The following is a 72,089-nucleotide window of genomic DNA, read 5'->3' on the forward strand; positions in this document are numbered from 1 at the left end:
AATCAATATAACGTGCTTCCCGTGAACAACTCCACCAGGAAAAACTGAAATTGATAAATGTGCAAATAAAGTCCAGTGTTCATAAAACTCCAAAAGATAATCACTGGTAGACGTGAAAAAAACAAGTGCTGCTGCAAAATCAACAAACGTGATGTGAAGATCCCATCACCTGGTGAATTCACTGCTTACCAGCTGTAAGTAGGTATAGGGCAGATAAACAGAATATGAATCCAAAAGGGACCTCTATAGACAACCAAAGGGAGTGCTGTGTTGGAATCCACCCTCGCGTATGACAGGGAGGGGGGGGGGGGGGGAGCTGCTTACCAGATCCCACTGTTTCCAAACATGTTATAAATGCAGACTCTCTCTGGATATGTAAATAAGGGACTCCTGGTGATTACTGGCTCTTCTCTCAGACTGACACTCATGTATGATTCGCAATAAAAATGAGGGAAGAGACTGATAGTGCATTACCTCTTAATACATTTATTGAAGAAATATAGATTGCACTTACAGGAAAAAAGAAGATTCAAGTTCTGTCTGGAGAGCGGCGGCTGCCTGCAGTGCAAGCCGCAGCTGTTGTGACTGACGGCGCGACTCCTCCTTCGCTCTGACGCGTTTCCTCCCTATTGGGCTACCACGGAGTTAGCGCACTTTTTCATACACATTACCCCAGTATTGTTTTTTTTCAACCAGCGCTGGCTTTCTCTTAAAAGCGTTCCAATTGGCTCATGAGCCACTGGAATGCTTTCATCAGCCCCCTGTTCGCTGGTGTCTTTCAGGCTTACCGTTTCTGCCGGCCCGCCTGAAAAACGATCCGACAGTGCAGCTGGCTGGTCACAGAGGCGATCAACGACAAAGTCGTCTTTGATCGCCTCTGTGGCCTTGAAAGACCAGAGCAAAGTCATGACATCACTTCTGGTCCATGGTGGAAGTAAACAATTGTAAACAAAAATTTTTGATTGTTTATATTTCTTGTAACAGGAATAAAGGTGATTAAAAAAAAGGGACAGTGCAAAAATAAAAAATGAAATAAATAAGTGAATTAAAAAAGTAAAGCGCCCCATCCCTCCATGCTAGTGCGCAGGAGTGAACGCATACGTAAGCTACGCACGCATATGTAAACGGTGTTTGCACCCCACATGTGAGGTATTGCCGTGAATGTTAGAGTGACAGCAATAATTCTAGCACTAGAGCTCCTCTGTAACTCTAAACAAGTAATCTGTAGAGGCATTTAAACTGTGGCCTATGGAGTTTCAAGTACCGTAGTGTAGTTTGTTGCCATTCCATGAGCGTGTGCAATTTTAACCACTTAAGCCCCGGAGGATTTGGCTGCTCAAAGACCAGGCCGTATTTTGCGATTCGGCACTGCGTGACTTTAACAGACAATTGCGCGGTTGTACGACACTGTACCCAAATGAAATTGACGTCCTTTTTTTCCCACAAACAGAGATTTCTTTTGGTGGTATTTGATCACCTGTGCGATTTTTACTTTTTGCGCTATAAACAAAGAAAGAGCGTCAATTTTGAAAAAATAACAATATTTTTCACATTTTTTTATATGAAATTCCCAAAAAAAATGTAAAAATCTAAATTTTTTAACATTTTAGGCCAATTTGTTTTCTGCTACATATTTTTGGTAAAAATAAAATCGCAATGGGCGTATTTTGATTGCAAAAGTTTGCGCAAAAGTTATCGCAAAGATTTTGCGCAAAAGTTATCGCAGCAACTAACTACGGGAAATTTTTGTCATTTTTATTGTTTTTTTTTAAACTAGTAATGGCGGCGATCTGCGTTTTTTTTTTTGCGGGACTGCGACATTGCGGCAGACAGATTGGACCCTTGACTGACATTTTTGACACTTTTGGGGGTACCAGTGACATTACTACAGTAACATATAAATATGCACTGTTACTGTAAAAATTACACTGGCAGGGAAGGGGTTAACTTTTATTGGTGATCAAGGGGTTAATGTATGCCTGGTGCTTACTAACGTGTGTGGGGGGAGGGGACTATGTGACACAGGGACAGATCGCAGGTTCAGCTATGCTGAATCCTGCAATCTGACCCTGCCTGTCACTTAGGAGATCCGCCGGCTTTGTTTACACAAGCGGGCGGATCTCCACACTGGATCCCCGACGATCGGAGAAGAGCAGCGGTGATCACCGCCGCTCCTCCCCTGGCCCGACTCCCACTGTGACTGAATACAGCGGGAGCAAGCCTCCGGCGGCGCGCGCGCGCCGCCGAGAGAGGGGAATGTCTGGTGACGTAGGTCTACGTCGCCAGACGATAACGAGCCACTGTGCCGCAGTAGCAGCACAGTGAGCAGTGCTAAAGTGGTTAAGATTTTAAGCAGTATGTCGTCTGTATTACATTGGCAGCATGTGTCTTTCTGAACGTCACTGACTTCATGCATGCGCTCATCCCAGCACAATCACTTCTGAGTTCAGCTGCTGTGTCCTCTGTGGGTGCATGCTGGGGCTCTGTTCTCTGCCCTGACCTGCTTCAGGTCTCAAAAGTGAGATTAGGGGTGGTATTATTCTAGGTGTTTGGAAACCTTGAAGAAATTCTAAGAGAGCAGAGTTCACTCTACATGTGAGGAAAGTGCCTTATTAAACAGGTTGTTATTCCTATCATACACATCTAATGCAAAACATATTTAGAAGTCACATCATGAAATGTTAACTAATTTGACCTACTCTAGAAGCTTCAATTTTCTGCTTAGATAAGATAAGCAATATCACAAACCTCCTCACGGTTTAATCTTCATTGGTCTCTGAAAAATTGTAGCTGAGCATTGTTACAAAAGCATGTGACTTCAGTAATTTACAATGCAAATAAGAGTTTTATTCAGGCATAAAGTGGTACTTATCCCACTACAGTAAAATAAGTCTGAATATGCAGTAAAGCATGCTTGTTATACTCAATGTGGAACCTAAGGGGTTAATCCTCTGTTTTGTGTAAAAATGTTGTTTGATCCTGTCTTCTATGATCCTCCCCTTCTTCCACTGTCCCCAAACCATCTCCTGATAGAACAGAGCCTTGGGGGCAAGCTGCACAAGCTCAGTTTGGTGTGTATTGCTAAATAGGTTTTTTTTCTTGGGAAAGTGCATGTTCATGCCTCATAGGACAATCAGGGGAGAATGAAAACTTATCCTACAGGCTTTAACCAGATAGTGATAGAAGTCACAAGACTCTTCTAACTGCTAATAAGAAAAGGCATTTAGCAGTTTATGTTTCCAAAAACTATTGCATTTCCATGTTCAGTGTACTGTGGGAGACTAGATATATTGAATGCAGGGTCCTGTGTTTAGTAACACTAAAACTGAAAAACTGCTGTGGCTTTTTCTTTCACAGTACAGAGAATAGATGAAACCACCAATGGTTTTATTGGATGGAGGCCCAGCATTTTTTTATTGGGTGGTACTCCTTAAGCGCATTTTATCCTTTGAAATACTAAATGACGCATGTCAAACAAAACCAAAGAAAATTCCCAGCTCAGCTTACCTACCAGCCTGCAACCAACCGAATTGTCCATGTGATGAAAGACACCAGAGTAAACAGCATCGTCTTTCATTACATATCAAGTGATATGTATATTCATTTTAAGGTATATTTCATGCTTTATTATATGCTTGGCCTACTGCTCCTCTGCTTTTTGAACTTATATCTTTTTTGATTGTAATTGTGTAAATTCGTGTTGTTTCTGATTACTAACTATAATAATTTGTTCAATTATAGTTCTAATGGTGTTTTGTGTCATATGTGAGATATAGGAAAATCTAAAGAGGTCCTGAGGAAGCGGTATTCCCGCGAAACGTGTCAACCTCACCCCTTAGGCATCTAGGCCACCTTCAGTTGGCAAGTCCTAGGATTCTCTAGATGTTTGTGTTTAAAATACATATATGGAACATGGACCGACAACCGAGTTGTTTTTAGAAATAATGTTTGTGTGTATTTGTTGTCTTTTTGATATTTGAATAAATTTTGATCTTTTAAAAACATATGTGTTATTACTTCTGGAGGTATATACAAAAGTCCCAACCATTTACTTTATTGTATCTGTTATGGGATGATACCTCCTTAACCACTTAAGCCCCGCAAGATTTTACCCCCTTCCTGACCAGGGCCTATTTTGCGATTCGGCACTTTGTGATTTTAACGAACAATTGCGCGGTCGTGCGACGCTGTACCTAAACTAATTTGATGTCCTTTTTTTCCCCACAAACAGAGCTTTCTTTTGGTGGTATTTTATCACCTGTGCGATTTTTTGATCATGCGCTATAAACAAAACAAGAGCGTCAATTTTGCAAAAATAACAATATTTTTCACATTTTTTTATATAAAATTCCCCAAAAAAAATGTAAAAATCAAATTTTTTTAACATTTTAGGCCGATTTGTTTTCTGCTACATATTTTTGGTAAAAAAAATCGCAAAAAGCGTATTTTGATTGGTTTGCGCAAAAGTTATTGCGTTTACTAACTAAGGGAAAGATTTTTGTCATTTTTGTTGTTTTTTTTTAACGCGTAATGTCCGGCGATCTGCGATTTTTTTTTGCGGGACTGCGACATTGGGGCGAACAGATTGGACTCTTGACTGACATTTTTGACACTTTTGGGGGTACCAGTGACATTACTAAAGTAATCAGTGCTATACATATGCACTGTTACTGTAAAATGACACTGGTAGTGAAGGGGTTAACTTTTTTTTTGAGAGGGAGGGGTGGTGTGTGTCCCTAGGGGCGTGATTCTAACTGTGATTGGCTGTGGCTTGAGCTGTAAGAACAGTGATCAAAGGTCCTACATAGTAGAACCGTATGATCACCATTCTTACACAAGAGAGAATGACAGGCGGCTTGTTTACATTAGCCACCTGCCTTTCTCCCGGTGTCACGCGCAGGGGGGTCCATGACCGAGTGGGAGCGCGCATTCGACGGCGCGCGCTCGCTCCCCAGAGCCTCACAGGCTAGTGACGTAGACCTACGTCGCTCTGCCTGTGAGGGGCTGACTGCCGCAGTAAATATACTGTGAGCAGTCGGCAAGTGGTTAAGTAGTGATTAAAATAATAGGTGATCGTATTGATGGGCAAGGCGCCCGGACGGACACACCCACCTACTTTCCTCTTCTTTTTTCCTTTCCTATTCCTTTCTACTATTCTTCCAATACATACCAGCCTGGTACCGTATTCTTAATGTTCCCCTTTCCTATCTCGAGGTACGACTGTTACATGTAAATGGGTACCTATTTACCTACACATGGGTGCGCCATAATACTTGGAAACATTTTATATTTGCTGAGAGCTGGCTCACTGGTCGTGGGCTTCCCACTTGGGGTGGTCTATGACCGGTGGGTCTGGTTTAAGACAGTCTCAATCTCAGGGTCTCTATCTTATGTGTTCCATATATAGCCTTCAACAATGGATATGTAGATATCCAGTGCTAATGACTAGATTACTCTTGTTGCTCCATATTTATGTTTTCATAAATCACATCCCTACTAGGCCTATTATGGTACATTTGACAACCAATAATGCATCCTTGACCTCTGAGAAGATACAATCTGCTTTCTGAATTACTATGTTGATGTTCCCTCACCAATATATCATAATTCTGTATAAATAGGACATTCGAGGATTGTTCGATGCTCTATACCAGGCATCACTAAATGGCAGCCCACGGTCCAGGTCCGGCCCCAATCACTCTCCCACCCGGACCGCAGCGATCGCGCCATTTAGGAGCCTGTTCTTCTCTTAGCCATCACGCTTTCATCTTTGCAGAGCCGACAGTGGGAGGCAGGACAGTTCTGGAGGGAGGGCGGAAGCTTCCAGAGGTAAACAGGCCAGTGATTGGTTGCTAAGATAAAGGGTGGTCCATGCAACCAATCACCAGCTTGCAGCTTCCGTCCTCCATTCAGAGCTACTGTGCCTCCCGTCTGTGTAAGGTAGGGGAAATGTCATGTGGGAAGGGAGAGAGGTGCTGAGTGGCGAGGTCGGAGTAGGAGGAAGCAGGGAATGCGGCAGAACAAGCTGGAGTGTGTAAATATGTCACTATTCAAAGCATAAGAAAACCATGATCACCCTGAGTGGGGAGAGTTGTAGGAGCAGTGACCACTGTGAAGGAGGTAGTAAGCAGTGAACACTGCTGCTGAGGGATGGGAAATTGCTGTCTAAAGCCTACATCTGGTGCCTGCTATGTCTGCTGTGTGTGGTTGAAGGCTGCAGGAGGCATTGAAAAGGATCAGAATGTTAATTGTCAGCTTGCTATAGTGCTTTTTTTTAAATCTTATCTGATGGGCACAGCAAAATGTACCCATCAGAGTGCCCCTTAACAAAAAATAAGGGGCATGCTGATGGGCACATATGTTAAGGGGGTACTCTGATGGGACACCTGATGTAAGGTGGCACTTTAATGAGGACAGTTGATGTAAGGGGGCACACTGATGGGAATACCTGATGTTAGGTGGCACTGTGATGGGGACACCTGATGTAAGGGGGCACTATGATGGGCACACCTAATGTAAAGGTGCACTCTGATTGACACATCCGATTTGATGGGAACAAATGATGTAAGGGGGCACTCTTATGGCACCTAATGTAAGGGGGGCTTCTAAAGAAGAAGCCTGATGTAAGTGGGCACTCTGACAGGAATACCTGATGTAAGTGGGCACTCTGAATACCTGATATAAGGGGGTACCCTGACGGTGGCAACTGTTTTTATGGGGGGAATCAATGTAATGAATCACTCTGGTAGGGGCACCTGATGTAAGGGGGAACACCGTTGGAGACATTTAGAGAGTATTACCAGAAAACAGTAAGAAAAGCACCAGAGAGCGTGGCTGCGCCAAAAAAAAGGAAAGTAGAAGCGTACAATCCTTCATGGCACAGACTTGAGATTTGGACCTCGGCCAGAAGAAAATTTTAGTGACTGGACCTCCTTGAATTTTAATTCACTACCCCTGCTCTATAGTGTACAGCACTTTTGTTATATTGTTTTATATAGTCAAAATACTAATAAAAATTATTGAAACAGAAAATAATAGGTGATCACCAGTTCACTTGTTCACGAACTGAATACTGTAAATATTTCTACATTGATTATAAATTTTGCCAATGCTGAAAAATGCACCAAAATGCACTACTGTTATGTATTTGGTTGGGAACAAACTCCAAGTGCTACAATTTATTTTATAACTTAGGCTTTAAAAATGTAAAAAGGTTTTATATATTACTAGAACTGGAAACGACATATTTATACAAAGAGCAACCAAGAGATGCAATAAATTACAGCTGCTTTCCAGATGACACAGGAATGGTAAAAGCTGTTGTAACAATTTAGGATTTACAGATAAGGATAACAGCTCCAGTGAGTTAATGGGAAACTAACTCAGAGACTAGAGATAAGAATTCTTGGCGCACTTCACACTTAAGTGTGAGCAGATTATAGTGAAAGTCCTTTGGAATGTTTATATATCTTTGATCATAGGACTAAAAGCAAACAAATTCCTAGTCTGAGGTAATGATGTCAGTTATATTAAGGTCACAGCCAGTGAATTTTCTATTGTTCAATACATTTTTTTTTTCTGTTTTTGTTTTTGCAATATTAACATAACAATCCAAGTCATATTATCATGCCTTCCAATTTGCTGAAATGATAAAGAGGGACACCTTTTAGCACACAGTATGTACGTAAAGGACACTTTAGTTGCCATGGCTCTGGTTACATGTGGCTTTCATGTAAATTCATAATCCACCTCTGCCATTTAATATCTAAGTATACAGTAAACCCCCCTCCATTGCGGGGGTTACGTTCCAGACCCAGCCGCGAAAAGTGGAAATCCGCGAAATAAAAAAACCCTATTAAAATGCATTGTAGGCAGAGTTGTATAAAGTGCTCGAGACCCATACTTGAGTAAAAGTACAAGTGCTCGATCAAAAAGTGACTTGAGTAGAAGTGGAAGTGCTCGATCAAAAAGTGACTTGAGTAGAAGTACTAAAGTATTCAACATTTTTTGTACTTAAGTATTGCAAGTAGTTTTTTTTTTAAATTTTGCTACTCAAGTACTGAAAGTAAAAGTACCAGTAGTTTTGAAAAAAAAAATTGCTACTCAAGTACTGAAAGTAAAAGTACAAGTACTGTGTTATGTAGTTCTTAAAGAAAGAAGTCAAAAGTTTGAACATCATATTGTTTTTTATTATTTCAAATGCAGCTTTTATTTATACATACAGTAGCTTTTATTTTCGTATGCGCTGATAATACACATGTTTTGAGCTTCATGAAACCTGCCATCTACTGTTCTAGCAGTGATAATTTTTATAATTGTAACGAGTAACTATGCAGCACAAAAAAAAAAATATCGGAGTAGAAGTATTGAAATCATCTAAAAAATGTAGTGAAGTAAAAGTGGAAGTAGGAGAAAAAAATTCTAATCTAGGAAAGTACAGATACCGCCTTTCGGTACTTAAGTACAGTAGTGAAGTAGTTCTACTTAGTTACTATACATCTCTGATTGTAGGCATGTTTTTTTTACTGTCACTGTACATGTAAAAGCATTTTAAGGTCTTTAAACACACTTTTAAAACAATAGAAACTCATTAAAACACATAAAAGATACTGAGAGACATAGCAAGAGCTATGGAAAACACAAAAATATTTCATATTTAATGATTTATATAGTAAAATAACATTACAAAAAAAAACGCAATATAATGGGACCGCAAAAACTGAACCGCGATGGAGCGGGGGTTTACTGTATATCTGTGGTCTTCAACAGTGTACGGTGATAATTTGCTAATATGCAGTATCTTACAAAAAGTGAGTACACCCCTCACAGTTTTGTAAATATTTTATTATATCTTTTCATGTGACAACACTGAAGAAATAACACTTTGTTGTCAAATGTCAATATTTTGTGTGGCCACCATTATTTTCATGCACTGCCTTAACCCTCTTGGGCATGGAGATCACCAGAGCTTCACAGGTTGCCACTGGAGTCCTCTTCCACTCCTCCCTGTTGACATCACAGAACTGGTGGATGTTAGAGACCTTGTGCTCCTCCACCTTCTGTTTGAGGATGCCCCACAGATGCTCAATAGGGTTTAGGTCTGAACATATGCTTGGCCAGTCAATCATCTTGAAAGATTGTATTAACATGCCTTATTATATTTCATATATATTTCAGTTTATGCCCATTCTGTGATGGAGTGTGGGCCCTTGCATTTACATAGTAACGAGCCAGACTGACAGTCATTCATACGGCCCTGGACATCAGACAGTTGTATTTTGCATTTAGACGACATGTTAAACACCTTTTCATTCATTCATTTGGACACTTGACAGGGTTAAGTCTGCGCATGGAAATTACTGACACCACCTAAACACATTTGACAATTGCTTGCATTAACACATGACAACTGAACACAGACAAAGCGACTCTTCCCACAAAACACAGATTCAGATACAAGACACCTCATATTGACACAAATACATAGGGAAACAAAAGCCTTTCATGTACTGTTCTGTGAGACATGTTCTATTGTCAAATTGACTGAGAAATTGTAAACCAGTTTGGAGCAGTCTTTCCCGCTCAAAACGTGCCTTAAATATGAGCGAAACTTGCAATAAAGTCAGTTGTGTCTGCGCTAAGTTTGAGTGCTATGTGTCGTCATAACTCCCGGCCGGATGAGGGGAAATTCACTATCTAGGGGGGGTTAGCAACTGAAGGGCTGTATATCATCTTGTAATTGCCTCCTGACGAGATTTGAGCTAACAGTTTGGTGTCAGAAAGTTGGATCTGCCAAAACACAGTATGGGGTAAGTAATTATATTTTTTATTATTATTATTACTACCCTATACTGTCAGAGCAGATAAACGGTACCCAGTTAACCGCTAATTTTAGCACCTCCCGGGAATCTGATATTCCCAAAGATAAGATGGGGTCTGATACTCCAGGGCCTGAAGCCCCGAAGATAAGATGGGGTCCAGGGTCCGAAACCCATTTACAAAGCAGTACTGTGTGGGATAGTGAATTCTCCCTCTAAAACTTGTATATATTTGTATAGACACTTAAGTGTATTTAGTCGTTATATAAGATTGCATGCCATTGTATAGATGTATGTGGAGATTGTATGTGATATTAAGCTGAGCTTGAAGGTATACACTTGCCCACCAAGGATAGTTAACAGAAAACCATAAGTTGGATGTATATAAATCTGATTAGAGAGTCGCAGGAAACCACATAAGTTGGGAAACTAGGTTTTCCAATAAAGTCTAAATACTGACCTCACCATCCCTATATATATATATATATATATATAAACCTTCAAACTCAGCTGATCTCACTTTGTATTCTGAGCTTAGATAATGGGAAATTCTCAAGGTAATCCCGAAAAAAATGATGAAATTTACGTTTGGGAAAATTGTATGAAAATTGTATCGTGTATGGGCAACCTTAGATCCATGAATCGTTATGTTGTGTTTGTTTTAATACTGTTCTTAGGAGTGCTGTATCAGCAAAGCATTTCATAACACTGAATGAATACTGGTTGCATAATAATTCGTTTTGTGTTTATTACTTATGTTTTTAAAGTGATGTGATTTTGCCACGAAAAAGGTAACAAATCCGTGCTATGCTGGTCATGGCAGCTTTTAGAAGCAAGGAAATATATATTTGGTGTGTAAAGTGTGACTTTAAGGACTAAAATTGTATTTCTATCCTTAACCACTTCCCGCCCGCCCTATTACAGATTGACGGCGGGAATGTGGTTGAGTTATCCTGACCGGACGTCATATGACGGCGGCAGGATAACTCCGCTCTGGGCGCCCCCCGGGGGCGCGCAGAGCGGCGATCGGTGATGCGAGGTGTCAGTCTGACACCCTGCATCTCCGATCTCGGTAAAGAGCCTCTGACGGAGGCTCTTTACCATGTGATCAGCCGTGTCCAATCACGGCTGGTCACATAGTAAATAGGAACAGCCGTTGATCGGCTTTCCTTAGTTCGTGCCTGACAGGCACGAGTAAAGGAGCGCCGATCGGCGGCTCCCCTGACAGGGGGGGGGGTCGGCACTGGTAATCAGATCATTGATTACCAGTGCAGACCCTCGGGGGGGGGGATGCCACTAGATCCACCAGGGATGCCCACTATGACCCCAGGGATGCCCACTATGGCCACCAGGGATGGCAATCAGGGCTCAGGGAGCCCCCCATTGCCCTCCCCATCAGTGATGCCCACCAGTGTCCTCCCTATCAGTGCTGCCCACAAGTGCCCATCACTGCCATCCTTTAATGTCGCCCACCAGTGCCCATTATTGCCCACCAGTGCCGCCTATCAGTGCCCATTAGTGCCCATCAGTGCCGCCTGTCAGTGCCGATCAGTGCCGCCCATCAGTGCCCATCAGTGCCCACCAGTGCCGCCTATCAGTGCCCATTAGTGCCCGTCAGTGCCACCTATCAATGCCCGTCAGTGCCACCTATCAGTGTCCATCAATGCCGCCTATCAGTGCCCAGCAGTGCCGCCTATCAGTGCCCACCAATGCTGCATATCTGTGCTACCTATCAGTGCCACATATCAGTGCCTATCAGTGCCGCATATCAGTGCCGCCTATCAGTGCCACCTATCAGTGCCACCCCATCAGTGCCACCCCATCAGTGCCACCCCATCAGTGCCTCCTCATCAGTGCCTGTCAGTGCAGTCTCATCAGTGCTCATCAGTGCAGGAAAAAAATTATTTATTTACAAAATTGTATAACATAAACAAAATTTTTTTTTTTTTTTTTTAAACTTTTCGGTCTTTTTTTATTTGTTTAGCAAAAAGTAAAAATCGCAGAGGTGATCAAATACCACCAAAAGAAAGCTCTATTTGTGGGGGGAAAATGACATAAATTTGGTGAAGGTACAGTGTTGCATGACCGCGCAATTGTCATTCAAAATGCAACAGCGCTAAAAGGGGAAAATTGGCCTGGGCGGGAAGGGAGGGAAGTGCCCTGTATTAAAGTGGTTAAAAATCGTAAGCAATTTTGAACTTTTATCATTAAGGTTTTGTGTCACCTACTTTTCTTTCTGACTTTTCACTGACTTTTTTAAAAAAAACATATATTTTCTGGTGCCTTTTTAGCAAACAAACCCCCCCTCCCCCCTCTCCTGTCTGTGACACAGGTAACTGCAAAAGGAACTGTAAACAGTTGTATTGTCATACAAATTAACTATCAGTGTTGCTTTTGTAGAAAAAAAAAAAAACAGTTTTGAAGGATGTTCCAAATGGGTGAGAAGAATGGTGATGGTGACGTATGGGTTCTTGTATCCAAATGTGAAATTACTAATGTTTATTTTTGAGCTGCTCATTTTTTAACCATGGTGAACAATAATATTTATTTTCTTTAAGTTTATGGTATACCATAATATAAAAAGAATATATAGAAATCCACGTGGTAATAATTAATTTGACGTCAACAATTTTTGGTATTAGAGAAGTGCACTGTTAGGAAGGAAAATGTTTGACATGCTTACTGTATGCTAAATTCCTCTAACCGTTGGTTTATTTTTAGGAGGAAAAGTAAAATGTTTTGTTACTAAACCTTTCTTGATGCTTATTCCTCAGATAAGTTTAATTTGAGATTTTCAGAATGAAGGATCAAAGCCCTCAACGACAACACAACTCAACCTTATGGGAGTATTGTTTACAAATTGTTTTTTTTCTGATTGATTAGACTGTTTTTATGGGCGTTAGATATTTGATGTGTTCTAATTTGACATATATGAGCTCTGGCATTAATGAGGTGCTATGCCTTAGACAATTAAGCATCTCTTATAAAGTTTTCTTTTAGGATATAAAAAAAAAAAAAAATAGGATGGAATTGGATGATTTGTTGATAGTGTGCTAAGAATTATAATGAATTTATGCCAGCGTTACTACTTTGATATGTTACTACTTTGATATTGTTAAAGATTTAAAATTTTAAAGGTAACCTCCTGCGGTGAATTCAATTAGTTGCCAATCCATCTCTTTTCATTCTAAGGTGACTCATTGCCCAGGTTTTGCATATAAATGGTCCTTGAAGTCAGATCCTGTGTCTCCAAGGCTATTTGGTTTCAATTTCCTGTTCGGTGTCACCAAGCAATTGTGCAAACCCGTATAAATTTATGTTTGCATGAGTACTGACTTCTAGCTGTTTTGTGTGTCTATGTGTCCATGTACACAAGACAGCTTGAATTTCACTCCCTGCTGTTCAGTGATCACAGCATCTTAGCCATGCAAGGGATTCTCAGTTGTCTATTGGCTTTTAGTTTTAGGTAGCTGCCTGCTTGGGTGAGTACCCATCTCCACCTTTGGAGGAATCCAAGGGCCCTCACCATTGTTGCATGCGTAGACATGCTGTGTTCTCCCAAAACAGTGCCATTAGGTATCCCTCCTGTCTTAAAATTACCTGCCTTACTGTAGGCCCTAAACCCTAGTGCTGCGACTAGCATTTATTTTTGCTGCCTGCCTGTAAGGCCAGAAGCCAGTGCCGCAATATACTCCTGCCATTCTTGTAAAACTTGTATTCTTGTCTCTGTACTTACCTGCTATTTTTGCTAAAGTCAGAATGACTCCAGACCCGTCCCAACCCCATGAGTCCATTTATTCTCATATCTAGAGATTTTGCAAGAGGAATATGTGGCAGAATTAATTGAAAAATTAAACAGTGATTATGGTGATATCTCGCTCTCGTTTCCTTTGCCAACAGGTGCACCAACCCACCCATTCAAGCCTGGAGACAGAGTCCTGGTGAAGGCCCCCCTCCATAAGCTGACGTCGCTAGACCCACCCTACGGACTTCCTGCGACAGTTCAAGCAGTGACCATAACAGCGGTATTGACAGACGACTCCCCGGTTTGGATCCACGCATCAAGACAGACGGAAGCCCCACCTCTGGACCCCACGACTGAGGACCGGAGATTGTGACGAGCACCAGACAAATTCCAGCTGGATCTAGACAGACGCATTGGAACAATGCCAACGGACACCCCTACTCCTGGAAGACTTCGCATTTGTGCAACAGTGGTACGCTTTGTAGCAAGCTGAGGACTAGTAGCCACTGTCTGGTTACTTGCAACATGTGCTCACCACCCGGAGAACCTCTCCTCATTTTGCCCTTCCTCACCCCAGGAAAAGAGAGAGACACGAGACATTAATGTCTCCACTTTACAGTCGAAGTCAAGCCTATTGGACACAAAGGACAGTGTTTTACGTTGTAACCGCCAGGGACTTAGTCTGACCGCTCTGATGACGAGGGTCGAAAGGGAATTTTTTCCTCTCATTGAAGGTGGGGGTTTATTTTTGCCCTTTCCTGGCAAAGGCTTTAGGACATGTTGAAAAATCACATGCCATAGTCAACAGGTGGTATGTGCTGCCATGGTCTATTTGTAGTGACTTTATTGCCATAATAATGGAGTTGGATTTTTCAGGCCATGGATTCTTGCAAGCTATGGCCCTCCCCATTGAACATGTCTGTTTTTGATTTGATAGAATTCTAAGAAGTTATATCCCTATGTGCACACAACCAAGTCACCAGCCTACATACACTTTAGAATATAATGTCACCTGTTTTGTGCAAATCAGTTACCAATAATATGACATGCACTCATACACTAACACAACCCAGGTATGTCAAGAATGTCCAGCTCATTCATAGTTGGACATATATCCCAGAAGGGCACATAGTGCTATTCACAAGACTCTAAGTGATCCCACCGTTATGAATAAAGTTGGGATCAAAGGTTGGGTTGAAAGATTGTATTAACATGCCTTATTATATTTCATATATATTTCAGTTTATGCCCATTCTGTGATGGAGTGTGGGCCCTTGCATTTACATAGTAACGAGCCAGACTGACAGTCATTCATACGGCCCTGGACATCAGACAGTTGTATTTTGCATTTAGACGACATGTTAAACACCTTTTCATTCATTCATTTGGACACTTGACAGGGTTAAGTCTGCGCATGGAAATTACTGACACCACCTAAACACATTTGACAATTGCTTGCATTAACACATGACAACTGAACACAGACAAAGCGACTCGTCCCACAAAACACAGATTCAGATACAAGACACCTCATATTGACACAAATACATAGGGAAACAAAAGCCTTTCATGTACTGTTCTGTGAGACATGTTCTATTGTCAAATTGACTGAGAAATTGTAAACCAGTTTGGAGCAGTCTTTCCCGCTCAAAACGTGCCTTAAATATGAGCGAAACTTGCAATAAAGTCAGTTGTGTCTGTGCTAAGTTTGAGTGCTATGTGTCGTCATAACTCCCGGCCGGATGAGGGGAAATTCACTATCTAGGGAGGGTTAGCAACTGAAGGGCTGTATATCATCTTGTAATTGCCTCCTGACGAGATTTGAGCTAACACACCTTTACCATCAGCTTCTTTAGCAAGGCAGTGGTTGTCTTGGAGGTGTGTTTGGAGTCATTATGTTGGAATACTGCCCTGCGACCCAGTCTCCGAAGTGAGGGGATCATGCTCTGCTTCAGTATGTCACAGTACATGTTGGCATTCATGGTTCCCTCAATGAACTGTAGCTCCCCAGTGCCGGCAGCACTCATGCAGCTCCAGACCATGACACTCCGACCACCATACTTGACTGTAAGCAAGACACACTTGTCTTTGTACTCCTCACCTGCTTGCCACCACACATGCTTGACCCCATCTGAACCAAATAAGTTTTTCTTGGTCTCATTAGACCATAGGACATGGTTCCAGTAATCCATGTCCTTAGTCTGCTTGTCTTCAGCAAATTGTTTGCAGGCTTTCTTGTGCATCATTTTTAGGGACAACTGCCGTGCAGACCAATTTGATTCAGTGTGGGGCATATGGTCTGAGTACTGACAAGCTGACCCCCCACTCCCTTCAACCTTTGCAGCAATGCTGGCAGCACTCAAACATCTATTTCCCAAAGACAACCTCTGGATATGAGGCTGAGCACGTGCACTCAGCTTCTTTGGTCAACCATGGTAAGGCCTGTTCTGAGTGGAACCTGTCCGGTAAAACCACTGTATGGTCTTTGTCATCGTGCTGCAGTTCAGTTTCAGGGTCTTGGCAATCTTCTTATAGCCTAGGCCAGTGATGGCAAACCTTGGCACCCCAGATGTTTTGGAACTACATTTCCCATGATGCTCTATGACATCAAATACAATTACTGTAGCTGTGCTTACCTCAGCACACACTTACTGCTCGCTGTTTACACCCTCTTTCAGGCGGATCTCCAAAGCCAGCGGCATCCCCATTCCGCCTACACAGCAAGCAGCAATAGCGGGCAACTCCTGGGTTGTTCCTGCAGTCGTGCAACAGAGTAATACTGCCAAAAGAGGTGGGGGGTGGGGGGGGGGGAAGGGTGATTCCTGGCCTGCATTGTGCTCTGCTCTGAATGACAGCATCACTCACTCCTGGAGAGCGGAGCGCTTGTCTGCTGTTAGCACCTCCTCTCCACATAGCGCTTCTCTGCCAAGGGCACATGTCCCTTCTGTCCACCCCTTGTCCTGGCTATACCTCTAAGTATTAGGCAATCCATAGTAACCAACTATACAGGAACATTTCAATGGCAATAGAAATCAGTATTTTCCTTCAGTTGCAGTAGAAAACCTGCTATTGGAGGGAAGTCATATTTTCTCTTTCACCGGCTATTTTATAAGACTTTTTGAGTGCTAACAGGTAAGGGATATTGACTGTGTAATCTTTCATTTTTCTCATATTCTTATCTAAAATGGGAAAGCCGGACACAAATTAGATGTACCTGAGTCTGAAATCTTTCTTTAGTGCCTTGTCATTGAGTGGCAGCTTGCTTGGTGTATAAGTTATGAAAGGGGTTGTGATGTCAGAAGGTTTTTTTATCTTAACGCATTCTATGCATTAAGATAAAAAACCTTCTGTGTGCAGCAGTCCCCCTTGGCCCCCCTAACACTTACCTGAGGTCCTTCTCTATCCAGCGATGTCCAGGAGTGTCTCAGCTGTCCGAGATTCTCCCTACTTCTTGGCTGAGACACAGCAGTTGTGCCATTGACTGCCCTTGCTGTCAATCAAAGTCAGCTAGCCAATCAAGAGAGAGAGAGGGCGGGGCTGAGTCAGGGCCCTGTGTCTGAATGAACACAGGGAGCTGTGGCTCGGCTCAGGTGCCCCCATAGCAAGCTGCTTGCTGTGGGGGCACTCAACAGTAGGGAGGGGCCAGGAGCACTGAAGAGGGACCCGAGAAGAGGAGGATCTGGGCTGCTTTATGCAAATCCACTGCAACAGAGCAGGTAAGTATAACATGTTTGGTATTTTTATAGGAAAAAAACAAGACTTTACAATTGCTTGAAGTGCAATGCAGGTATGCAGGTAAAGAATCATCGTTTAGCGTCATCCAAAACTCTTGTTTATTATTATTTCCAAAAGTTCGAGGTCGAAATCAACAGGTACGTGTTATCCATATACAGTACATACTATTGGAAGTGCTCATATCTAGACTCAAATGGTATACATCTATTCTCTATTTGGGCATAGTTGACCTCTATCTATGTCAGTAATGATAAGGCATAGTGTCTGATTCCTCCTCTTGCAGCAGCATCTTGTTTGGAGACCTCAACCTGAACACTTCTTTTGACTTGTCATAGTTTGCAACATCAGTTCCAGCATTAGTAACCAGCTATTTTGTTTTGACAATGGGACTATTAGAGATTCCTTCTAAAAATCCGTTTTCTCAAGAGTGACAAAACATTATTGACATGCGGGATACATTTTGCCACTTCATTTGCCATTCTCAGAGCTGTCTGATTGTCATGTTGTCTCACGTAAGTAATTGCTGAAATCTGATTGTAAACATTCTGATGACAAACTGTGGCAAAATACAAGACTTTTCTTACTTGTAGTATATTTTTATCTTCATTGAATATACTCTCTTCTTTATTTCCTAAATCATTCAAGCGCAGCATTCAAATTGGGGTCATCCTCTATTTAACATTGCTGCCAAACACAGAGAGATCTACAGTATATCACAGGTTACTATTTAAGTCCTGCATACAGTATGTTTCGTCTAATTTGTTTTGAAACACTTCCTGAGCAGATAGAATGAAAAATTGTGGGTGGATAAAGCTGTACATTTTTTTTTTTGTGGTGTATTAAATGTCGTAAGACATAGCTCTCCTTGTCAAACTTTATTTGCCAATACCATTAACTGACATTCAGACTACTGAAGTATTTGCACCAGCCAGATTCATAGTTATAGCTTCCATTTTTTACATTGGACAGTCCCACCAATGTCAAGTCTCTTGAGATCTGGACAAAGCTTCTACTGATGCATGCTTGTTTTTCTAACTTTTCTGTGTTCAAATCATCTTATTAAAGCGGAGTTCCGGCCACAAAATCGACATAATCGATTTTGGGCCATCCGCTTGCTTTTGGTCACCTGAAAAAGAAATGGATACTTACGTTTTTTTTTTTGTTTACTTACCTTGTTATTGAAGAAAAATATACTCACCTTTCTTCCACCTCCTCCCTCTGCGGCCGCGGCCCGCGCCGTAACTTCCTCTTTACATTGATTCCTGGGAGCTGAACGTCATTGCTCCCAGGAATCAATGCGCCTGCACCAGCCCCGCTCGTCACTTCCGGTGCGGCGCCTCATTCCCTGCTAAACAGCTTCTGGGCATGCCCAGAAGCTGTGGAGGGATGACGCGCCCGCACCGGAAGTGACGAGCGGGGCCGGTGCAGGTGCATTCTGGGAGAAGAGGACAGGGAAGAGGACGCGCTGGCTTCAGCTGCCCAAATCCAAGATGGCAGCGCTGGAGAAGACATTTTCAAGGTAAGTATTTCTTCTAAAAGGTAAGTGCGACCCGGGACAGTACAGAGGCTATCCATTGTGGAATGTACTAGCCCTGACTGTCCCGGGGGTATTTTTATTGAAAAAAAATGTTGTGGCTGGAACACCGCTTTAAGTTTCTTTATCCTGTTGGGCTTATTACCACTAGGACTCCACAAAAAGCATGTACTTTTGGGTTAATTGTGTTGTCCACCTAGATTTGACATTCTTTTAGAAACTGTCCTATTTCCCAACAAGAATGTACTGTATATCTTCCAAGGTTTGCATTTGACAGTCGCACCAATGTCAAGTCTCTGGCATCTGGACAAAGCTTCTACTGATGCATGCTTGATATACTAACTTTTTTGTGTTCAAATCATCTTATTAAGTTTCTTTATCCTGTCAGACCTATTGCCACAAGGACTCCACAAAAATCATGTACTTTTGGGTTGATTGTGTTGTCCACCTAGATTTGACGTTTTTTTAGAAACTGTCCTATTTCTCAATAAGAATATAACAGCTGTTGGTATTGGATAACTATACTTTTTGAAAATCCTCTGCAGTTAATAATAAGCAGAAAAAAATAATAAAACCAATGCTCTGTGCTATATTGTTTAAAGGAGTTGTAAAGTCTCAGGTTTTTCACCTTAGTGTTTTCTATGCATTAAGGTGAAAAACCTTTGGTGCTACAGCTGCCCCCCAGACCCCCCCCCCCCTATTCTTACCTGAACCAGATCATTCCAGCGACGAGCACGAGCCCAGCGGCTCCAGGTAAGGTCCTCATTGGCTCCCGCTGCTGTCAATCAAATCCAGTGACACTAGAGCCGGGGGCGGGGCAAAGTCCTGCTGTTTATGTTAATACACGCAGCAGCAGGACTTGTGAGCGTGCCAGCACGGGTTCCCCCATAGAAAGTGGCTCTCCGTGGGGGCACCTGATGAAGAGGAGGAGCCAGGAGTGGCACAGGGGCACCCCAGAAGAGGAGGATCAGGGCTGCTCTGTGCAAAACCCTTGCACAGAGCAGGTAAGTATAACATGTTTGTTATTTTGCAGAAAAAAAAAAAAACTAACCTTTACATTTACAATCGGGGGGGGGGGGGGGGGGACCTGCGCTAAATATTGAAAAAAATTGATAACTAGATAATGTTTAGCAGCTGAAACACTGGACCTATAGAAATCCAAACAGTAATGTATATCAAAATAGTGCAGCGCTAGAAGCAACTAAATAAATATGTCACATTAGTCATAGGTGCAGTGAAGTAAACCAAGACCAACAAAAAGAAAGTCCATAGGAATCATGAATCCCAAACATGGATCTTAGATGGAGAGTGATAATCCAAAAGGAGGTTAAGTCCCAAGGTATGGTGAGCAGGAGGAAGACACCCGTGGTAGGTAAGTAAAAGATGGCTGCTTACCAGAGGGAATGGGCCCCCAACTTAATGGACTGGCCACACAGGCTATGGAAAAAGAACCACTCAGGATAGACTCTTTCCTCCACACACATATGGATATGGACCGCTTGCAACCACTCTTGACTTTCCAAGGTACAACACACTGCCGCAGTAAAGCTCATATATAGCTCCGGTATAAAGTGTTAACCATATGGGAAGGAAGATAGAGGGAGACCATAGCGTAATCCAGCATTAGCAATCAGACAAGTTTATTAAAGGTTCCACTTACATTTTGGTAGACATATACAAGCAAAACAGCATAAAATCGCGGCGTCCCGCGGAAATAAGGTGAGTCGGCCATTAGATTAATTAGATAACCATTAGATAAATAGGAGGCATCAGTTTGTATATCAGACACCTGACTCCCCAGAGGGGGGCCTTTGACCACAATCTGAGGACAAGGGGGAGGGAGGGGGCCTTTATCTTTTTTGGATTGTTTATCGTTGAAGTTGGAGTCAGTCAATCTTTCAGGTAGCTGTCCTGGAAGACAATTAGAAAATTACTCTTTATGCTTTTGTGACAAGTCTAACTCTTTGCGGGGTATTTCTGACATTTACATGATTTTTCACATCTGCCACTTTTAAAACAGGTTTTTCTTTGTCCGAATATAGTTATTTCTGTCTGAGATCAGTGGGTGCTTGCCCAATTTATGCACAGTGTCTGATTCAGCCATAGGTTTTTCTATGCATGGGCAGCAAATGTTACAGTTTGGATGACATATAGAGTAATTGAAAAGACTGCATTTATATTTTGGGAGCACAGAGGAAAGACATTAGTGCAACAAGCAGTGGTCACAGTGACATAATAGAAATGTTGTCATATTGTATACATTTTTTGTGACTATTTTGCATGTAATTTCCCAGTTTCAATTCCCACTTTGCACAACCAATAATTTATCGGTCCCACTGTCTCTTGGTGACGGCTTTAGGTTTAATGCAAGCTGTTCAGTTGTTTCCCTTACACTTTCTGCTCTGTTATAAAATTACTATCTTGCAAAAATTAACCACTTTACCACCGGAGGATTTTGCTGTCTTACGTCCAGGCCACTTTTTGCGATTCGGCACTGTGCGACTTTAACTGACAATTGCGCGGTCATGCAATGCCGTACCTAAACAAAATTTACGTCCTTTTTTTCCAACAAACATAGCTTTCTTTTGGTGGTATTTGATCACCTGTGTGACTTTTACTTTTTGCGCTATAAACAAAAAAATAGCGAAAGTTTTGAAAAAATAACAATATTTTTCAAATTTTTTTATATGATATTCCCCCCAAAAAAATGTAAAAATCTAAATTTTTTATAATTTTTGGCCAATTTGTTTTCTGCTACATATTTTTGGTAAAAAAAAATCGCAATAAGCGTATTTTTATTGGTTTGCGCAAAAGTTATTGCGTTTACTAACTAAGGGAAAGATTTATGTCATTTTTGGTGTTTTTTTTTCTTAACGAGTAATGGCGGCGATCTGCGATTTTTTTGTGGGACTGCGACATTGCGGCGGACAGATCGGACCCTTGACTGACATTTTTGACACTTTTGGGGGTACCAGTGACATTACTACAGTAATCAGTGCTATAAATATGCACTGTTACTGTAAAAATGACACTGACAGGGAAGGGGTTAATTTTATTGGAGAGGGAGGGGTTAATGTATGCCTGGTGCTTACTGACATGTGTGGGGGGAGATGACTGAGTGACACAGGGACAGATCGCAGGTTCAGCTATGCTGAACCCTGCAATCTGACCCTGCCTGTCACTTAGGAGATCCGCCCGCTTTGTTTACACAAGCGGGCGGATCTCCACACTCGATTCCCCGACGATCGGGGAACAGCGGCGGTGATCACCGCCTCTCTTCCCCTGGCCTGACTCCCGCTGTGACTAAAAACAGCGGGAGCGAGCCTCCGGCGGCGCGCACGCCGCCCACAAGGGTTGGAGTCCAGAGACGTAGGTCTACGTCGCTGGACGATAACGAGCCACATTGCCGCAGTAGCAGCAATGTGAGCGGTCGTAAAGTGGTTAAAGCAGTATGACCCCTTTGAGATGACACATCGTATTTTCGAATTAAGCACTGAGCTTTTTGATCTTGTCTACAGGCATGACCTCCCCAATTGTTGTAAGTGATCCTCTCTTTATCTCCTGTAACAATAAGAAACATTTATTATTTTGGTGCAAGAGAAACTTTGTAAATGAGATCAGAATGTTCTTTAAACACTTCTGGATCGGAAGGTTTCCTCCCTTAATGACCAGGCCATTTTTTGCGATTCTGCACTGCATTCATTTAACTGACAATTGTGCCATTGTGTGACGTTGTACCCAAATAAAATCAATGTGCTTTTTTCCCACAAATAGAGCTTTCTTTTGGTGGTATTTAATCATCTCTGCAATTTTTAATTTTTTGCGCTATAAACAAAAAAAGAGCGACAATTCTGTAAAAAAACAAAAAAAAAAACAACATATTTTACTTTCTGCTAGAAAACATTACCAATAAAAAAAAAATGAAAAATCTATTTTGTTTTATCATTTTAGGCCAATATGTATTCTGCTACATATTTTGTTAAAAAAAAATCCCAATAAGTGTGTATTGATTGGTTTGCGCAAAAGTTATCGCATCTATAAACTAGGGGAAAGATTTGTCATTTTTATTTATTTTCCTTTTTTTACTAGTAATGGGGGCGATCAGTGATTTTTTGCAGGATTGTGACATTGTGGGGGACAGATCGGACACCTAACTGACATTGTTGACACTTTTGGGGGGACCAGTGACATTACTACCATAATCAGTGCTAAAAATATGCACTGTTACTGTACTAATGAGACTGGCAGGGAAGGGGTTAACGCCAGGGGCGAACAAAGCGTAAATGTGTCCCTAGGAGGTGCTTTTTAACTGTGTGGGGGATGGGCTTGCTGCATGAACACAGAGACCTGTGTTCCTAAATAGGAGGAACACAGGATCCCTGTGTTCATTACTGACAGAACAGCAGTCTGCCGTGTTAACAACAGCAGACCGCCGTTCCGTCTCCACGGGGAGCAATCGCGGGTTCCCAGTGGAAATTTGCGGCTGCCGGACCCGCTGCTTGGCTTCCCCCTGTAGCGCGCACCTCCACTAGCAGTTCCGCGAAACGACGTACAGTTACGTCGTTTCACGGGACAGAGCCGACTTGCCGTAGTATATATACTGCTGGCAGTTGGCAATTTCTTTTTCTGATAAGACATTTGGCTCTAACTTTTTTTGTTTTTACAATTGCTTGTGCTTCAAATATCTCTAGCTACTGGCAGGATCTAATCTGCTGTGTATTCACTAGCTTTATTGCTACAGTGCGCACTGGCTGCGCAGAATCATGTGTGTATATATATATATGTGTGTGTGTGATTCTGCTCTACTGGGTAGAGGACATGCATGCACACTGCCAGCGCTCTGGCTGTGCTTTGATTAATTACAGCACAAGCTGATTAGCGGGTGCCGGCAATTGGATAACTGCCAGCACCCACTGATCTGTGAGGAAGAAGACAGAAAGCTCTGTCAATGTAAAGATTAACAAGCTCTATCCTGTCAGCAGGGATGTGCTGGTTTTTGTTTCCCTGCAAAGCAGGGAATAAAAAACAGCACTTCCCTTAGTAAAAGCACTTCACAGCACACACATGGTTACACTGGTTAAGCACACATTTAACCCTTTCATAGCCCTAGATGTTTAGCCCCTTCCCAGCCAGTGTCATTGGTACAATGACGGGGCATATTTTTAGCACTGATCTCTGTATTATTGTCACTGGTTTCACTTCCCAAAGTGTCAGAAGTGTCAGTTTGTGTTAGCTTGCCCACCATTTTATCACAGCAGCGATATAAGTCGCTCATCGCTGCCATTACTAGTATAAAAAAATTCCAGTATTGCAAACCAATCAATATACGCTTATTGGGATTTTTTTTTTTTCACCAAAAATATGTAGCAGAATACATATTGGCCTAAATTTATGAGATTTATTAGATATGTTGTATAGCAGAATGTAAAAAAATATTATTTTTCTTTTCAAACTTTTTGGTCTTTTTTCTTTATAGCGCAAAAAATAAAAAACCCAGTGGTGATCAAATACCACCAAAAGAAAGCTCTATTTGTGGGGAAAAACCCCCCATTAATTACATTTTTGTACAGTGTTGCATAAACGCACAATTGTCAGTTAAAATAGTGTTGTGGCGTGTAACAAAACATGACCTGGTCACGAAGGCGGGTAAATCTTCCAGAGGTCAATTGAGTATATCCACTTTAGTAATGCCCACCAATCAACATGTTCTGGCCAATGATTTATGGCAGAAACCCGCAAATGAACTGAGCGAATGACAGAAGAGAGCCCTGTGTAGGTAAACAACACAGGCCTCTCTATTAAGAGCAGTGATGTGCCGTTTTTTTCTCTCCCTGCAAAGCAGGGACTAAAAACTGGCATAATGCTTAGTAAAAATAGCACACAGTACACACACTAAACATTGTTAGGCACGCATTTAACTCCTTGTGTGCCCTAGATGGTAACCCTTTGCCAGCCAGTGTCATTAGTACAGTGACAATGCATATTATTAGCACTGATCACTGTATTAGTGTCACTGGTAGTTAGTCAGTTCCCCCCATCGTCAGTGTCAGATTGCCCACCACACTATCTCAGTCCCATTATAAGTCACTGATTACTGCCTGGTTATGGAGAGGCAACAGCAGACCACAGTTCTCTCTTCACGGGGAGTGATCGCGGGTGCTTGGAGGATTCTCTACTGGCGAGTGGGTACGCGTGCCCACAGGATGGCTCCCGCGAACCGCCGTACAGGTACGATGATTCGCGGGAACCTGTCGACCTGCCGTCGTGTAACTGCAATGGCTGGTCGGCAAGTGGTTTAACTGTGAAGCACAGCTAAGCCCTCTGGGAACCCTGAAACCGCTGGCAGTTTTATAGCATGTATTACAGTTGCTTTTACATTTACATAGCTCCCAACTGTCCCGGATTTCGAGGGACTGTCCCTGATTTGAGACAAAGTCCCTCTATCCTCCTCATTTGTCCCTCATTTTGGTCTGATCTATTTAGTTGTATATAAAATTTACTTTTTTATCTTTCAAAAGTGTTTCCCAGTGCTAAACCTTTCATCCAATTTGTAAATTGCTGCATTTGTAAATTTTAAAAGCCAATATAAAGTTACTGTAGTATTGCTCAAAAAAAGCACTTGTGGGTTTCAATCTTTTTTTTGTAGAATTCTCTTTTAAGGGGTGTGGCAGGGGGTGTGTCCTATGCCTACATACTTTTGCTAATAGGTGTATCTCAAAAAGTTGGGAGGTATGCATTTACATACGGACATTTATTGCTAAAAAGGAATTACTGCAGGGGACAGCATCAGAGAGGAGGCGAGTGTTAAAGCCAGAGCGCCATTTATAATTTTGTAAACTGCTAGGGCACCATTTTTTTTTCAATCCTAACTGAATGACATTAGCTTTGCTAAGTTAATGTCATTTTTTTTTTTTTCTTTATAAAATACTGTTTTTATCTTCTTTTTTTGCAACTTTCTTTCAGCCACTTCCAGCTTTAGCTGCACATCACTGCTCTAGACCTCCATCAAGTTGATGAAAACAGTGGATGGTTATCACCCCCAAACAGGATCATGTTTGATCAAGGACATTCAGTTGGCTTACCGTGCCAGACCTTCAGAGCCTGTGCTGCTAACAGGCATCTCCCACGCTCGTGCGCGGGAGTGACATCATCGCTGCCCTGGCAACTCACAGCGCCGGAGTCTGCAAACCCAGAAGAAACACTGGGGAAGATGTTAGCCTTCCCAGCGGTGTGCAGGCAGTGCTGAGACAGCTTCGTTCGAAGGTAAGATGCATACTAGATCATTATGCCTTTGTCTTATAGGTTATCCCCCCCCCAGGGATTACAACCTCTTTAACTCATCTCCTTCTCCCTCTGTGTATAACCTGTACATTGATGTATTTGGTGCAGCATTACCAGCTCCAGGTTTTAAACCCCTCAATACTAGCATTGTTCTTAATTTCCCAAAAATATAGCAAAAATAAAACCACTTTAGGATGTCTTCTTTTCAAAAATGGGTCATTTGGGTCATTTATATGTTTTAAAACCGAAAATAATTAAATTTCTTTTTTTTTCAAAGTGTTTGGCCTCTTTTATTTTTTATATCAGAAAATATGAACCCAAGTGCTTATTAAATACCACCAAACGTAAGCTCTGTTTTTAAAAAAAAAAAATAATATCAAATGCATGTGGGTTCAATGTTGCATGATGGAATAATTGTCTGTCAAACCATCACAGCACTGAAAATGAAAAAAATGGCCTAAGAATCAAGGGGTATTACAGGCATACCCCGCTTTAAGTACACTCACTTTACATACACTCGCGAGTAAGGACACAGCTTGTTCAGCTTGGCATGACACTACTCCCGGTTTTTAACATTGGCGTCTATAGGAAATCTTGGTCAGCTTGACATGGCACTGCTCCCAAACCATAAGTGACAGGGATACTAAACTTAGGGAGCACCGAGAGGGGACCCAGGACTACAACATATCCTTTTTGTGGCCGGCCAGCTTGCCTAGGTAATCTACAATGTCATAGTCCTGGATCCCCTTAACCTCCCTGGCGGTATGATTCTGTCAGGAATTCTGTTCCAAAAGCGGTACAATTCTTTTAATGGAAATTTGGCGTTATGTATTATAGGCCTACAATTCTTAGTAATTACTGACTTAAACCTGACCAAAACAAGTCTCTAGTAGACATCCCAGATGTGATAAATTTGAAACACAAACAAGTGAATTATAATCGAATCAATAATATTATTTTATTATTTAATATATAATATATATAATAAAATTATATTATTGATTAGATTATAATTCATGCGTTATATTATATATATATATATATATATATATATATATATATATATATATATATATATATGTGTGTGTATATATATATATATATATATATATATAACGCATGAATTATAATCGAATCAATAATATAATTTTATATATATATATGTGTAGCGGGGTTAAACATGCCTAAAGACACTGTTTGATATGTGGGAAGGAACTAGGCTCCCTCTAGTGGTAGCTGCATGGAATTTCCTGGGCTGTGACTTCCTTTTCACAAGATGAAGAAACTACATCTCCCAGGCTGCTTTGCAAGATCCAGGAACTAGGCTCCCTCTAGTGGTAGCTGCATGGAATTTCCCAGGCTGTGACTTCCTTTTCACAAGATGAAGAAACTACATCTCCCAGGCTGCTTTGCAAGATCCAGGGTGCACGGCTGCACCGCACGGCACTATGGGGGAGGTTATTTAAAGGAAGAGAGAAGCGCGCGAAGGGGGGGGCCTTTCTGCGCTGGACTCTGAGGAACCAGCGAGCGAGAGTGAAGGACTGACACTGGATATTGGGCCAGAGCCTTTTAGCCTGGAGGGACGACGTGGAACCGTCCCATCTCAAGCACGAGGCACATTCCTGGAGGTCATACTGCTGTTTGCCGAGACCGGAAGTCATCCGCCAGAAGGACCCCGCGCGGCTGGCATATAGCCAAAGGACTGAGACCGCAGTGGAAGCGCGCGAAGGAGAAACTTCTGTTGGTGAGAGGGCACATGCCCAATAACTGACTTTATCTGCTGAAGAGACAGTTTTATCTACAGATAGCGGTAGCGCAGCAGGAGGTGATAAAACCCCGGGGTTTATCACCATACTCTCTCAGGAGACTCATAGACAAACAATAAGGTCTGTAAAGGAATTGCCAGAGGCTTATCTCTCTCGCAGAAGTTATTGCTCAGTTACGCAGACACCCTGCGGTGACAACTAACAGCTCGTTGTTTTTTCTCTCTTGATCTTTATTCCTAATCTGGATTACAAATGAGCTCTATTCAATAACCTTGCTAGCGAAGATCAACAAGAAAGAAGAGAACTCTGGGGGAGGGACTCAGATAGGCCCACCTACCTGGTACTGTGTCTAGCCTTAATGCAGGAGGAGTGTGGGGGTATTCTTTTACCTTTTTTAAAGCTGTTTTAAATAACCTTTTATGGACTTGTATTGTATTGTATTGTATCTCCCCTATTCAATTTGATATATAGTAAACTAAGTTTGGTTAATTACAATCTTGTGCGTTGTTCCATTGTGTCACCCAGAAGGACTACTATTCAAGAAGGTAACAAGGTATTGTTGCATAGTGAAGTATTGTATTCCAACCTGTGTATCTATTTGATAGTCCAGTCCTATTCTGGGTCAGTTGTGCCTGAGGAGGGATCGAGCCAATTTGATTGGGTTGTTAGGCAGGGTGTAGACCCAATAATATAATCAGCAGCTCCTGCGGGGGTGGTGCTACACGTGGGGGCTCGTCCGGGATTTCTACAGTCCTGCAACACAACCCTCTCAGCCCCAGAATCCCCTCCCACGCAGAAATGGATCCTGTCGCTGCTGCTGAGTGGTGCAAGGAAGAGAATGTCATAGTGGAAAATGGCCTGGTGGTTGAAATCAAGGGAGAAGCCTGGACTGAAGAAAAGCTCCTCCCTGTTTTAAGGGCACTATCCACAGACAGGAAATTCTGGGTGATTGACATAAAAACTGACACCACTGCCCCACACACGTATGCACTGTGTGAGTGGAGGAAAGGGGTCCCTGATTATTTCAATGGAAACAGTGTAAAAACTATTGACCAAACAGAACTTTTCCTGATACATCCAGGAGTTCCTACTGCGGGTCCCTCATCCACCACCCCTGGGGTATCCAGCCAAGAAAAAGGTGTCCAAGAAGGGCATCCTGAGTCATCACCTTTGTCGACTTTTAGCTCAGAACTGTGTGCTGTTCTTGGGGAGATTGTGGCAAAATGTAGCAGGGACTCCTCGAGCTATCTGATGACTGGATATAGGAAGCTCCGGACATTCTCTGGGAAACAGCCTGTGCCTTCAGCAGAAGATGGGTTCGAAGAGTGGCTAGATACCGCCACTCAGGCTTTGGAGGAATGGGAGGTACCAGAACAGCACAAGAAGCAGAGGATCACAGAGAGTTTAAGGGGACCTGCATTAGAGGCTGTACGTAATCTAAAGCTTAGCAAGAAGAACTGCACTGCACAGGATTATTTGGACATTCTGCAAGATGTGTTTGGTCGGACGGAGAACGCGGCTGAACTTCTCTACCAGTTGGACCACTGTTATCAAGAAGAGGGGGAGAAGTTGTCCGAATTCATTAAACGTCTGGATAGGATTATCCACCAGATTCTGTTAAAGAAAGGAATAGACCCCCGGAAAATAGATGAGACTCGTGCACGACAGGTTCTGAAAGGGGCTCAACCTTTAGATCCCATTGCCATACTGTTACGAACTCGTCGAGATGGCGGCATTCTAGAATACCCCGATCTGATTCGAATGGTCAGAGAGGAAGAGGTCATGTTGGACAACAAGAAGAAAAGTCGGCAGTTTGACTCAACTGCCCGGGTTGGAGTGATAAGTGTGGAAGAGGGTGACTCTCAAGTTGAACTCCTAAAGACCCAAGTGTCTCAGTTGATAGAAATGGTGTCCATCCTGACTGGTCAGGTATCCACTCTACCCAAGGGGAGTATATCGGAGAGGCCAGATGAACCTGTTAGTCTCAGCACAGATCCAGAGCCACGGCCTGCAAGATTGTTAACTTGTTTCAACTGCGGGGGAGTTGGGCATGTTAGAAGGGTATGTCCCAGCTCAGGAAATGCTGCCGCGAAACCTCGCGAGCCAGCGGGAAACTTCAGAGGACACCGGTGAAGGAGTCAACCGGGTGTCCGCCAGTCTTAAGGGACTCCAGAAGTGGTGCAGGATCAGGTAAACTGAGTCAGGGGGTCAGACCCAAATATAACACCCCCAGTTCTAGACTCCGGGTTACTGAGGGAAGGAAAGTCAATGCACACCGGATTCGGCGGGGGCCTAGATCAAGGAAGAAAAAGGAGAAGAGGGCCAGGGTACAGAGAACTGAATCAGATAACAAGGCTACATCAAGAGAATTCCCAACTAACTTGGTCGGGCCCTCCCCAGTGGTCTCGGTTCAGGTGGAAGGAATTTACACAAGAGCCCTCCTTGACACAGGGGCCCAGGTGACTCTTTTGTATAGAGACTTCTATGATAAATATCTTACCCATCTACCTTTGCAGAAGTTGGAAGATCTGGAGATATGGGGTATTGGGACCCAAAGTTTTCCCTATGACGGGTATCTGCCAATCAAGTTGACCTTTGATCCATCAGTGGCTGGTGAAGCGGAAACCTTCGACACCTTAGCGGTGGTCTGTCCTCGTCCACCCGGGGCCAACAAAAGCTCTCTCATCGTAGGAACAAACACTGACCTGGTAAGGCGCCTTCTGATACAACTGGTCCAGGGACAAGATGCTCAGGCGCCAAGGATCCATCCCATGCTACGGCAGGCCTACCAACGATTAGTGTTGGAGCAAGAGACCCCCGCAGAAGGAGTTGGACGACTCTGGAAGCTGGATAGAGCAGAAAAGGTCTTACAGCCAGGAGAGGTGGCCTGTTTTAAGGCTTCTGTTAAACTCACATGGCAACAGCCGGGTCCCTTCATTATCTTTGAATCAGGTCAAAAGGAGAGACAGAGAGGGATAGAAGTGATCCCTGAGGTGATCCCTTTGAAGGTGTTACAGGAAAACCGTGGAAGGGTTTTAGTGAGTGTCAGAAACACCTCTATTACACCAGTGAAGGTACCGGCCAGAGTGCTCCTGGGCCAAGTCAACCCGGCTACCCCAGTTGCCCCCATTGATTTCAAAGAAAAGGAACAGGGTGAAGCGGTTATAGAGGAGCTTTGCTCTGGAAACGCTGCCCTCCCGCCGGAATGGGTGAAGAGGGCCAAGGCACAACTTGCTCGATGTAGGGAAATATTCTCTAAGGACGAGTTTGACGTGGGATGTGCCAGGAGCGCCACTCATAAGATCCGCCTGAGTGAGGACAAGCCTTTCAGGGAGAGAGTCCGGCGAGTCCCCTTAGGTGACTTAGAAGATCTACGTCAACAGCTGGCAGAGCTCAAAAAGATCGGGATTATCCGAGAATCCAGGAGCCCGTATGCTTCCCCGATAGTGGTAGTCCGGAAGAAAAATGGATCTTTGAGGCTTTGTATCGACTACCGAACGCTGAACAGAAGAACCATCCCAGACCAGTATAGCACTCCTCGAATCGAAGATGCCCTACAGAGTCTGTCAGGGGCGAAGTGGTTCAGTGTGATGGACTTAAAGAGTGGGTATTATCAGATCCCCATGCACCCTGAAGATCGGGAGAAAACAGCCTTCATCACCCCTGTGGGGTTCTTTGAGTTCAATCGCATGCCTCAGGGGTTGTCCGGGGCCCCTGCTACCTTCCAAAGGCTGATGGAGAGGACCGTTGGAGATATGAATTTGATAGAGGTACTGGTATACTTGGATGATGTTATCGTGTTTGGCAGAACTTTAGAAGAACATGAGGAGAGGTTGGAAAAGGTCTTGAAGAGGCTACATGAAGAAGGTCTGAAACTTTCTCCTGAGAAGTGCCAATTCTATCAGTCCTCGGTCCATTACCTGGGCCATATCGTGTCTGAAGAAGGGGTGGCCACTGACCCGGACAAGCTGGATGCTGTTGCTTCCTGGCCGAGACCCACAAATGTGACCGAACTCCGGTCATTCTTGGGCTTTTGCTCCTATTACAGGAGGTTTGTGGAGGGGTTCGCTCAGATTGCCCGACCCCTAAATGAGCTCCTGAAGAATGAAGAAGATGATGTCCCTGAGTTGGTAAAGCCGGCGAAGTCCACCATAGGCCCCCGGAAGGCTAAGGAATCCATCCAGGATCAGTGGACCCCGGAATGCGAAGGGGCCTTTGTCCAGCTGAAGGAAACCCTAACCACTGCCCCTGTGTTGGCCTATGCGGACCCCACAAAACCATATGAACTGCATGTTGATGCCAGCCGAGATGGGCTGGGGGGGGTACTTTATCAGGAGCATGAGGGTCATCTGCGACCTGTTGCCTATGTGAGCAGAAGCCTATTGCCTGCTGAAAGGAATTATCCTACTCACAAACTTGAATTCTTGGCCTTGAAGTGGGCAGTGGTTGACAAATTGAAAGACTACCTGTACGGAGCTGAATTCATTGTCAAGACAGATAATAATCCCCTCACCTATCTGTTGACTACGGCCAAGCTGGATGCAACAGGACATCGATGGTTGGCTGCCCTCTCTAGCTTCAATTTTAGCCTGAAGTATCGGCCAGGAATCGGAAATAGGGATGCAGATGCCCTATCCAGAAGGTTGCATGTTCCACAGGAACCTGCGGAAGAATGGACTCATTTGGCTCCAGAAGGGGTGCGTGCCCTATATCAGGGAACTGAATTTCGATCCCGAGGAGGGTCAAGAGCAGAAGAGATTGGGGTTTCGGCTATCGGAGTACCCAAATGCTACTGCCAGGTGACCCAAGTTGAAGGGGAGGGTTTGCCCCGGCTGTCCAAAAGGGACTTGCGGAAGGAGCAGTTGGAAGACCCTTTGGGAAAACTTCTCTTGGAAGCTCTGGAGATCCAGAGCCCTGAGTTGCTTCTAACTGACTCCCCTCAGGGGGCCCGTCTGTTGCATAGAGAGTGGACCCGGTTACAGATCAGAGAAGGAGTGGCCTACCGGAGAGGTCCATCTGAAGATCTGGAGGAGAAGTGGCAACTGTTCTTACCAGCTAAATACAGAGAGGGAGTTCTGGCCGCTCTTCATGATAATCATGGCCATCTGGGGCCCGAAAGAACCTTTCAGCTTGTCAGGGACAGGTTCTACTGGCCTTGTATGAGGGCCGAAGTTGAAGGATACTGTCATTCTTGTGTCCGGTGTATACAGAGGAAGACTCTGCCACGTCAAGCAGCCCCAATGGGCCATCTACAAAGTCAGGGACCCATGGAGCTGGTGTGCATTGATTTCCTTTGCTTAGAGCCTGATCTGAGTGGCCAGGGGAATGTCCTTGTGGTAACAGACCATTTTACCAGATATGCTCAAGCATTCCCAACAAGGGATCAGAAGGCCTCAACGGTAGCCAAAGTTCTTGTAGAGAAGTTCTTTGTACATTATGGGTTACCACAACGCCTCCATTCTGATCAGGGAAGGGACTTTGAAAGCAGACTGATCAAGAGACTGTTAGATATGTTAGGCATTCAAAAGACTAGAACCACTCCCTACCATCCACAGGGGGATGCCCAGCCTGAACGATTTAACAGGACTCTTTTGGATATGTTGGGGACTTTGAGCTCAGAGAAGAAACAGCATTGGGGCAAGCACGTAGCTGCCATTGTGCATGCCTACAACAGCACTGTCAGTGATGCTACTGGATATTCCCCTTATCGGCTGATGTTTGGAAGGGAGGCTCGGTTGCCAGTGGATTTGGCCTTTGGCATTTCGCCTGATCATACCTCTTCAGCATCGCATAGAGGATATGTGGACCGACTGCGGAAGAGTCTGAAAGCGGCCTATGACAAGGCTCAGGCCACATCTGATCAACGTGGACTGCGGAATAAAAAAAATTTCGACCTAAAAGTTCGGATCCATGACCTGCAACCAGGGGACAGGGTTTTGTTGAGAAACTTGGGTGTCCCGGGAAAACACAAGTTGGCAGACCGCTGGAAGTCCCAACCTTATGTTATCTGCAAGCAACTGCCAAACCTTCCTGTGTACCAAATTCGGCCTGAAGGAAGTGTGGGTCCATTGAAGGCTTGGCATCGGAACCATTTGCTGCCTCTCTCTGAAGCGGTTCGTATGCCCCCTGTGGAAGACTTGTCAGAGGCCCCTTCGACTTCTCGCCGGTCCAGACCAGTTACCAGATCTCAGACGCTCCCAGATGAGGGAGAGGGAAGTTCTCCATCTGAAGATTTGGAAGATGAAGAGGAGGTACCCGACTGGTTGTGGTCATCTCAGTTGCCAGAACCCACACCTGCCTCCCTGTCTTCATCTGACTTGGCTGATAGAGGAGCCCTTCGGGCAGAAGCCCCTGAATTCATACCCTTTCATATGCTTCCAGAAGAAGCAGCTGAGGATGAAGATCCTGAGGAGGAGGTTGCACCCTTCTCTGAAGAAGAACTGACCTCTCTTGAGCCATCAGGTGCCTCTGTGTTGGAACATGAGGAGGGGGACATGGAAGAATCCTCAGAAGTGCCTGATCCTAGTACCTCTGAGAGCATGCCTCCACGGGAACAGAGGGAAAGGAGAGTCATTCACCCACCTAAGAGACTGACCTATGATCAATTGGGTGAATGTTCGGAAGAAGCTGTTTTTATCTCCAAAAGGTCTCCTGACCAGCCTAGTTCCTCCACTGTAGATTTGGTGGGGGACAACCCTAGCTCACCCCCAGGCACAACTGTACAAGCCACCCAAGTTTTGGGGGGTCTGTGAGAGATCATGAGAACAAAGTATTGAAGTAGAAAACGTTTGCATTTAAGTTTGTACATAAGGATATTGGGTTTGGCCATTATAATAAGCACAGTTTTTGAGGTTCACAATTTGGTTTACTTTGTGAGTTAATGTTTGCGCACATTTTGTTGCTCTGACCTCACTATATGTTTTTTTTCTCTCTCACCTTTTGATGTTTTTTTTTCAACACAAACTTTAAGATGTAAGTGTTTAAGAAATTGCAAAGGCACATGTGCTTTTTAAAGGAGCACTATATAAAAGCACTAGAAATTAGCACTATATTAACACTGTAGAAATCACTTATTTGCTTATTAATTGCACTTTATTGTTTTACTGTTGCACTGCTATTAGAATACAAAATTGGATATATTCAGATTGACTTATTTCAGCAAAATGTTAATGTTTTTGTTGTATAATGCCAACCTATGCACTAGGGTACATACTGTTGACCTCTTTGGGGACCAAAGTTTCTCAAGTGGGGGGAGTGTGTAGCGGGGTTAAACATGCCTAAAGACACTGTTTGATATGTGGGAAGGAACTAGGCTCCCTCTAGTGGTAGCTGCATGGAATTTCCTGGGCTGTGACTTCCTTTTCACAAGATGAAGAAACTACATCTCCCAGGCTGCTTTGCAAGATCCAGGAACTAGGCTCCCTCTAGTGGTAGCTGCATGGAATTTCCCAGGCTGTGACTTCCTTTTCACAAGATGAAGAAACTACATCTCCCAGGCTGCTTTGCAAGATCCAGGAACTAGGCTCCCTCTAGTGGTAGCTGCATGGAATTTCCCAGGCTGTGACTTCCTTTTCACAAGATGAAGAAACTACATCTCCCAGGCTGCTTTGCAAGATCCAGGGTGCACGGCTGCACCGCACGGCACTATGGGGGAGGTTATTTAAAGGAAGAGAGAAGCGCGCGAAGGGGGGGGCCTTTCTGCGCTGGACTCTGAGGAACCAGCGAGCGAGAGTGAAGGACTGACACTGGATATTGGGCCAGAGCCTTTTAGCCTGGAGGGACGACGTGGAACCGTCCCATCTCAAGCACGAGGCACATTCCTGGAGGTCATACTGCTGTTTGCCGAGACCGGAAGTCATCCGCCAGAAGGACCCCGCGCGGCTGGCATATAGCCAAAGGACTGAGACCGCAGTGGAAGCGCGCGAAGGAGAAACTTCTGTTGGTGAGAGGGCACATGCCCAATAACTGACTTTATCTGCTGAAGAGACAGTTTTATCTACAGATAGCGGTAGCGCAGCAGGAGGTGATAAAACCCCGGGGTTTATCACCATACTCTCTCAGGAGACTCATAGACAAACAATAAGGTCTGTAAAGGAATTGCCAGAGGCTTATCTCTCTCGCAGAAGTTATTGCTCAGTTACGCAGACACCCTGCGGTGACAACTAACAGCTCGTTGTTTTTTCTCTCTTGATCTTTATTCCTAATCTGGATTACAAATGAGCTCTATTCAATAACCTTGCTAGCGAAGATCAACAAGAAAGAAGAGAACTCTGGGGGAGGGACTCAGATAGGCCCACCTACCTGGTACTGTGTCTAGCCTTAATGCAGGAGGAGTGTGGGGGTATTCTTTTACCTTTTTTAAAGCTGTTTTAAATAACCTTTTATGGACTTGTATTGTATTGTATTGTATCTCCCCTATTCAATTTGATATATAGTAAACTAAGTTTGGTTAATTACAATCTTGTGCGTTGTTCCATTGTGTCACCCAGAAGGACTACTATTCAAGAAGGTAACAAGGTATTGTTGCATAGTGAAGTATTGTATTCCAACCTGTGTATCTATTTGATAGTCCAGTCCTATTCTGGGTCAGTTGTGCCTGAGGAGGGATCGAGCCAATTTGATTGGGTTGTTAGGCAGGGTGTAGACCCAATAATATAATCAGCAGCTCCTGCGGGGGTGGTGCTACATATATATATATATATATATACATATATACATATATATATATATATATATGCATATTATATGCATATATATATATATATATATATATATATATATATATATATATATACAGTGGGTACGGAAAGTATTCAGACCCCCTTACATTTTTCACTCTTTGTTATATTGCAGCCATTTGCTAAAATCATTTAAGTTCATTCTTCTTCCTCATGAATGTACACATAGCACCCCATACTGACAGAAAAACACAGAATTGTTGACATTGTTGCAGATTTATTAAAAAAGAAAAACTGAAATATCACATGGTCCTAAGTATTTAGACCCTTTGCTCAGTATTTACTAGAAGCCCCCTTTTGATCTAATACAGCCAGGAGTCTTTTTTGGAAAGATGCAACAAGTCTTTCACACCTGGATTTGGGGATCCTCTGCCATTCCTCCTTGCAGATCCTCTCCAGTAGGGATGATCGAACTTTTGAAAAGTTCGGTTCGACCAGAACACCCGAACTTCACGAAAGTTCGGTTCGGATTTCAGAACCCCATTGAAATCAATGGGACCCGAACTTCTGTAATCAAAAAACACCATTTTTAAGCCCTAAAACCCAATAAATGCCCCTAAAAAGTGCCTAGGGTTCTGGGTCATGCCCCAGGGACTATTAATCACACAAAAAAAAGTTCTTAAAAATTGTCGTTTTTGATAGATAGCCAATTATTGAAAAAAAAAAAAAAAAAAAAAAAAAAGAGATTTCTTTGGATTTAGTGTCTGGGGGGTCTAAAAGTTGTACCTGTGAAGTTTCAGCTCTGTAGCATGTCCAGAACCAGAATTACAGCATACCAAACCTTCAAAAATGACTTTTTTGCTTAACCGCACCTTTCTTTTGCTCCTAATCAACGGCTCAGCCAATGTGTATGATGGGGACATAATGCAGTGCACTGGGAACAAGATTAGAGGTTTTTTTGGAAAAAGGTGCTGTCTCTTTAAATGTGCATATAATTAACGGGTGTATTTCCACAATGGGGCTTTTATTACCAAATGTTTCAAGAAGTCCAAAGATGTATGTAATTGCACTTTATTTCATGTAAAATGGTGTTTGGTGCACTTTAACTTGAAATCTCACAAGAAACAGACATATATGCACGGATACATTGAGGGTTAGGGGTAGGGGCCACAATGTAGTGCAGAGTGAACAAGATTAGAGATGTTTTGGATGAATACTGTTGTCTCTTGACTTTGAATAGAAGTAAAGGATGCTTAAAAATTGGGCATTTGGTGGTGCGGACGATGCCTTGACACCATATCCCTATGAAAGTGCTGGTAATGAAAGCAATAATTGCCTTTGTAAGGAAAAAAATTACAATGATATGCATCTGTGTGACAGGTGCGCAAAAATTGTTGTTTGGGTGTTGGCGGAGCCATACCACTGTAAGCCCAAAGAGCTGGTGTTGAAGAAGGCGTAAAAATTATGAAGGTGTGCACCTGTGGAACAGGTGCGCAAACATGGTAGTTTTGGTGTTGGCGGAGCCTCCCCACCATAACCCCAAAGAGCTGGCTTTGAAGGAGGCCCAAAAATTGTAAAGGTGTGCACCTGTGGAACAGGTTCGCAAACATGGTAGTTTTTGTTTAGCATAGCCTCCCCACCTTAACCCCAAAGAGCTGGTGTTGAAGGAGGCCCAAAAATTGTAAAGGTGTGCACCTGTGGAACAGGTTCGCAAACATGGTAGTTTTTGTTTAGCATAGCCTCCCCACCTTAACCCCAAAGAGCTGGTGTTGAAGGAGGCCCAAAAATTGTAAAGGTGTGCACCTGTGGAACAGGTTCGCAAACATGGTAGTTTTTGTTTAGCATAGCCTCCCCACCTTAACCCCAAAGAGCTGGTGTTGAAGGAGGCCCAAAAATTGTAAAGGTGTGCACCTGTGGAACAGGTTCGCAAACATGGTAGTTTTTGTTTAGCATAGCCTCCCCACCTTAACCCCAAAGAGCTGGTGTTGAAGGAGGCCCAAAAATTGTAAAGGTGTGCACCTGTGGAACAGGTTCGCAAACATGGTAGTTTTTGTTTAGCATAGCCTCCCCACCTTAACCCCAAAGAGCTGGTGTTGAAGGAGGCCCAAAAATTGTAAAGGTGTGCACCTGTGGAACAGGTGCGCAAACATTGTCGTTTTTGTTTTAGCATAGCCTCCCCACCTTAACCCCAAAGAGCTGGTGTTGAAGGAGGCCCAAAAATTGTAAAGGTGTGCACCTGTGGAACAGGTTCGCAAACATGGTAGTTTTTGTTTAGCATAGCCTCCCCACCTTAACCCCAAAGAGCTGGTGTTGAAGGAGGCCCAAAAATTGTAAAGGTGTGCACCTGTGGAACAGGTGCGCAAACATTGTCGTTTTTGTTTAGCATAGCCTCCCCACCTTAACCCCAAAGAGCTGGTGTTGAAGGAGGCCCAAAAATTGTAAAGGTGTGCACCTGTGGAACAGGTGCGCAAACATTGTCGTTTTTGTTTTAGCATAGCCTCCCCACCTTAACCCCAAAGAGCTGGCGTTGAAGGAGGCCCAAAAATTGTAAAGGTGTGCACCTGTGGAACAGGTGCGCAAACATTGTCGTTTTTGTTTTAGCATAGCCTCCCCACCTTAACCCCAAAGAGCTGGTGTTGAAGGAGGCCCAAAAATTGTAAAGGTGTGCACCTGTGGAACAGGTGCGCAAACATTGTCGTTTTTGTTTTAGCATAGCCTCCCCACCTTAACCCCAAAGAGCTGGTGTTGAAGGAGGCCCAAAAATTGTAAAGGTGTGCACCTGTGGAACAGGTGCGCAAACATTGTCGTTTTTGTTTTAGCATAGCCTCCCCACCTTAACCCCAAAGAGCTGGTGTTGAAGGAGGCCCAAAAATTGTAAAGGTGTGCACCTGTGGAACAGGTGCGCAAACATTGTCGTTTTTGTTTTAGCATAGCCTCCCCACCTTAACCCCAAAGAGCTGGTGTTGAAGGAGGCCCAAAAATTGTAAAGGTGTGCACCTGTGGAACAGGTGCGCAAACATTGTCGTTTTTGTCATAACCAAAATGAGGTTCTGTGAACGTAAAGAGAATGAGAGGAGGGTTTGAGGGTGGCACCATGGTCCAGGCTTAAACTGAGGCTCAACTGCCACATCACAACGATAGCCTAGTCTACAAGGTCTGCATCAGGTGCATCAAAGCTTGATATCCACGACTGATTCATCTTAATGAATGTCAAACGGTCGACTGAGTCGGTGGAGAGTCTAGTTCGATGGTCTGTGACGAATCCTCCTGCTGCGCTGAATGCCCGTTCCGATAGGACACTGGAAGCAGGGCAGGCCAACAACTCCATGGCATACTGGGCCAGTTCTGGCCAGTGGTCTAATCTTAAGACCCAGTATGCCAGTGGATCGGATTCGTCACATGAAAAGCCCTCTGTGTCACTTTGTGCCCTCACGTAATCGTCCACCATGTGATGCAGACGCTGTCGATGCGATGTGGCAGCTGAGAGGCCTGGGCGGTGAGGACTAAAAAAAGACCGAAAGGCATCCGTCAACCGCACGCCTTCTCCAACGCTCCTCTCGTGACCACCAGTAGAATCCATGGTAGGTTGTCCCCGCCCCTGCACCCTACGGGAGTCGGGGAACATGTTCACCAGATTCCTCTTGAGACTGTCCTCAAGGGATTTGATCCTGTGGACTCTATGGGTGGATGGGAAAAGCTCCGAGACTTTACACTTGTACCGGGGGTCAAGTAGGGTGGCCAACCAATAGTGGTTAGTCTCTTTAATGGCCTTGATTCTGGGGTCCTTTCGCAGGCTCTGGAGCATGATGTTTCCCATGCGTCGCAAATTAGCGAAGGCCTGAGAAGCTGACTCCTCGGGGTCACTCATAACGACATTATCTTCAACGGGCTCCTCCTCCTCCCAGCCACGTACTACTCCAAAGTGTCCCGAGGGAGTCAAACTAGGCCTTGCAGATTGCCGCATGTCTTCCTCCTCCTCCTCCTCAAACCCTGCAAAAGTTCCCGCAGAATCGTCCTCCTCCTCCTCTTCCACCCCTGGATCCTGCTCGGGCCTCTGGGAGCTAGGCATAATGGGGTCAGGATTCTCAGGATAAAGGGGGCCTTGAGAGGCAAGGAAGTCCTCCTCTTCCTCCTGCTGCTCTGCCTCCAGTGCCCTGTCCATAATGCCACGCAGAGTGTGCTCCAACAAAAACAGTACCGGTAGGGTGTCACTGATGCATGCGCTGTCCCGGCTGACCATCCTTGTGGCCTCCTCAAATGGCGAGAGGACAGCGCATGCATCCTTAATCAAAAGCCACTGCCGTGGTGAAAAGAAGCCCAGGCGCGCAGAGCCAGTGCTGGTGCCGTACTCGCATAGGTATTCATTGAGGGCCCTCTGCTGCGTGTACAGGCGCTGCAGCATAGCCAAGGTGGAGTTCCAGCGGGTGGGCATGTCACAGATGAGGCGGTGTACCGGCAGGTGAAACTCGCGCTGCACTTCGGCCAAACGTGCAGTGGCACTGTACGACCGCCTGAAGTGACTGCACACCCTTCTTGCCATCCTTAGCACATCCTGCATTCCCGGGTACGAGTTCAAAAACCGCTGTACCACGAGATTCAGGACATGCGCCAGGCATGGCACATGGGTTAACTTTCCCTGACGAAGGGCGGCCAGGAGGTTTGACCCATTATCAGTAACCACCATCCCTGGCTGCAGCTGGCGTGGTGTCAACCACCTCTGGGCCTGTGCCTGCAGAGCCCCAAGAATCTGAGGGGCAGTGTGCTGCCTGTCCCCTAGACACACAAGCTGCAGCACTGCGTGACACCTTTTGGCCTGAGACATAGAATAGCCCTTTGAAAGTTTACGTGGTATCTCATCATATTCAAAGGACCATTCTGCAGAGGAGGGCATGGAGGAGGTAGAGGAGGAGGAGCAGGAGGGATTAGAAGTGATCGATCTACCCGGATCAGCGACACCACCAGCTGTTTGCAGACGTGGGGGCAACACTGGCTGCAGCACCGAGCCCTGGCTACAATCCCTTCCACTGGCAAGCAGTGTCACCCAGTGAGCAGTGACAGAAATGTACCGTCCCTGCCCATGTTTGCTTGACCAAGTGTCAGCCGTCAAGTGTATCTTACGGCTGACTGACTTGGCCAGGGATGACACTACATTGCCTTCCACATGTTGGTATAGGGATGGCAGGGCCTTACGGGAAAAGTAATGCCGACTTGGCACCTGCCACTGTGGAACTGCACATTTTGCGAAGTCACGGAAGGGAGCAGACTCTACCAGGTTAAATGGTAATAGTTGCAGAGCCAGTAGTTTAGCCAAACTACTGTTTAGACGCTGGGCATGTGGGTGGCGGGGAGTATACATTTTTTTTCGTTCCAGCATGTGTGGAATCGAAATTTGGCGTCTAGATGATACAGCTGGTGGTGTGCTGGAGGTAGATGCGACACTGCCTGCTATATCATCATCCCTGCCAGTGGAGGCTGCCAACAGGTGACGAGTGACTATAGCAGGGCCAGGAACAGACTGATGTGCAGGTGGAGCAGGTGGAGCAGATGGAGCATGAGGAGGAGCGCGAGGAGAACTAGGAGGCCGACTGACCAATCTTTGGCCCTTTTGTGGGTTCTTTAAATGCTCCTGCCAACGGGCCGAGTGGTGGGTTGTCAAATGCCTGTTTAGGCAGCTTGTACCCAGGTGGTTGACATTTTTGCCACGTTTTATACCCTTCTTACAAATCTTGCAGATCGCAACTGTTTTATCTGCATGGGATGTCTCAAAAAAGGCCCAGCAAGATGAGGTGTGTATAGTGGCCCGGGAGACAACAGGTGCGGCCTTAGATGGAGTAGGCCGTCTGCTCTCCCCTCTTGCTTGCTCTGCCTCCTCCTCAACCTCAGACCCAACATCTGACTCCATCAAAGACTGAGCATCAGGCCTGGCCTGGGAGACAACAGGTGCGGCCTTAGATGGAGCGGGCCGTCTGCTCTCCCCTCTTGTTTGCTCTGCCTCCTCCTCAACCTCAGACCCAACATCTGATTCTATCAAAGACTGAGCATCAGGCCTGGCCTGGGAGACAACAGGTGCGGCCTTAGATGGAGCGGGCCGTCTGCTCTCCCCTCTTGTTTGCTCTGCCTCCTCCTCAAACTCAGACCCAACATCAGACTCCATAAAGGACTGAGCATCAGGCTGGAGTAGATGGCCGACACTGTGGTCAAACAGCTCAGCTGACTCCTCTGCCATGTCTGAAATTGGGTCTAAGGGAGGACATGAGGTGGACATGGACTCATCTGTATTTGTTCTGACAACTGCAGAAGACTGACCACTTTTCTCTGCCTGGGTCACTGTAGTTGCAGATGATGCCGATGATGAGGGTTTGTTCATATAGTCCACCACCTCCTGTACATACTGTGGACGTATAGCTTGGCCACTGCCGGAGAACAATCCAAATGGTGGCCTGGCTGAGGACTGACCACCACGTCCACCCCTGCCTCTAGACACCCTAGAAGCTGTGCCCCTTTCCGCAGCAGGGCCACGTATGCCTTTTCTTGGTCTACCAGGCATATTTGTCACTGATGCGTTGGCAACTGTGTGCGGTGAAAAACGCACACTGCTATGCGACCCACAGTTGTCGCTGGATACAGCACAGCAGTTGCGGTTCACGCACAGTAGCAAAGCCTTTTGCACAGTGGACCTAACGCTTTGAACAACAGGCGTTAGGTTGTCACTGATGCGTTGGCAACTGTGTGCGGTGAAAAACGCACACTGCTATGCGACCCACAGTTGTCGCTGGATACAGCACAGCAGTTGCGTGTCACGCACAGTTGCAAAGGCTTTTGTACAGTGCACCTAACGCTTTGAACAACAGGCGTTAAGTTGTCACTGATGCGTTGGCAACTGTGTGCGGTGAAAAACGCACACTGCTATGCGACCCACAGTTGTCGCTGGATACAGCACAGCAGTTGCGGTTCACGCACAGTAGCAAAGCCTTTTGCACAGTGGACCTAACGCTTTGAACAACAGGCGTTAGGTTGTCACTGATGCGTTGGCAACTGTGTGCGGTGAAAAACGCACACTGCTATGCGACCCACAGTTGTCGCTGGATACAGCACAGCAGTTGCGTGTCACGCACAGTTGCAAAGGCTTTTGTACAGTGCACCTAACGCTTTGAACAACAGGCGTTAAGTTGTCACTGTATTTTGCTGCCTAGCAAGCACGTATACCTGCTGTGATACAGCAGCACTGTGCCACGTGCTCACTAAACAGAACCCTCACACTTTCCCTACAGAAACTAAATTTTCAAATCTAACTAATGTAGTACAAAGTTCCCTAACTACACTAGATATCCCTTTCCACTAAATAGAAAGCTCCATACAGCAGAAGACTGACACTGTCCCTTAAGTTTTTTTTTTTTTTTTTTTTTTTTTTTTTTTTTTTAACTCTAAGAACCAGTGGCGTCACTAGGGTTGGTGTCACCCGGTGCGGTAACTCACGGTGTCACCCCCAACCCCTTTTAATAATGTGTTTTTTTTTTTTAAACTAATGTAACTCGTAAATCATAGCTCCCATATAACACCAAGGGCTCTTTCACACGGTCCGCAGTGTGGAGACGGAGGTGTCACAGCCCCCACTGCTCTCTATGGGGAATCGGATGAGAGTGGACCTCCTGTCCGCTCTCATCCGATCCCATTCGATCCGATCCCCAGGACGGATGGAAAATAGGGTTTCCATTAATCCGGATTTCATGGACAGGATCGGATGCGGATGGCAGCGGGTGTCAGCGGACATGTCACCGCTGACATCCGCTGCTCCATAGGGCTGAATGGGGCATCCGATCAGATCCGCCTAAAAAACTGACAGATCGGACCGCCCGTGTGAAAGAGCCCTTAATGTAATGGCAATAGCGACATTAATAACTAGGAGAATTACACACACACACACACCTGAACTTAAGGATGGGCAGGGACACCTGAAAATGTCCTTCCTATGTTTCATAGTTTCCTGAGTTTAAAGAGGAATTAAACCCTCCTCTGACACTTGTACCTATAGGTAAGCTTATGATAAGGCTTACCTATAGGTACTGTAAATATCTCCTAAACATGTACCGTTTAGGAGGTATTTACCTTACATGCAGCCAGTGACGTCACTGGCGCATGCGCTCTGAAGGAACGGCCGCTGGTGCCGTTCCTTCAGAGCACTGTGCTGTGCGCAGGAGTGACGTCACTGCGGCTCCGGCCAATCAGATGGCCGAATGCCGGGATCCTGGAAGACGGGCGACTGAACATGTCGCCCGTCATACAGCTAAGTGGGCGGCACGGCGGGGGCTCGTTCTAAGGTAAGTATTTCATAATGAGCTAGTATGTAATGCATACTAGCTCATTATGTGTTTCTCTTGCAGGGTGAAAAATAAAAAAAATAAAAAAGGGTTTACAACCTCTTTAAACACTCTGATTAAAGCCTTCTGAAGTATTGCACTTCATTACTGGTCTTTATTTGCTTTTGATTATGTGTTCAGCAGTGGCTGGAGCCTGCCAGACTGGTTGATGTGTTTTTTGTTTGGACTACTATATAGACTGCACTTCCTGCTTTTGAAATAGCCCGCCCACAAAGTCTTCTTCACAGGCATAGCAGCATAGGTTGCAGGGTGGGCGGACAGAGGGATATGGACGGGGGTGGAGCAACCTCCCTCCTCTTTCATATACTGTACATGGAAAGTGAGGGGGAGCTGTGCTGTGCTGTCTGCCAGACTCAAATCACAGCCAGCCACCAGCGTGTGTCTGCTAGGCAGGCTCTTCTCTCTGCAAGGAGCCTCTCGTCTATGCAGGGAACAAAGGGGCGGAGCCCCGCATAACGGCCCCGCCCACACCCGACATCAATGCTTAATTCTGACAGCTTCACTCACTCTCCTGCCCCCATCGCACACCAATCACTCTCCTGCTTCAGATCGCCCACCAATCACTCTGGGACCATTGCCAAAAGTAGGCTGCAGAGAGAAGAGTTTGCTGAGCAGTAGTACTGTGCATTAGGGGACACTCTGACAAATTAATTGCACTGAAGTTCACCCGGCCGCCCGCTCCTCACAACTCACCTGTCTCCTTTCCCTAGCGTAGCCATCACCGTGACTGGCTCCGCCCCCGCCCGCCTGCCTGAACGTGAGGGAGGGGAGGCTCAGGGCGCGGCCCGGCCCCGAGAGAGGAGGAGCAAAGAAGTCCAGCCTAGGCACTGGCTGGCAGCAGTCTGACACTGACATCACTGACAATACTAGTATGCGGCGCAGCGGCGATGCGATGCCTGCCCGCACAGTTAGATGAGGAAGGAAGAGAGGCAGAGCGGTGTCACCCTTCACCCGGCGGACACCCTGGTGCGGTCCGCCCCCCCCGCACCCGCCTTGTGACGCCATTGCTAAGAACCAGCACAATCGCTGTATCTAACTACACTGGCTGTAAGCTAAATACAATTCTGCTATATGGAGCTTTAGAACCACTCGATATGTAGGAAATGTAGTGTAGCAAGCAGGAGTCAGACAGAACTGCTTCAACTCTCTTCAACAGGCTCTGGATAACTGTGCTAGGGGTTAGGCGGGGCCATCTTATATAGTGTGGGGCGTATTCACTCCTGATTGGCCTCTGGTCCCCGTAGTCACTCCAATCACGTTCCTAGGAGACTCCTGCCCCCTCATTGGCTTTTGCAGACGTTTCTGGGCCAATCACGGGCTTTTAAAGCCCAGTTCCTGTCCCAGTGCATTTTGGGCGGTTCTGGTGGCCGAATACCGAACTTTTGCCGCAAAAAGTTCGGTATTCGGCCGAATATCGAACATCCAATGTTCGGGTCGAACCGATGGTCGACCCGAACCGTTCGATCATCCCTACTCTCCAGTTCTGTCAGGTTGGATGGTAAACGTTGGTGGACAGCCATTTTTAGGTCTCTCCAGAGATGCTCAATTGGGTTTAAGTCAGGGCTCTGGCTGGGCCATTCAAGAACAGTCACGGAGTTGTTGTGAAGCCACTCCTTCGTTATTTTAGCTGTGTGCTTAGGGTCATTGTCTTGTTGGAAGGTAAACCTTCGGCCCAGTCTGAGGTCCAGAGCACTCTGGAGAAGGTTTTTGTCCAGGATATCCCTGTACTTGGCCGCATTCATCTTTCCCTCGATTGCAACCAGTCGTCCTGTCCCTGCAGCTGAAAAACACCCCCACAGCATGATGCTGCCACCACCATGCTTCACTGTTGGGACTGTATTGGACAGGTGATGAGCAGTGCCTGGTTTTCTCCACACATACCGCTTAGAATTAAGTCCAAAAAGTTCTATTTTGGTCTCATCAGACCAGAGAATCTTATTTCTCACCATCTTGGAGTCCTTCAGGTGTTTTTTTAGCAAACTCCATGCGGGCTTTCATGTGTCTTACACTGAGGAGAGGCTTCCGTCGGGCCACTCTGCCATAAAGCCCCGACTGGTGGAGGGCTGCAGTGATGGTTGACTTTCTACAACTTTCTCCCATCTCCAGACTGCATCTCTGGAGCTCAGCCACAGTGATCTTTGGGTTCTTCTTTACCTCTCTCACCAAGGCTCTTCTCCCCAGATAGCTCAGTTTGGCCGGATGGCCAGCTCTAGGAAGGGTTCTGGTCGTCCCAAACGTCTTCCATTTGAGGATTATGGAGGCCACTGTGCTCTTAGGAACCTTAAGTGCAGCAGAAATCTTTTTGTAACCTTGGCCAGATCTGTGCCTTGCCACAATTCTGTCTCTGAGCTCTTCAGGCAGTTCCTTTGACCTCATGATTCTCATTTGCTCTGACATGCATTGTGATCTGGAAGGTCTTATATAGACAGGTGTGTGGCTTTCCTAATCAAGTCCAATCAGTATAATCAAACACAGCTGGACTCAAATGAAGGTGTAGAACCATCTCAAGGATGATCAGAAGAAATGGAAAGCACCTGAGTAAAATATATGAGTGTCACAGCAAAGGGTCTGAATACTTAGGACCATGTGATATTTCAGTTTTTCTTTTTTAATAAATCTGCAACAATGTCAACAATTCTGTGTTTTTCTGTCAGTATGGGGTGCTATGTGTACATTCATGAGGAAGAAGAATGAACTTAAATGATTTTAGCAAATGGCTGCAATATAACAAAGAGTGAAAAATTTAAGGGGGTCTGAATACTTTCCGTACCCACTGTATATATATATATATATATATATATATATATATGCATATATATAATATAAAATGTGTTATGTGTTTTGTGCAACGTTTTTTTTTTTGAATTTCCCTCCCTAGTTCCGCTCCCATGCAGCATTGCTGGCGGTCACAGCAATGAGAGCTCATCGCTGGATCGCCAGGATAAGGTAAGAGAAGCTCCGCTGCGCTGTCTGCACGCTCTGCCCATTGACCCCGAGCGTGACTCGGGGATACCGCTAATAGCAGAAAATTCCTACCCCGAGTCACGCTCGGGGATACCGCTAAGGCGGTTAACATGCTCCCCAAGCTTGGTGTCCTTATCACATGGTTTGGGAGCAATGCCATGTCAAGCTGACCAAGATTTCCTATGGAGCTAGTGTATTTACATGCATTGAGAAATTAAAAAAGGTATTGCTTCACTTTAAGTACATTTTCGTTTTACATACATGCTCTGGTCCCATTGTGTACTTAAAAGTGGGGTATGCCTGTACTGCCTGGTACTCTATTGGATAGCGTGGTCTGGGGTTAGAACCACAGTTTTTTTTTAGCCAGCTATGTCCCTAGTAGGGAGATACACACAATCTAATTGTCTGATCACCAATGTCTCTGGGAAGGGTGAGGGTAAATCCAAACTTATCTAGAACAGAAAAAAATGAGGGGGTCTTCCAGTAGGGACATTTGTTTTCATTGTAATTGTATAAGAGGAGATTTCCCTTTCCCTCTCATTAGAAATATATCTTTCTCCTTCCCATTGAGTGATGGTTCATTTATATCAGGTGTAGTGGGACTGCGTTGGGAGGCTACTTCACAGCAGTCCTACTGCATAACATGGCAAAATGCCTTGTCTCTGGTGTGGCCAGTTCAAACCACTGCATTATGGTGGTGTGTGGGCGGTATGAGCTGAAAATAAGTACAGTACTGCATATAATACTTTTTTGGGCTGATTGGTTTCTGTGCAGAGCTGCACCTGATTTTGCACTCTCCAGCTTTAATAAATAACCCCCACTGACTGACAGAGCTGTGAAATGTCACACATCAGTTTGTTTTAGGGCTTGTTCACACCACAGAAACACAATCCAGATGTGTTTTTGCATGCGTGGTTTTTATGCTTTTTTGCTACACTCTGGTGCATTTTTGAAGCGTCCTTAATGGGTTTTCAATGCCTTTTTTTCCAGTTTCTCTGTTTTTTTGGAGTTTTTTTGGCTGTAATGTGTTTTTGATGTGTTTAGATGTGCTCTAGTGCGTTTTGCTGTGTTCCAGTACAATTCAGTGCAGAAAAAAATGTGGCATGTTCTAATTTTTTTTTTTTTACTGCACTGGAACACGGAGCACTGGTGTGAACTAACCCATAAAACCTACTGTCCATGCATTTTTGATGCAGAAAAAAAGACTCGTTGGACTGCATCTGCTGTGAACTAGCCCTAAAAAAGCAAACAGTGCAATCCAGCGCATTATTAGCAGATCAACTGCACTGGTCCAGCTAGGCCTGCATACCAGCCATTGCATTGCAATGCAGCTGCTGGTGTGAACGAGCCCTAAGGACACAGAGTAAAGGAAAATCCCCCTAATGAAAAACACAGATGGCAAAAAAATAAAATAAATTGACAGTGCCGCGGTTGTAACTATTCCTTACTCTGTCCAAAATGAAAAAATACTTTCATACAAACAAATTTTAGAATGACTTTCCTGACAGCTGTAGATTTAAGCCCCGTACACACGTACCGATGGTCGGCATACAAATGTTCCTCTTTTCTCCCCGGGATGTCGGTGTCTGCTGAAAAGTGCAAAGACAGCACAAGGACAGCACAAGAATTTTGTCCGCCGACTGCAGAAGTGATGTCATGTAATGGTTAACTTTCCCTGTGTTTTCTATTTTCTGAGCATGCCCAGTCTTGCAAATCTGCGGTCTGTCGGCCGAATTGTGTACTGACAGGCGAAGAATCGTCCGTTCTGGTGTCGGCATACAAAAATTTTCATGTTTGCAAGAAAGACTTTTGTCCGCGGATTGTGCGCAGACATCTGTCGGAGGCACCATACTAACACGCGTACAATCGGCAGATCCTTCGTCCACCGACGTTTGTATGCCGACGATCGGTACGTGTGTACGGGCCTTTACACAGTATATGTATAAGCACAGACTCGGCCTAAGCCACATTTATGTGTACCTTTGTTTTTGCTGGAATTGCACCAAATCGCACTTCCTCAGTACGGGTACTGAGATGTCACCAACAGCCCCTGAACTCAGAGTAGCGGTTGAAAGCCAGAAGGATAACACATGATCATGTGATTACATGCCAGTGATTACATGCCATTACATACTAGCCAGTCACAGTTATCACTAGTTTCAGAATACTCATCTGTATCTCTTTTTCTGCTGTGAAAAGATAAAGATACATTCCTGTATCTTTGTGGAAAAAAACAAAGTAATAATAAGATAAAATAGTTAGATTAGCACATGGTTTAGGTTAGGTCCCATTTACACTACACGTAGCCCGGAAACGAGCGTGTTTCCGCTTGAGATTTTGTTTGGGCAATTCTCATGCGGAAATGTGTGTCACACATAGGACAGCCTATTCACTTCAATGGGCTGCCCTATACGCATTTGTCGCTCCAAAGAAGCTCAGGGACCAAATTTTGGCCCTGAGCCAGGAGCAATTTTACAATCGCATTTGTTTCACATTTTTCAGGATGAATGGCACCCAAACAGACGTGGCGTGTTTTGCCAGAATTTGGATTTAGGGGCAGAATCGTGGCGATTCTGCCTGCAATTCCAAATCGCCCAAATGCGAATTGGGCCTTAGTGCTTTAGGTTGGCTTAAAAAATAAAGGTTTAAGGCCCTGATCTTGATTCTGCCTGTGATTCCAGGGTGTGCTAAAAATGAACCAAAATGGGCAATGTGCGTTAGGGTGCCATTTATTTTTTATGGCTTGCCAAACGTGCTAAAGAATTGGGTGTTTTGTCCTACAACAAAACACCTGAAATGTGTAAAAACACACTGTAGTCAGTACCAAAAATGGGTGTAGGAGCTACTTTGGTGCATTTTTGAAGTGGAAGGCTGCCCATTCTAGTGAATGTGATGCTTCTGCATTGCTTAGATGTGAATGGGGCTGCCCTATGCAAAATTGTTATCACAAAATTTCATGTTTTTTTTCACGTTTGCTAGGATGAACATGGATGTGTTTTGGAATTCCAGGCAGAACCAAAAATGGGTGCAGGAGCTACTCTGGAGTGGAGAGCAGTCTATTCAACTCCAAAAAAGTGCACAAAAAAAAAAAAAAACGCTTCTTCATTGCTTAGGCCGGGTTCACATATATGTGGCTGCGGTTCCCAGCATGGGGTCCAGTGCATCCCGGCGGCACAGTGATGTAGTGGTTAGCACTTTCACCTAGCAGCAAGAGGGTTGCTGGTTCAAATCCCAACCACGACACTACCTACCTGGAGTTTGCATGTTCTCCCTGTGCCTGCGTGGGTTTCCTCCGGGAACTCTGTTTTCCTCCCACACTCTAAAGACATGCTGGTAGGTTAATTGGATCCTGTAAAAAAAATAAAAAAATAAAATTGGCCCTACTGTGTATGTATGTGAGTTAGGGACCTTAGATTGTAAGCTCCTTGAGCGCAGGGACTGATGTGACTGTGCAATGTATATGTGAAAAAGCACTGTGTAAATTGACAGCGCTATATAAGTACCTGAAATAAATAAATACCAGTTCAGGTGAGAATCAGGTTCTAAATTTTTGCCTGCATTCGCACCGGAACCAATGATGCACAGGACCCTTTTAGAATGCGGACCTCGGCCTCCCCGAACCTTTGTTGAACCGGCTCCATTGCAAGCCGGGCATACTCGCAAGTCATTCGAATTGGATGCGGAAAACCCACATCCAATTCCGCATCCAATTTGCACATATGTGAACTTGGCCTTAGATGTGAAAGAGGCCTTAAATTCAGACTCCATGCACACCTGGAGGTGTGACTGAGCACATGCCTTTTTTTTTGCGCATTTCTGTGCGTTGCATTTTGGGCAGCCCATGAATTTTAATGAGCTGCCCTATGCATGAGAAACGTGCCAAAAGGAGACTTTATTTTAAAAATCACTCCTCATCAAACTGCATTGTACGGCGGCAACGTGTGTTTTGGCACACAGAAAAATGTGCTTGTTTGCAAGGTATAAAATAGTGCTATTAACAACGAATGGCCCCTTGAAAGATTCAACCGGTTCCCCATTTAGGAGTTAATGGCACTGCCGTGCATTTGCAAAGGGGGAAGATTTTGTGCGTGTTCCTAGAAAGCACTAGTGTCAGCATCAGTGTTATGCCTGCAGGCTGAATGAAAAAAATAAATTGAACATATATCCATATATGCTAACTGCGCAAATGCACAAATTTCCTGATGTGGCTCTTGTATTCTGATAGCCAACACCAGTAGCTGTAGCTGTGAGAATATCTGAACACTGCAGCAAACTGGGGGTGTTTACATGCTGTGCTGAGGATGCTTTGCACCTGCGACAAAAACGGTTGCTCATGTCATGTCACGTGTACGGTTATTACGGGGTAAAACAGGGAGTGAGGAGGCATTACGTTGCCTCCTCACTACCTGTCAAACGCCTCTGAAGCCTCATGCACAGTGGCTGTTAGGTGAGAGCCCTGGAGACCTGCAGCATTTTGACACTTTTTTGCCTGGCCCCTGCGGACCCTACATCTGTGTTCCCTATTGCCCTGTAATAGCAGTAATCTCTAGTGGTCTCCTACAATTTGTTTCCAGTCTTTGACAACTTTCTGAGACATGTCCCCAGTTTAAATGGGGGCACTTTAACCACTTAACCCCTGGAGGATTTGGCTGCTAAACGACCAGGGGGTATTTTGCGATTCGGCACTGCGTGACTTTAACAGACAATTGCGCGGTCGTGCGACGCTGTACCTAAACGAATTTGGCGTCCTTTTTTTTCCCACAAACAGAGCTTTCTTTTGGTGGTATTTGATCACCTGTGCGATTTTTTGATCATGCGCTATAAACAAAAAAAGAGCGTAAATTTTGCAAAAATAGCAATATTTTTCACATTTTTTTATATGAAATTCCCCCCAAAAAAAATGTAAAAATCAAAATTTTTTAACATTTTCGGCCAATTTGTTTTATGCTACCTATGTTTGGTAAAAAAAAAATCACAAAAAGCGTATTTTGATTGGTTTGCGCAAAAGTTATCGCGTTTACTAACAAAGTGAAAGATTTTTGTCATTTTTGTTGTTTTTTTTTAACGCGTAATGGCGGCGATCTGCGATTTTTTTTGCGGTACTGCGACATTGGGGCGGACAGATCGGACCCTTGACTGACATTTTTGACACTTTTGGGGTTACCAGTGACATTTCTACAGTAATCAGTGCTATACATATGAACTGTTACTGTAAAAATACACTGGTAGTGAAGGGGTTAACTTTATTTGGGAGGGAGGGGCTGTGTGTGTCCCTAGGGGCGTGCTTTCTACTGTGATTGGCTGTGGCTTGAGCTGTAAGGACACTGATCAACGGATCTACATAGTAGATCCGTGTGATCAGTGTCTTTACACCGAGGAGAATGACAGGCAGCTTGTTTACACAAGCTGCCTGACTTTCTCCCTCTCCCCCGCCGATCGCAGAGTGGCCGGCGGACATCGGGTCCGCCGGTCACACGCGCGGGGGGGTCCGTGACCGCGCGGGAGCGGGAGCGCGCCGCCGGAGGCACGCGCTCGCTCCCCAGACCCTCCCAGGCTAGTGACGTACCGATACGTCACTCTGCCTGTGAGGGGCTGACCGCCGCAGTATATAGTCGTGCAGCGGTCGGCAAGCGGTTAAAAAAATATATTTATTGATTTATTTATTTTTTTATTTTTATACTGTCGCTTTAATTTTTTTGTAATCACTTTTATTGCTATCACAAGGAATGTAAATGTAGCACTGTTCCCGTAAGAGCTGACGGATATTCACTCTGCTTGTCCCCCTGGTTATCAGTACACGGCTATAAGCAGATGCAATTTCTTATTTCCTCTTGGCTCGCACTTCAATAATCAGTCCAGGGATATTTGGTTGTTTTGTTTTTTTTTTTTTATAATGGGGATAGGAGAAGGAAATAGTGGGATACTCCAATTAACTATTCACAGTATTTGAGGACTTCTATCTTCTCTACTTTGCTTTTAGATGTGGAACAGCCCGGCTGTTAATTCATCCTGCCACTTTGGATGAATAGGAATTAAGTCTCTTGGTTCCTTCAAGACGACTTGGTGGACAATCTCTTATCTTCAGGACACTCTTCCTAGTATCCTCTTTCTCTGCTGACACCCGTCCTCTGACTATCCTATAAGCAGGGGTGGCCCCCCTCAGGTCAGGCCCCTTGACACGAGTCCCTGTACTCAGGATACTGCAGTCACAGGGTCTCCAGTGTCTCCCCTATCAGTCAGCTTCCCTGGACCTCTGGGTTCAGCTCCTCTCAACCACTCCTCTGGCTCTCAGGATGACCTCCAGCGTCCGCATGGCACCTCTACAGAGGAGGAGGCAGCCGCCACCTGGGACTCCGCTCTCCAACGAAAGACCCCTCAGCACATGTGCCCCTGGCTTTTCCTGGCTTTTATACAGTATCCCAGAATGCACCGAGGCGACCTGCCCCCTGCCAATCATCAGGACTGTATCAAAAGCCTATGCACCCATTTGTCAGGTTTCCACCCACTGTCCAACATGCTTCCCTATTGGACCAGGGTGAAACACTCTGCAGACTGAATGAATCGCATACTGAACACAATGAGCAGACCTCACTAACAGATCCTGCTCTCTGGTAGGCAGAGAACAATATAGATTTACCTGTAGCCCCTCTGGTAAGCAGACAGAGCTTAAAACTATACTTCTCTCACTAGCACCTACCTAGGAGGGTGCTACATAAACATCCCTTGTGACATCAATAGGCATGTGACAGGACCCTCCTGTGCCCTTTTATAAGCATTTGATTTATTCATGGCAATGTATCAGGCCTGGTTCACACCTATGCATTTTTTTAGTGCATTTTCAGTTTTGCAGAAACACACTACAGTCCATTTAAAGAGGAAGTAAAATGGAAAAAATAGTCCTGAAATTAGGGCTATCTACGGTGCTTGCTAAAATATAAACATAAATCTGTGCAATTATATATAAAATCACAAATATAAGTGCAAATGTGCAAATTAGTTGTGCCAATCAATTATCCAACTCCTATGAATCCATACATAAATTAATTAATTCAGTGAAAATCCATCTAGTGTTGCAAAAATTATATATATATATATATAGGGAAAATTGCAAAAAAAAATATAAATAAATATATTATGTGATAAACAAAGTTCCGTGAATGTTCCTTTCATAGGAAGTGTACAAGTGCTCTTATACAATTCAAATGGTGACTCATAAAGTGCAGGTGCTTGGTGCCTTCTTCCCATGCGGGCAATTTATAAGGTGAGTAACTTACCAGATGTAGTGGGTCTCATATATCTTATGATATTGAGACCGATCAAGCTTTATGGTAAGTTCCTTTTAGATATCCTCCTATGCCGCTGGCAGTTTCTCCTCCTCACCGTTTCAGAAGCAGCCCAGGTTATAAGAATGGAAAGAAGATAGACTCCAAATAGTGTAAATATGTCACAGATTTATTCACAAAGTTGCAAAGAACAAAGGCTCAGCAAGTTCCAGCAAGGATCTGTTACGCTAATGTCCGTGACAGTCGATAGAAACCATGCAAAGTGGCAAGCGGAAATGACTCCGGCTTGCGTTCCAATGGTGAGTCACGTTGTGCGGTCCACGGTCTGACGCGTTTCGTCACATCCGGTGACGTTCTCAAAGGCTTCCCTTTGCACATTTTATTAAATGGAGGTTTTCTAAAATCACTGCACTAACACTTACTCACCTAAGAGGTTTTGACATGGCAGGCGAGCTTTCACTTTAGGCTTCATTCACACCTGAGTGTATCGTTTTTAAGCATTTTTTTTTTTCTTTTAGGGCGTTTTTCAGGCGTTTTTTCATGCAGTTTTTCCAGGAGGTTTTTTGCAGGTGTTTGGAAGCAGGCATTGACAAAAACGCTTGTAATCTGCTAAACAAGAAGCTCATGTACTTTTTTGAGCTTTTTTGAGCTTCAGGCAACAAAACACTGATATGTGAACAGGGGCCATTGAAATTAATTGGATTTTGCTTGTTGGGCATTTTGAGACTTTAGAGATAAGAACTTTACGAGCTGAAAAACGCTCAGGTGTGAACAGGGCCTAAATGGCCACTGGAGTAATACTAAAAAACATCCAGTTATTAAAACAAGCAGAAGGATTTGGGATCGTGCACAGGTAAATTTTTCCTTTGTTTTTATTGTATGTATTGGGGCATTGTTGCAGCCCAAGAGTAGTGGGAGTTTGAGCACAGGGCTTAATATGGTATATTTGTATGCATTTGATACCCATTGCCAGGATATATAAAATGTATGCATTTATTGCTTATTGGCAAGTTATACAAAGTTAATGCAACTGCTGCTCATTGGCATGTGTATTCGTTGGTATGTGATGTGTGTGTGCATGTAACACACACACATACACAGTGTGTCCTATTATACTTATAGCATTTTACAAATTGTGTTTTTTGTAAATTTTTCTTATTTATCAATGATTGTGGACCTCGTGTGTATACAACGATTATTTTTTTATGGTGACGTTTTGATAACGCACATTTATTAACCACATCCTTACCGGCGCATTGTAAAATGACGCCGGCAGGGATGCTTCCTCCCTGTGGGTGGACGTCATATGACGTCCGCTCTTTCTCGCCGCTCTCCCGCGGCCCAGGGGGCGCGCAGCGATCTGGGATGAGGTGTGTCCCTCGGGACACAGCCCATCCCCGATCAGTGTAAAGAGCCAATAAAAAATGTCTCTTTACCACGTGACTGGCTATGTCCAATCACAGCCGGCCACATGCACCGCCCTTGTGCACGCCGCTCGTGCGCGCCCCTAGACGCGCAGAGCGGCAGTCAGGATGGAGAGTGTCACTCTGACACACCCCATCCCCGATCAGGGTAAAGAGCCAATGACCACTTACCAATCACAGCCGGTCACAGAATGTCAACAAACCACGGTAACTAGCTGTTACCGTGTTTCTCCTCCTGACACACTGATCCTGTGTGAGCTAGTTACCGATTACAGTGCACACTAAAACACACCGATTGCCCCCCCCCCCAATAAAGATAACCTTTCATTAACCCATCAAAGTACCTGTCACTAGCCCATCAAAGTACCTGTCACAACCCCTCAGAGTACCCGAGTACCTGTCACTAGCCCGAATAGGTAGGTACCCTGATGACAGGTACTCTGGTACTCTGATGGGTTGGTGACAAGTACTTGGGTACTCTGATGGGCTGGTGACAGGTAATTGGGTACTCTGATGACAGGTACTCGGGTACTCTGATGACAGGTACTCCGATGACAGGTACTTGGGTACTCAGATGACAGGTACTCGGGTACTCTGAGTACCTGTCATCAGAGTACCCGAGTACCTGTCACCAGCCCATTAGAGTACCCGAGTACCTGTCACCAGCCCATTAGAGTACCCGAGTACCTGTCTCCAGTCTATCAGGGTACCTGAGTAACTATCTGCAGCCCAACAGAATACCAGAGTACCTGTCTCTAGCCAATCAAAGTACCCGAGTACCTGTCTCCAGCCCATCAGAGTACCGGAATACCTCTCTGCAGCCTATCATAGTACCCAAGTACCTCTCTGTAGCCCATCAGAGTACCCGAGTACCTGTCTCCAGCCCAGAGTACCCGAGTACCTGTCTTCAGCCCAGAGTGCCCGAGTACCAATCTGAAGCCCATCAGATTACCCGAGTACCTGTCTCTAGCCCATCAGAGTACCCAAGTACCTCTCTGCAGCCCATCAGAGTACCCGAGTACCTTTCTGAAGCCGATCAGTGTGCCTAATGTACCTGTCTGCAGCCCATCAGAGTACCTGAGTACCTACAGTGCCTTGCGAAAGTATTCAGCCCCCTTGAACTTTGCGACCTTTTGACACATTTCAGGCTTCAAACATAAAGTTTCAAACATAAAACTGTATTTTTTGTGAAGAATCAACAACAAGTGGGAAACAATCATGAAGTGGAAAGAAATGTATTGGATATTTCAAACTTTTTTAACAAATAAAAAACTGAAAAATTGGGTGTGCAAAATGATTCAGCCCCCTTAAGTTAATACTTTGTAGCGCCACCTTTTGCTGCGATTACAGCTGTAAGTCGCTTGGGGTATGTCTCTATCAGTTTTGCACATCGATAGACTGAAATTTTTGCCCATTCCTCCTTGAAAAACAGCTCGAGCTCAGTGAGGTTGGATGGAGAGCGTTTGCGAACAGCAGTTTTCAGTTCTTTCCACAGATTCTCGATTGGATTCAGGTCTGGACTTTAACTTGGCCATTCTAACACCTGGATATGTTTATTTGTGAACCATTCCATTGTAGATTTTGCTTTATGTTTTGGATCATTGTCTTGTTGGAAGACAAATCTCCGTCCCAGTCTCAGGTATTTTGCAGACTCCATCAGGTTTTCTTCCAGAATGGTATTGTATTTAGCTCCATCCATCTTACCATCAATTTTAACCATCTTCCCTGTCCCTGCTGAAGAAAAGCAGGCCCAAACCATGATGCTGCCACCACCATCTTTGACAGTGGGGATGGTGTGTTCAGGGTGATGAGCTGTGTTGCTTTTACGCCAAACATAACGTTTTGCATTGTTGCCAAAAAGTTGGATTTTGGTTTCATCTGACCAGAGCACCTTCTTCCACATGTTTGGTGTGTCTCCCAGGTGGCTTGTGGCAAACTTTAAACGACACTTTTTATGGATATCTTTAAGAAATGGCTTTCTTCTTGCCACTCTTCCATAAAGGCCAGATTTGTGCAGTATACGACTGTTGTCCTATGGACAGAGTCTCCCACCTCAGCTGTAGATCTCTGCAGTTCACCCAGAGTGATCATGGGCCTCTTGGCTGCATCTCTGATCAGTCTTCTCCTTGTATGAGCTGAAAGTTTAGAGGGATGGCCAGGTCTTCGTAGATTTGCAGTGGTCTGATACTCCTTCCATTTCAATATTATCGCTTGCACAGTGCTCCTTGGGATGTTTAAAGCTTGGGAAATCTTTTGCCAAATCTGGCTTTAAACTTCTCCACAACAGTATCTCGGACCTGCCTGGTGTGTTCCTTGTTCTTCATGATGCTCTCTGCACTTTAAACGGACCTCTGAGACAATCACAGTGCAGGTGCATTTATACGGAGACTTGATTACACACAGATGGATTCTATTTATAATCATTAGTCATTTAGGTCAACATTGGATCATTCAGAGATCCTCACTGAACTTCTGGAGAGAGTTTGCTGCACTGAAAGTTAAGGGGCTGAATAATTTTGCACGCCCAATTTTTCAGTTTTTTATTTGTTAAAAAAGTTTGAAATATCCAATAAATTTTCTTCCACTTCATCATTGTGTCCCACTTGTTGTTGATTCTTCACAAAAAATTACAGTTTTATGTTTGAAGCCTGAAATGTGGCAAAAGGTTGCAAAGTTCAAGGGGGCCGAATACTTTCGCAAGGCGCTGTATCTGCAGCTCATCAGAGTACCTATCTGCAGCCCATGCCTCATAGATTATGTGTTGGGGTGTTTGCTTTTCAAAATGGAGTAATTTTGGGGGCATTTCCATTGTCTTGGTGCTCCAGGGCCTTCAAAAGTGTGATAGGTTATAATGAAATTAGATGTGTAATTTATGCTCCTAGAACGCCTGAAGGTGCTACTTGGATGTTGGGCCTCTGTATGTGGCCAGGCTGTGCAAAAGTCCAACACATGTGGTATCGCCATACTTAGGATGAGAATAAGAATGTATTTTGGGGTGTAATTTTTGCTATGTACATGCTATGTGTTAGAAATATCTTATAAATTGACAACTTTGTGTAAAGTGTAAAAAAAAAAAAAAAAAAAAAAGTTTTCATTTTCTTTCCACATTTTCCAAAAGCATGTAAAAAAAAATTACATGTTCAAAAGACTTATTATGCCTCGTAGAAAACACGATGGGCTGTTTGCTTTCCAAAATGGGGTCATTTTGTGGGTAATTCCATTGTCCTGGTGCTCCAGGGCCTTCAAAAGTGTGATAGGTCGTTAGGAAATTATATGTGTAATTTATGCTCCTAGAGCACCTGACGGTGCTCCTTGCATGTTGGGCCTCTGTGTTTGGCCAGGCTGTGTAAAAGTCTCACACATGTGGTATCGCCATACTCAGGATTAGTAGCAGAATGCATGCTTGAGTTATCATTCAAAGTATGAGAGCGCTGAACATTGGTCCGGGCAGGAAGGGGGTGAAAGTGCCCTGTTTGGAAGTGGTTAAGATGTGTGATAATGCGGTTTCTAATTTTGTTATTTTAGTTGATTTCTACTTGCTGATTGGTAGTGCAACTACATTTATCAATAACATATTTAACAAAATAAATGGTATTCATTTACGTTAAGTGTTCCATAAGAACAACATGCATTATTTTTTTTCCAGATTCAATTTCCAACCTAACTCAAAAATGGACATCCGTTCATTTTTATCAGTGGTAAATGTTAAGGCTCAGAAGGCTGATATTTCAAAAGAGCAGCAACAAGAAAAAAGTCAACCTGGTCCGTCTTCTTCCTTTGAGGAGTGTGAAGAGCTTGAGAAGGATGACGTGGAATATGACACTGCTGAAATAATATCAGATGGTGATGAACCTTCATTGCAGATTGAAGAAGCAAGCACCTCCTTACAAAGCAATATCCAACACAGTGCTTATGAGGAGGAATTCAGTGAAGCTGAACAGCCACAGAGTGCACACACATCTGCTAGCATTGAAAAAACAAAGGTACAAGGACCAGATGATATCAGCCAGTGTGCTAGTGAAGGGCCAAGACAGCCTGCATTAAAAACATACGCACAGAAACAAATGGGAGCACGCTTCAGGCCATTCCGTCTACAGTGGTTTCAATCGTTTGAATGGTTAGACTATTCTGTGTCCCAGGATGCAGCATACTGTTTCCTATGCTGACTTTTTTCAACATCAAAATATCTCCATGGGCATGTTAAAAAAGTACAGTTTTTCAACATAGGGTACAAAAACTAGAAAAAAAGCACTCGAAACTGGTACTACAGCATTAGTGCTGTAAGTGAAGGCATTGCACAGAGCATTAAAGGAAGTCCCTTGTCAGGGAACTAGCCGCATGAATACGCACGCACGTATTGCAAACGCACGTCCGCTAGGGCGAAGACGTGTGCGTGCTGGCCCACAAAGTGGATGTCCAATCCCAGCACCCTCTGGCCTTTAAAAGGATATCTGTGGCACATGAACATTGCTGACTGGTCTTCAGCTTCCTGTTTCCTGTTTCCTGCTTCCTGTGTTTGTTGCTGCTTCTGATCACCTGTTGACAACCCGGCTTGTTCTTGGATTCCTCTTGTCTCGCTCCCAGCTCTGACCTCGGATTGTTCACGGATCTTCTCTTGTCATCTGCCCTGTATATGACCCCGGCTTGCCTAACCACGACTCTGCTATCTGATCTGCTGACCTCTGGCTTACTGACCTCTGCTTCTGTCCCCGACTACGCCTTTGGCTGTGCCTTGTCTGCTGTGATCTGCCTTGGTGCCCACCTGCTGTACCCAGCCTGCAGAACCTGCTTCCAGTACTTACCTGTTGATCCTGCCAGCTGCACTCTCCATTACAAACTACTTCCAGCCGTGTGCAGTCTGCAACTACCACAGCACTCCTGGGTCCTAGTGCTCACCTCCTCTGGTGTTCACCTGCAGAGATATATTCCTACCATCAACCCTCATCTGGGGCACAGCTGGCAATCCCTGCTACTTTGGGCTTCGTGCTTCCTGTTACCACCTTCAGGGACACCAAGCACTCAGCCGCAAGGAGAGCCCTCTCGGCATTTCGGCTTCAGGACCAGGTACGTGACAGTACCAGTCAGCAATAAAATGTCTGAAGCCGACAGAGGTGCGTCTCCGCTAGAGGCTTTGTGCCAACAAGTTACAGCCCTCACACAAGCCGTACAGAATTTACAAGAAGGCTATATGCAACTAGAAGGTCGCCTGCACAGCATACCCTCTACGTCCTTTTCTGCTTGCCAGAATACCGCACATGAGGTCTCTGCTCCAGCCTCTGCTGTTTTTGAACGCACCGCTGTCATACCCACAGTAGTGGTACCTCCACCTGAACCAAGGGTCCCCATACCCGAACGTTTCTCCGGGGACCGAAGAAAATTCAGAGCGTTTAAAAATGCTTGTCAGTTATACCTAGCTCTGCAGCCACGGACTTTCTCCCTTGAAACTGTCAAAGTCGGTTTCATCATCTCCTTGCTGACAGAAGAACCTCAATCCTGGGCCCATCATCTTATGGAACAAAGTAACCCAGTCCTAGACTCAGTTTCAGCCTTTTTTGAAGCCATGGCACAGCTGTATGATGACCCCCAGCGAATGGCTTCGGCCGAAGCGGCCCTGCACACACTCCAGCAAGGGAATCGGCCTGTAGAGGACTATACGGTTGAATTCCGCAAATGGTCAGCAGATACAGACTGGAATGAAGCCGCACTCAAGTACCAGTTCCGGCTTGGTCTGTCCGAGGCGCTCAAAGATGAACTGGCCCGGGTGGAAGCTCCCACTACCCTTGAACGCCTTATACAGTTGGCTATACAGCTTGACCGCCGATTACGGGAGCGGTGCTTTGAACGGACTCAATCTTACAAACCTCCAGTAACCACCACTACACCCATGCAATTCGGCCTGTTGCGGCCTTCCCTGACCCCTGAAGAGAGGATCCGCCGGCGGCAAGCCAACCTTTGTCTATACTGTGGCGGTACGGGACATTTCCTTCGAAACTGCCCTGTGAGACCCAGTAAGTTCCTGTCCTCTCGTCCCACATATGCCTCGGTCGCTGGATCCTCCCCCGCTCATATCATCTTGCCTGTCTCACTGCAAGTGGCAGCAGGGGAAGTCAAATTCCGAGCCATTGTTGATTCAGGCGCCTGCAGTTGTTTTCTGGATCTTACATTAGCTAAGAAATTACAGATTTCACTTAGACCTAAAAGACTGAGTCTTACTGTTCACCTGGCAGACGGCACCATTCCCAAGTCGGGGCCCATTACCCAAGAGACTGAACCAATTCTAACGATTACTGACTCTGGACATCAAGAGTTCCTATGTTTCGATGTCCTCTACTCCCCCTTGTTTCCGGTAATACTCGGCCTTCCCTGGTTGAGGGCCCATAATCCCAAGATTGACTGGTCTAAAGGGGAGATCATGTTCCCTTCAGCCTACTGCCAGCAGCATTGTTTCGCTCCTGAACCATTGGACTCTCCCAGCTGCCTGACCATTCAGGCAGTCTCAGATATCGGTCAGTATGTGCCTACTAGCTATCATGACTTCCTGGATGTGTTCGATAAGAAGAAAGCTGATGTGTTGCCACCTCATCGCTCTTATGACTGTCCTATTGAACTACTTCCAGGTGCAGAAATTCCTTTTGGTCGGATTTTTCCATTATCAGAAATAGAGCTGGAGGCTCTACGACTCTACATAAACGAGAATCTGGAAAAAGGATTTATCCGTCCATCCTCTTCCCCTGCAGGAGCAGGAATCTTCTTTGTTCAAAAGAAGGATCATACACTCAGACCTTGTGTAGATTACAGGGAATTGAATAAAATTACGGTCAAGAACCGCTACCCGCTACCTCTCATACCAGAACTGTTTCAACGATTTCGAGCTGCTCGAGTTTTCACTAAACTGGATCTACGAGGTGCATACAATTTAGTCCGAATTAGAGAAGGCGACGAGTGGAAAACGGCCTTCCGAACCCGTTTTGGACATTTTGAATACCTTGTGATGCCTTTTGGACTTTGCAATGCCCCAGCCACTTTCCAACACCTTGTAAATGACATCTTTAGAGAATTTCTGGATTACTTCCTTATAGTCTATCTTGATGATATTCTCATTTTCTCTGCATCTCTTGAATTGCATCGTGTGCACGTAAAGAAAGTCTTGTCTACCCTCAGGAAACATGGACTCTACGCCAAGGCAGAGAAATGCGAATTTGAGAGACAAACCATCCAGTTCCTAGGATTGATCATATCCACTGATGGTATCGCTATGGACCCCCAAAAGGTGTCTTCCATCCTGGAATGGCCTGCCCCAGTGGATAAAAAAGGAATCCAAAGATTTGTGGGGTTCGCCAACTTTTACAGGAGATTTATTAAAGGGTTCTCATCCATTATTGCTCCCATTACCCAGCTCACACGTCAACATTCCCGATTTCAGTGGTCCCAGGAAGCCCAGGCGGCCTTCAATAAACTGAAAGCTCTTTTCACCTCCGCTCCAATACTTCGGCACCCAGACCCTGCTCTGCCTTATGTCTTGGAGGTTGATGCCTCCGAGGTCGCCACTGGGGCAATCTTGTCACAACGTATGGGGCCTAAAGCCTTGCTCCATCCGGTAGCTTTTTTTTCTCGGAAGCTGAGTCAAGCAGAAAGGAATTATGATGTCGGTGATCGGGAGCTACTGGCTATCAAAACAGCCTTAGAAGAATGGCGATATCTTTTGGAAGGAGCTGCCCATCCAGTGATGATATTTACAGATCACAAGAATCTGGAATATCTTAGGACTGCTAAACGCCTTAGGCCTCGGCAAGCACGGTGGGCTTTGTTCTTCTCCCGATTTAATTTTCATATCACCTAGAGGCCAGGGTCAAAAAACGGCAAGGCCGATGCACTTTCACGAATGTTTCCAGAGACCCCTGAAATAGCCTCCTCCAGTACCATCCTTTCACCACAAAACTTTTTGTTGTTGCAACCTGATTTAAAATCAGCCATCCAGCAAGCTTCCACTCAGTGTCCGGAGTCTGAAGTTTGTTCCTTGAAAAAACAAGACAATTTTTTCTGGCAAAATAACAAGATCTTCGTTCCACAAGAAGCAAGGACCCTAGTCCTGAAGGCATGTCATGACCATCAATTAGCGGGTCATTTCGGGGTACACAAGACCATTGAGCTCATTCAACGATCTTTTTGGTGGCCAGGCCTGAATCAGGACTGTAAGGATTATGTTGGCTCCTGTACTACGTGCCTTCGTAATAAGGGAAGTAACACCAGAGCCTGGGGCCTGCTAAGGCCGTTACCAATTCCTGATTTGCCCTGGAAGATGTTGTCAATGGACTTTATAGTGGACCTGCCTCCGGCTGAGGGATTCACATCCATCTTTGTAGTCATTGATCGATTATCTAAGATGTCGCATTTTGTGCCTATGGTGGGCACACCTTCAGCCACAGACACGGCTCAGGCTTTTATTAAAGAAGTAGTGAGACTTCACGGCTTGCCCAAAAGCATTGTATCAGACAGAGGTGTGCAATTTACCTCCAAATTCTGGAGAACCCTTTGCAAAGCTTTAAATATTGATGTCTGCTTGTCCTCAGCCTACCACCCACAAAGCAATGGTCAGACAGAGAGGACCAACCAGACCTTAGAGCAGTATCTTCGGTGTTTCTCCACCTTTTCACAGGACAACTGGGTATCTCTGCTCCCCTGTGCTGAATTTGCCTACAATAACTCAGTGCACGCGGCCACCAACCAAACCCCATTCTGGGCTAACTATGGCTTTCATCCATGCTTTTTTCCAGATTCTCTGCCAGAAACTGATGTGCCCGCAGTACAAGATAGATTAACCTCCATCTTTACGAATTACCAGACCCTGCAGGAGGCAATACAAAAGGCCCAGGATGACTATAAAAGGAATTATGATAAGAAGAGAAGGGAGAACCCGGCCTTCAAGGTTGGTGACAGAGTGTGGCTGTCTACGGCCAACCTAAAACTCCCCTGTCCTTCTCGTAAGCTGGGACCAAGGTTCATCGGACCTTTCGGAATTAAAAGAATCATCAATCCTGTGGCTTTCGAACTTTCTCTTCCGCAATCTTACAAAATTCACCCAGTCTTCCATGTGTCTCTTCTTAAACCTGCTGTTCCAGATCGTTTCCCAGGAAGGGAGAACCCACCGCCACCTCCAATTACTATTGGCGAGGAAACTGAATTTGAGGTGGAAGCAATACTGGATTGCAGAAAGCGAGGAAGACATATTCAGTATCTTGTTAAGTGGAAGGGATATCCACCTGAGGAAAATTCCTGGGAGCCTGAGGTAAATATTCATGCCCCCAGGTTACTGCAAGAATTCTTCAACAGAAACCCTGAGAAGGTGTCACGTTTGGGCATCCGGAGGCTGCCCATAAGGGGGGGGCACTGTCAGGGAACTAGCCGCATGAATACGCACGCACGTATTGCAAACGCACGTCCGCTAGGGCGAAGACGTGTGCGTGCTGGCCCACAAAGTGGATGTCCAATCCCAGCACCCTCTGGCCTTTAAAAGGATATCTGTGGCACATGAACATTGCTGACTGGTCTTCAGCTTCCTGTTTCCTGTTTCCTGCTTCCTGTGTTTGTTGCTGCTTCTGATCACCTGTTGACAACCCGGCTTGTTCTTGGATTCCTCTTGTCTCGCTCCCAGCTCTGACCTCGGATTGTTCACGGATCTTCTCTTGTCATCTGCCCTGTATATGACCCCGGCTTGCCTAACCACGACTCTGCTATCTGATCTGCTGACCTCTGGCTTACTGACCTCTGCTTCTGTCCCCGACTACGCCTTTGGCTGTGCCTTGTCTGCTGTGATCTGCCTTGGTGCCCACCTGCTGTACCCAGCCTGCAGAACCTGCTTCCAGTACTTACCTGTTGATCCTGCCAGCTGCACTCTCCATTACAAACTACTTCCAGCCGTGTGCAGTCTGCAACTACCACAGCACTCCTGGGTCCTAGTGCTCACCTCCTCTGGTGTTCACCTGCAGAGATATATTCCTACCATCAACCCTCATCTGGGGCACAGCTGGCAATCCCTGCTACTTTGGGCTTCGTGCTTCCTGTTACCACCTTCAGGGACACCAAGCACTCAGCCGCAAGGAGAGCCCTCTCGGCATTTCGGCTTCAGGACCAGGTACGTGACATCCCTTTTCCATCATTGCAGATGAAATGAAGGATCTAAGTAAATCAGAACAACTGTCTGTTGTAGTCTGATTTTTTCATGATCAGATGATCCAGATGGAACGGTTCTTAAAATTCTACTGAGCAGATAGCCTTGATGCTGAATCTCTAGGCATTGATAAAAATGGTTGTGTTGGACAAGTCTATGATGGAGCCTTTGTAATGAGTGGACGGCTTAATGGCGTGCAAGCATGCATTAAAAAGGAGGTGCCTCGTGCACTTTACATTCATTGCATGAGTCACCGCTTCAACCTGGTCATCGTGGACACTGCGAAGAATGTACAGGCAGCATATGAATTTTGTGTGAAACTTGAAAAGCTGTATGTGTTTTGAAGTACTTCTGTTGTTCACTCAGTGTTTGGTAATGTGCAACAAGAAATGTCAAGCAAACCAGCTATCCAGCTTAAACAATTAAGAGACACAAGGTGGACATGCCAACATGCAGCCTGCAATGCCGTTCTTAAAACACTTGACTCTCTGTTGGAAACTCTCAATATTTTGGCAGAAGGGAACCATACTGGGTGAGCAGTTGAGGCATATTCTATTTGCCAGTTCATTGACTTTGGCTTCATTCTGGCACTTGTGTTTTTTGAGAACATACCAAAAAGGACCCAGACACTCTCTAACATGTTACAAGCCAAAGATCTTGACTTGGCATTGGGCTGTCCTTCTTGTGCAAACAATTAGACAAGAGCTTGAAGAAGTCCGCAATCCAGAAAGGAGACCTGAATCTTCTGCTAATTCTGGAACACTAGAAAGTGTCTTGGCTGAAGCAATCCAACTGAGCATCAAGTGTGGAATACCAGCACCAAATGATGATTCTACCAAACCGCCTTCCAAGAAGCGAGATCGTCAGCCTCCTCTCCACTTAAGAAATAGCTTAATTTTGGAAACTGTAGGTCATCGACAACAACTGGTCAAAAAAAATGATTTTATTAAATAAAGAATAAATTCATGGAAGGTGTACAGTCTCTGAACCCTCGATCTGATTAATTTCCTAATTTTGAGAAATTGCTACCAATGGCCAAATTCTACTCCTGCAACATAGAAAACATGGCGATTGAGCTTAAGCAGGCAATGCTAACCCTACATGGAAAAAAATCATCAGATGCCATTAAGGTGGACACAACTCTTGAGTTCACCAACTTTCTGGAGCCTTAAGCCTCGTACACACATGTCGAAAATCGGCAGGGAATTTTCGTCCGACGACTGATCTGCCGATTTTCGGCTTGTTAGTATGATGCTTCCGACAACCGACTCCGACTTTTCGGCCGAAAAAAATCTGGTGTGCAGGCTATAAAATTTTTGTCCGCCGTCAAAACACGCCCGATTTTTGTGCAGTCAGTACAGATTTCGACAGGGAAAAATCTAAAGAGCAAGACTGGGCATGCTCAGAGAAGAAAGAACACAAAGAAAGCAAACCAACACATGACATCACTTCTGAAGCAGATTTTTGTTGGGCGAGAAAATTTGTGTGCAGTCTAGGCACATTCCAACCAACAAAACACCACTCTGGACAAAAGACGGACGATCGGTTGGCCGATAATCGCTGCGTGCGTACTAGGCTTTACTCTATTCAATTCCTTGAGCTTTAGCGGCTATGTGCCTCATGTGAAAGAAGCTTTTCTGCACTAAAGTTAATAAAATCATTCCTACGCATAACAATGACTGAGGAAAGGCTTTCAGATCTTGCCACGTTGGCAATTGAGGCCAGATTTGCATCCCAGATAAATATGGACCTTGTAGTTAGCAGGTTTGCAGCAATCCATAAAAATGCACGTGTAAAGCCAATATTAGCGTGAATGACTAAATTTAAGTTAAACTTTTTTTTTTTTTGTGGTTCACTGTAAAAGGAAAACACTGCATATTTGTTGTGACGTAGCACTTTATTTTATGTGTACTTGTTTCTTATTTAATAATGGTTTATACTATAATGTCTGTTTATCTGGTAATATTTTAAAGTTAGATATTTATAGTTAAAGGGACACTACTCCTGACCTTATAGTGCTGCTATGCCCCCCCCCCCCCTCCCGGGTGCTTAAAGGGTTAATCTTACCTTTTAATTCCCTGGAAAATTTGATGATTTCAGCCAATCCATTGCATTCCCACTGAAAAGCATTGGGGAGCTAATGCGCACGCTCGGCACAACGCAGCTCTGCACCAATCAGCATCTCCTCATAGTGCCAATCAGCATCTCCTCAATTTCAGCGCTTCCATGTCGGGCGTGGAAATGCTGAACGTCAGTGCTGTACAGCATGCAGCACTGACACAGGAACCACCTCCAGTGGCGGTCTGAGTGACAGCCACTGGAGGTGTCCCTAGGCAACAATGTAAACACTGCCTTTTCTCTGAAAAGGCAGTGAAATGCCTTTACTATAGACACCAGAACAACTGTTATTGCGTTTACTAACTACGAGAAAGATTTATGTAATTTTTATTGATTTTTTTTTTATTTTACTAGTAATGGAGGCAATCTGCGATTTTTTGCGGGACTGCGACATTGCGGTGGACAGATCGGACCGGTAACTGACATTTTTGACACTTTTGGGGATACCAGTGACATTACTACAGTAATCAGTGCTAAAAACATGCACTGTTACTGTAAAAATTACACTGGCAGGGAAGGGGTTAACAGTATGGGTGATCAAGAGGTTAAATTTGCCCCTTTGTCCCTAGGAGCGTGATTCTAACTGTGGGGGGGGGGGGGGGCATGGCTTGTGAAGTCATCACAAAGACATGCAATCCTATATAGCAGGATCACATAGCCTCTGTGATCACTTCAGGGAGAATGACAGATGTGTTTACATCAGCCGTCTGTCCTTCTCTGTCAGCGGGGGGAGACCGCGAGTGGCCGGCGGTCATTGGAGCCTCCTGCCACACGCACTGGCTCCCCGGCTGACGAGCGGGGGCGGGAGTGCGCCGGCGGCGGCGCACGCTCACCCCCTAGAGTCTCCTGGGCGAGCAACGTAGTACTACATCGGTTTGCCCAGGAGCGGCTGCCTGCCGCAGTAAATCTGCGGTGGGTGGTCGTCAAGTGGTTAATAGTTGCAATAGGATATGTTATTTATATTATTATTATTATTGCCTATGCTGTAAGAGCAAAATAGGTATTGCACTTCATTTTGCAATGTTTACCATTATGTGGTTTAATAGTGTTTTTTGGTAGGGAATTTTAAATGATTGCATACGTTTCATCCATGGACTTAAATTAGCATTATGAAGGGCCAACCCTTCTTGGTAGTTTCTCATGGAAGTATAGCTAAATCAGCTTTTCTTACAGGACAAGCTAGCTCATTAGAGTTGGCACTTCATAATGCAAAGTTTTGTCTATAGGTCATGTTAAAGGGACTCTCCAGCTTCCTTCTTGGAAGTACGCCCAGGGACTTTTTAGCATCTTGATGAAAGTCCCTAGTCAGATTGAAAAGTTGCCGCTCAAGTATATTGTATATTGGACAAATAAAACAAAGGTGAATTTGTAATAAGACCTCTGGAGTGCATTCTATTCCTAAATAAAAAATATATACAGTGCCTTGTGAAAGTATTCGCCCCCTTGAACTTTGCAACCTTTTGCCACATTTCAGGCTTCAAACATAAAGATATAAAACTATATACATTTTTTTGTGAAGAATCAACAACAAGTGGGACACAATCATGAAGTGGAACGAAATTTATTGGATATTTCAAACTTTGTTAACAAATAAAAAACTAAAAAATTGGGCATGCAAAATTATTCAGCCCCTTTACTTTCAGTGCAGCAAACTCTCTCCAGAAGTTCAGTGAGGATCTCTGAATAATCCAATGTTGACCTAAATGACTAATGATGATAAATAGAATCCACCTGTGTGTAATCAAGTCTCCGTATACCTGCACTGTGATAGTCTCAGAGGTCCGATTAAAGCGCAGAGAGCATCATGAAGAACAAGGAACACACCAGGCAGGTCCGAGATACTGTTGTGGAGAAGTTTAAAGACAGATTTGGATACAAAAAGATTTCCCAAGCTTTAAACATCCCAAGGAGCACTGTGCAAGCGATAATTTTGAAATGGAAGGAGTATCAGACAACTGCAAATCTACGAAGACCTGGCCGTCCCTCTAAACTTTCAGCTCATACAAGGAGAAGACTGATCAGAGATGCAGCCAAGAGGCCCATGATCACTCTGGATGAACTGCAGAGATCTACAGCTGAGGTGGGAGACTCTGTCCATAGGACAACAATCAGTCGTATACTGCACAAATCTGGCCTTTATGGAAGAGTGGCAAGAAGAAAGCCATTTCTTAAAGATATCCATAAAAAGTGTTGTTTAAAGTTTGCCACAAGCCACCTGGGAGACACACCAAACATGTGGAAGAAGGTACTCTGGTCAGATGAAACCAAAATCGAACTTTTTGGCAACGATGCAAAACGTTATGTTTGGCGTAAAAGCAACACAGCTCATCACCCTGAACACACCATCCCCACTGTCAAACATGGTGGTGGCAGCATCATGGTTTGGGCCTGCTTTTCTTCAGCAAGGACAGGGAAGATGGTTAAAATTGATGGAAAGATGGATGGAGCCAAATACAGGACCATTCTGGAAGAAAACCTGATGGAGTCTGCAAAAGACCTGAGACTGGGACGGAGATTTGTCTTCCAACAAGACAATGATCCAAAACATAAAGCAAAATCTACAATGGAATGGTTCACAAATAAACATATCCAGGTGTTAGAATGGCCAAGTCAAAGTCCAGACCTGAATCCAATTGAGAATCTGTGGAAAGAACTGAAAACTGCTGTTCACAAACGCTCTCCATCCAACCTCACTGAGCTCGAGCTGTTTTGCAAGGAGGAATGGGCAAAAATTTCAGTCTCTCGATGTGCAAAACTGATAGAGACATACCCCAAGCGACTTACAGCTGTAATCGCAGCAAAAGGTGGCGCTACAAAGTATTAACTTAAGGGGGCTGAATAATTTTGCACGCCCAATTTTTCAGTTTTTTATTTGTTAAAAAAGTTTGAAATATCCAATAAATTTCATTCCACTTCTTGATTGTGTCCCACTTGTTGTTGATTCTTCACAAAAAATACAGTTTTATATCTTTATGTTTGAAGCCTGAAATGTGGCAAAAGGTCAAAAAGTTCAAGGGGGCCGAATACTTTCGCAAGGCACTGTATATACTGTATATAGATATATATATATCTATATAAAATTACATTTTATAGTTGGCCTACTTGTCTCTGTCCCCCCATGTGCCCCCCTAAGTATAAAAGCTGGAGACACCACTGTACTTTGCTGGTCAGCAAGTGGCTTCAGAATTTTGTCCGTC

This window comes from Pelophylax lessonae (genome assembly GCF_965119305.1).
Source record: "Pelophylax lessonae genome assembly, chromosome: 5".
Lineage (NCBI taxonomy): Eukaryota > Metazoa > Chordata > Amphibia > Anura > Ranidae > Pelophylax > Pelophylax lessonae.